Source organism: Photinus pyralis, unplaced genomic scaffold (assembly GCF_008802855.1).
Source record: "Photinus pyralis isolate 1611_PpyrPB1 unplaced genomic scaffold, Ppyr1.3 Ppyr1.4_LG4, whole genome shotgun sequence".
Taxonomy (NCBI): domain Eukaryota; kingdom Metazoa; phylum Arthropoda; class Insecta; order Coleoptera; family Lampyridae; genus Photinus; species Photinus pyralis.
The window spans coordinates 25,058,681-25,130,769 of NW_022170511.1; the positions used below are offsets into that span (position 1 = coordinate 25,058,681).

The window sequence follows — 72,089 nt, forward strand, 5'->3', positions numbered from 1 at the left end:
TGCCAAAATATAATCTACGCGGTAATTTACCCAAGTTTGCACGTTCCTTTTTAGAAGATAGGCGGTTTGCCGTCAGAATCGGAGACACCTATTCCCAGGAATACATTTTAGAGAATGGAGTGCCACAAGGATCAACTTTAACCTGATGATATGCCTTGCCAGAAAAACTATAGGCAGTGTAGTGCATAGCTTGCAAGGTTACATCAACCAAATTGCTACAAATGCAGATGCAATAGGGTATGTGCTTTCCGAGGAAAAAACCAAAGCAATGCATTTTTGTAGGCTTCGTAAACCTCATTATGATCCTGTAATGTTTTTTAATGGCCAGGTAATAAGTGTACCCAACGAAATTAAATTTTTAGAACTCACCTTTGGTGGACCGTTTTAAGAGTACTATCACACCTCAAATGGGGGGCTCATCCTAAATCCCTTCTCGATATATAGGCATTGATCCTGTCACGCATTGATTATGGGTGCTATAGTTATTCCACCTGTAATTCCACGTTGCTGAGTAAACTGGACAAAATTCAAAACCTAGCAATTAGGTATTCCCTTGGGGCCTTTTCCACGAGTCCCGTCAGTGCTCTCAACGTCGAAGCGAATATTCTACCGCTTGCTCTTCGTCGAAAGCAGTTAATAGTCAACTATTATCTGAACGTACGTCTGAACGATAAACATCCAAATTATAATTTAATGACCAATAGAACAAGACCTACACGTTTATATAAAACTCAAGGAGAAAGAGCAAGACAATGTATAGAGGAGGTACATTTGCAGGACGGTAACAGTGAGCGCTGGCAGGAGCAGTGGACGCGGACCGATACATCATTGAAAAGAGTTAAACCAAATATTGGGCCACTATTTTTACTAGACGTGGAACGGTTGCACTCGACCAAGCTGTATCGGCTCCGGTTGGGACACACTGCTTTAACGCACAGTTATTTGCTGAAGGGTGAAGTACCACCCTTGTGTAATAGATGTGGTGCTAACTTAACACCTATGCACATACTCTGTACCTGTGCAGCGTACCAAAACGAGCGCGATCTCTTTAAAATTAATGTGATATGGGAAACCAATTTTTCTAGTCAGGATTGCTGTCAAAGAATATTAAGATTCATACGAGGTATCGGAATTTTGAATGAACTGTGATAATCTGTGATATTAGTATGTACGTAAATGTTGCCTAGTTCTTGTTTCGTCTTGTACGTCTATATCTTTGTCTATAGGGCGATAGGCAAATGGCCTCAGCAACCGAAGCCTTAGGTGGGGTTTTAGTGGGTATTCTCAGCAAACGGGAGAGAGAGAGCCCCACACTACCTACTCTGGAACTTCCTTGCAGAGTGTGCATAAAGTGCATTTCCCCACCTATACAAAAAAAAACTGGATGCTGCCTTATTATGGGAAATAACATGTTAAACAACTTTTGTATAAAAAAATTTTGTATACATTCGATATTTACCGAGATATATACGATATTCCATACATAATGGGCACTCTGTATTTTAAAAAGTTGCTTTTTTCTTAAAAACTAATTAACTACAGTTCCGACCGTGATCGTGTATAAAATGCTAACTTATTGATACATTTGGGAACCGGTGCACAAAACCGATGATAATAATGATGACTGTTATCCAAATTGATAGTGGTGAGCAAAATTTGTTGCTTTCCTCCAATTAAACGGCGTTGATTAAGTAACGATACGACATTATCGATAATATTATTTTCCAATTCTAGCAGTTAGTAAAAAGCATTGAAACCGAATCATGTTATTAGTGTAACTGTGCGTCGAAAAATCAAAACCGCCTTACCGCAATGGTTAAACTTATCAAGTCTACCATGAAGGGGTTGAAGTCGAATTCTACCTCTACGTAAGATTACTTATGTAGATCTAGTAATTCTTATAAAATTGTTTTGATTTGACTCCTAACAATTAAGTCCCATTATCAAATCGGATATGGGAAATACACAATCACTACAATTGAGGTTACATGAAAAAAAACTTGTTAGAATCGCTGCTTACTTCAGTTTGCTAAAATCGGGACGTTTTTTCAGAAAAATGCCACCATTCCCACAAGAGGGGCAGACGTTGCCCGAAGAGGACAAGATGGACAGCGAGGCGGGAGTAGGTTTTTCGCCTCGGCCGGCTGAGGAATCCATGTCCAATCCGGCCGAATCCGTTTTGCAAGAGGCCAAGGAGAAGTACCCGTTATATCATTTCGACCATAAGTTACACGTGCAGGAAAGGTTGAACAGAAGTGAAGGAGTATTGGCGGAATCCACAACTTGTAAGTATTTTTAAACAGTACCTTAGTTTTTGAATTGTGAAGTGTGAGGGGGAATTCTGCAAAGTGACACATTGCAGACAAAACGGAGCTATTTTCCGAATTGTTGACAAACGATCGAAAGCTTAATATTAAGTTAAACTATTTCACTAGTATATTCATTCTTTAGCCCTAAACCTGCAACTGGTGCAAATTACTCATGTTTCCAAAACATGCTCTTTGTGTATGCAGTGTGACAGACGATTGTTGTACATTCACTACTCTGAACCAATGATTAAAAAAAACATGTTTCAAGATCCCGTTGACACCAATGAGGCAAAATAGAAACAGCAAAAGAAGAGTTCGTGTTTTCGCATTTAATGCACCACGGGCGATCAAAAAACGCTTGACGTCGAGTCACCTTTGGAAGTTCAAGTTAAATATGACTTCCCATGTAAACAAAAATTCCAAAGGCGACTCGACAGCAAGTCTTTTTTGATCCCACAGTATAATGTGTGTAATATAGCACAATGGAATAAAACGCACGACAAAATTCATGGCAACGTCTGCAATAACGATAGTGGCAAAAGATTCGCCTCACCCAACGATTTTACTTGGAGTGAATATCAGAAATGTCAAGGAGGGGTGTACCGTAGTTCTGTCCCGCTTTTGTACCATTGGAAGTTGATCAGTTGATGCGTTTATACAGGGTGATGACTTTCGTAACGTATCATAGGGATTTCAATGTAAAATTCATAACATGCGATTATTGGCTCCCTAAATTATTTTAGAAAAAAAATATTAAAGTTTTTTGTAGAAAAAATTTTTTTACGCCAATCAATCGTATATTAATTTTCAATTTTTTTCATAATAAAGACGGAAAATTGGAAAAATAAAATCCGCGTCTTTTTCAATAATCTGCGATGTCATGGAATTTTGTAAAACAAAAAGATATCCAGTTATCAATTAGCAGCAGTTCGAAATGGATTTTATGATCGACTTGGTTACTGTCTTGCAGTTAATGGTGACTTATTCGAACATTTATTGTAAAGTGATTTATATTAGAAAACCGTTTTTAGTAATTTCGTCTTTCTTTATGTTGAATTCGCTGTTCTAAATATAATACTTTTTGATAGAATTTGATTTGTTTTATACTTAGCAGACATTCCATTGCATGACGGATATTGGCGTAGTTTTTGTATTATAAAATTCCATGGCATCACAGATTATTGAGAAAGTTGGGGGTTTTATTTTTCCAATTTTCCGTCTTTATTATGCAAAAAATTGAAAACTAATACGGGTGATTGACGTAAAACATTTTTTTCTACAAAAAACCTGAATACATTTTTGCTCTAAAATAGTTTGGGGAACCAATAATCGCATGTTATGAATTTTACATTGAAACCCCTATGATGCGTTACGCAAGTGTATAGGGTGACTATAACCACGAATGCAGCAATGATTATACACTGTGTCCAAAATAGGGAGGTCTATCATGGGGATCGCCGAAACCAGGATGGTGCACCCACACACAACATCCTAATCGTGCGAAACATATATCCTAAAAAATAGAAAATTTAGTAAGGAAAAAGATAGTGATCAAAAAGATAAAAATCAAAAAAACAAAACAAAGTAAAACCTTATAAAACTTATGCGTTTCGACAGCAAGGATGTTTTCATCAGGGAACAACGAAATGCCTATACTTCTATTCTAAGATTACAGAGTTCCAGTAATAAGAATCTGAAAAGAAATTTGAAATATCTCCAATAGTTTTGAAGATATCGCAAAAAAACGAAAATTTCTGATTGTCGTTTTTAATTTTTTTATGATTAACTAATCGTAGTAGACATTTCTAACACATTATTCGGACACTTTTTAATGGAGATTTCAAATATGGCATCCTGTTTTTAATAACTGTCAAGATGACGGACAAACACGTGACAACTTTAGTTTTTCTTATGGGCGCCATTTTGAATTTTCACATTTTGAGATTACGTCTTTTTTTCTCTTTACAACAATATATCACACATGGTGGTTCAGTATCACATTTTTCTTAAAAATACAATTTTTAATTATTTGAGAAGAGTGCTTTGGAAAAAGAAAACGTTCTTTTGTCGTGAACAAAAGGTTGACTTATTTCATGTAGTGCCATTTACTAGGTTTATGCAATGTCAAGAACGACTACCACAAATACGTTTTAGCGTTAACGTATGGGTCGGTTTATTGGGCGATACAATAATTGGTCCTTAAGAGACTCTAAATGCTGATCGGTACCTCCATTTCCTGAGGACATTTCTAACCGATTTTATTGACAATAACGTTCCTCTTCATCGTTTGAACTCGATATGGTTCCAGCAAGATGGCGCACCGCCCTAAATGCTAGAAGGGTTGGGGAATGTTTATCAAGGGTAATATAACAAGACCTTGATAAATAGTCGACTATTTAGATTGCATCTAAATTTCGATTGTATTTTATAATAATTTAACGAGACATATTAATTTTGGCGTTAATAATCTGATGAAAGCCCGAGAGCGAAGCTCGAGGGCTTTCATCTATGGTTATTAACGCCAAAATTATGTGGAGTCAAATTAATAAATACAAGAGAAATTTAGCACCAATCAAAATAGTCGCTTATTAATCAAGGTCGTGTTATATTTATGAAGATTATTTCTTGAATCCAATTATTTATATCAGAGAGGCATATTCACAAAATGAAACAGTTTGATATAATTTATGCAAAATATCAACAACAATCTACAAAATACAAACATAGGTATCAATTGACTGAATTGAATTCCACATACACTTTACACTATATTCTTTATAACCTTCCCCATCTTCTTTTTTCATGTTCCAGGTCAAAATATCATTCAGTTTTGTGAATGGTGTTGATTCATTTAGTTTACATTGCCGATGCTCGCAAAATTTGGTAAACTGCTTCCATACGCTATTTTTACTCCTCACTGTATTATGCGGGATTGTAGACTGGACCACACCACCATCATTTCTTCGCTTGTGGTTTCGCCAAAATGATTCAATTCAAAAACCTCAACAACACGATTTTGACGTTTAAGTTAAGTGCTGTCAGATGCACAAGCTGTCAAGCTGATAGTCGGCTATCGTGCACCATGCAAAATAGTCGCTAATGGAGGGTGTTGATTGGTTTCGTCAAACAGGAATCAAAAGTGTGATTGGTTGATAATTGACATTTAATAGACGAAGGAAATAATCGGAATTGTTCCCCAATCATGTTATTGCTAATAATGGCGACGTACGCTGGCCGGCGCGGTCACCTGACCTGTCTCCCTTGGACTATTTTTTGTGGGGAACAATGAAAAATGAAATTTACAAAACATTGAACTTCGTTATAGAATTGTGAGCACTCTCAGGAACAAGATTAGAAGAAAAGATGTGTCAAGAGCCATAGCAAATCTTAGGAAGAGAGTGGCACTGTGCTCAGAATTAGGAGGTGGGCAATTTGAACACATGTTGTTATATATTTTGTTCTAATTTTAATTATAATTCTTGCAAAACGAAAGTTCAATTCTGTTCAGATGAAAATCGAATTTCTACTTCTCTGAACCAGACAGATGGATCAAACTGTCAGACATTTGTTCACAACAAATGAACGTTTTCTTTTTACAAAACACTCTTCTCAAAAAATTAAAAATTGTATTTTTAGGAAAAATGTGATACTGAACCACCATGTGTGATATATCGTTGTAAAGAGAAAAAAAGACGTAATCTCAAAATGGGAAAATTCAAAATGGCGCCCATAAGAAAAACTAAAGTTTCCGCGCGTTTCTCCGTCATCTTGAAAGTTATTAAAAACAGGATGCCGTATTTGAAATCTCCATAAAAAAGTGTCCGAATAATGTGTTAATTAGAAATGTCTACTACGATTAGTTTATCATAAAAAAATTAAAAACGAAAATCAGAAATTTTCGTTTTTTTGCGATATCTTCAAAACTATTGAAGATATTTCAAATTTCTTTTCAGATTCTTATTCGGCACGAAAATTGGCAACTTTAACCAACTTTCTATCTCTTAAGATAAGTGAGATCCCAATAGTGGCACTCGAAAAATGGACACCGTGTATACAATGCGTTCGAAAGAGGGTCACCTCTTAATCGCTTTTAATGAAATTTGTCAAATATAATTTTATATGTGATTCTATCCGATCGCATATTGAGCCGGGTTCCATATCCGTTGGTTTTTGTGAAGTTTCGTGCATCCGATTTTCATCGCGATTCTCTTCTTTCTTTGGTCCTTTTACACTTCTATTTGGGCGGCTATTTGCTTTCCAGGATAGTTGGGCGCATTCTATACATACATTTGTGTTTCGCAGATTGTGTTTGTTTTTCATTATCTGTTGTTTATGCTATTCATTTACTATCTCCACTAGAACAGTTATGGATTTTATAGTTATAATCGTTTAACTCTTTATTCTGTTCCTATTTTTCTAGTCTAATCTTTTTTCTAGACTGGTGACTATTGTCACACTCTTTCTCTTTTCTTTGCTGTATAATTCTTTCCTTTACGTTTTTAACACTCTTCTTGGTTTCTCCTAATTACTCACAGTTGATATCTGTTTTCATGTCTTCTAACAATTTCTTCATTTTCTCCATTTGGGTTATTACGGATTCTTACGGATTACGGTTGTGGCTCAGTTAACGTAACCTCGCTTTGGATCGAGCGTATAATTTTTCAACGATTTATACTTTACACGTTTACCAAAATCGTTTCACTTGCAACGGTTTTTATCAGGGTCCTTGTCGCTATCGTGTGTAATCGCGCTGTATTTCGAGGTTATGGTGTAATCAAGCCAATCCACGATTTGCAAAAATTGTATGTACTTAGGTACGTTATCAAACGCGCTTTGATTATTTCTCCTAATTGCTAGTCTTTGCCAATCTTTCCACTATGTATTTGAGACCACTAAGGCACGGATAGGGAGGACATAATGCAGGTTTCCCATCATATCTCAATCACTGGTTAATAATAATTAGATAGAATAGTGTGGGCGCACCTACTCACCCCGACGGGTAAATTAACCGGCTCAGGGCACATGCGCTCGGATCACTTATGCGTCCAAGGGATCGGAGTGGGGTAGTGGCGCCTTCAAAATGTTAATAATAGTGACACAAAAGAAGTGACTTTGGAAAACATTTTATTGCAGTAAAATCTAAATGATGGCTTCAGCCATATTGTTTTGTTGATTGAGCACACCTGCCTTTTCTGCACCAAAGGAGTTTTCTCGCCGTACAGTTGGCGAACGTGTTTTTTCACAGTAAACACAGTGCACATCTCTCTTAAATAGTGGCGTGGATGAACACCGCACTAATGGCGTGATGTTTTCCTTAGCTTGTGTATATCAGCAGTATTATTATAATTCCCATCACTATCATTAACGATCTCTTAACAAAAAAACTGTGACGAAATTGAACAGTACTTAGGTACTGGGAGGCACGGATTATATTCCAAAAGTGTGAGGGGAAAAGACTCGGGGAATCACTTTTTGAGGTTATAGCCTTGCGTCCTTGTTCATTAAAGTCGTTTTGTACCTTTTCCCCAAAATACGATATCACTCACGTCATTCTGAAGGCAATCCTTGTTTCTTCTGTACATTTTCCTGCAGGGCACATGGACAGTCATTACTCAACGGTTAGCCAAACGCACTGTTACACCATCTTCCTTCTTTAGACTCTTCGCAGTGTTTCCAAACCTATCTTCACCGCGCCGTGGTCTTTCCTTCTACCATTGTTTCAATGCTTCTACTAATCCTATACACTTTGGCAGAATACACTGCTGCATATCCACAAATGACTTTATTATTACATTATTACTTTAGATTGCAGGCCACGCAATGCTATTCGAAAAAAGAGTACCAAACTTCGGCGATACATAAAAAAAGGCGATATTGACTGGGAACGATGTAGGAACAAGAAGTTACCAAAATAGACCAATAAATTTTAGTACCTAACAGTGCACAATCCCAACAGATGAAAGGTTATAATTATCACAGAATATTATTTCATGAAAACTGCGCCATATATGTACTCTATTGAAGTTAAGTAAACAATCCAACCATTTAATTAGGTTTGTTTCATTTATTCACAAACGAAACAATACTTTTAATTAAATCGGCTATTTGAATTTGAGAGGAGCTACACGAGCCGCTTGCTTTATTAATTTACTAACAATGGACCGGTCCTCAAAGCTTTTAATTTTAATCTGACGTGGTGACTTTGGAGAAGGGCAATTAACAGACAAACTAGTCGAAATCAAACGAAATCAATAAAACGATTATGTAAACATCTACCTAATCCTGTTCCTTCTCGGCTTTAAATTTTTAATTATCCGTCTCCGTTTTAACGAAGCCTACCTTTAATCGCTCAATAATGTAATTCCAATGAATAAATCAGTTTAACTAGAGAGAAGCTTAGGGAGTGGTTTTAAATTACCTACACGTGGCGTGAAAAAAGTGTAGGTACGAAAAGATCAAAATCTGCTCTTGTATCACGCCCTAGGGATTGCAAACATGCGTATAATACGATACGGAATACGCATAGGTATCGCTTTCCCTAGATTGTTTGTCTAGTACCAGAAGAGGGGTGAGATTACATACATTTTCTATTGCTTCTCATTTTATAATGTAAGGCGAAACTGGAAATAGCCATGCTAGGACTGAGAGAACGGGTCTGGACAAAGTACAAAGCACCAATAGTTAAATAATCAAAATGCAGTTAGCATTCTTCCTCATTTGTAAAACCCGTTTGGAAGGTTCAATTAGTTTAAACTTTTCGTTAATTTATAGAGAATGTTTCGTTCGCTTCTTTTATTGCTACTGGCAACAAGCAGTCATTTTTAATATCCATTCTTAATATGGGGAAAAGTGTCCTACTTTTGTGTAAATTTGATCTGTCATATTGAGTATTGGGGGAAATTAGGGGTCGTTTCTATATACGTATATCATATGTACCATCCACTCCGCTTCCTCCATATGCTAGGGGTTAAACACCAACAGCTTGGAATGAGGACTGAATTCCATGAGCAAACGAACCCTATAATTGTAAACATTGATTTATAACACTTTCCGTGCTTCACAGAACCTTCCTACCTGTATCTACCGTCTGTGTCATTTTCCCACAAGGAATGTTTACGTCCAGAAATTCACCTATGGATATTCAGTTAGACCACCAGCAGAAATTGTAACGAGTTAGTTACATTTACAAGGGTCGAAGACCTCACCTGCGTAAACAGAATTGAGCCTCTACGGCAATGGCAAGAAATTTTAAAATGACAATTCATTTCTAATTTACCCACGGCTAGCTCAGTAATACATGTTTATACCCCTTACCTGGCGGAAGTTTGGCCTTTTATCTCCTCTTTAAACCGGAAATTCAAAATATAATGGTCTGGTTTGATCGAACTCGAATAAATACTCACAACCAAAGGGATTGTATCATTGAAATTAATTGCAATTTTCCAATCAATGAAGCAAAATATCCAAAACCCTTTGTTTGAATCTAAAATCTAAAATTAACCACGTGGCTAATATTATTTTCTGGTAGCAATTATCTTATCTCTCCTTAGAAAATGCCGCTTCCTTTATAAATATGGAAACAGATCTCTTCGATGGTACAGTTGAATTTTTTGCATGACCCTGGTAACGTAACGGCGGAAGAAAAGTTCGTATGAATCGCGAATCCAAGCAAACCGACTTCAATTTCGCGAAGGTAAAGGTCGTGATTATGCAAAAGAACAAAATGTCATTGCTCCTTTGTGTTGATATTAATTTTGTCCAATTTATTAACTAGGTGGTGACGATTCATTTCCTTTAAATTCCCTGCCGTATGCCGTTGTATACAAAATTCCAGATTTTTTAGATTTTACTCAATAAATTCACGTTTTGGATCTTGAAATTGCAGCACGAATCTTCACACATACGCGAGGATATTTCTGACAACGAAGTAAAAAGATGGCGACGCGAATCAGTTAGGATGCTCGCTGTCTCACTTCTGTCGCTGGTTAAAAGTTCTGAAACGGTATCTATTTTCTGAATACAAAGACCTCGACTAGCGTATCTTTTTAAACGAATAGTAAACCTGAATGTTTGTGACGTGTTCGACTTTAAACAGAACAGAACAAAACGGAAAGATCGTGACAACCGCGCTCGTTTTCCCCAATACGGTTATTGTTATCGCCTGTTATCGCCAGACATACTTTTGTTCATGTTCGGTATAAAGCGGTATATGTGTACTCCTACGTTTAACAAAATACCAATTCAAAATGGAAATTGCTAGATAGACAACAACAAAAATCGCTAGTTTTCAAATTTTTCCAAAGCACAGAACACGGTTAGTACGCTGCATTAAAAAAAATTGCAGTAGGCTTGTTCTCTATTTTCGCATGCACTGTATTTTCTCAAAACCCGCCACATAAGCAACCAGCTAGCGGATGATGATGTATAACAGGGCATTTGACACTCCACAGCTGTTAGCTCGCAGAGCACATAAAAACACCCTCGTGTCTTACAAAGAGGTGAGCTCCACTCTGGTTATTTTAATGATCATAACTTCCTAACTTCCTTGAATGAAACTGGGAAGTTTAAAACAAAGCGACAAAATACAATTGCCCGCAACAAAATGGCCCAGCAATTTGTTTATAATTAAATAAATTCTCAAAAATTCAACAATAATTACTAGTCAACTATTAACCCTAATTTACAGGTCTGGGGTGGATCGCACCCCACAGTCACTTTCAATGTCCATAAGTTTTTTTTCTTTCAATATTTTGGCCTGGGAGCTCGAGTACCTTCCAAGTTTAGTCTTTTCTATCGTTTTTGGCGTTCTTAAGATTTTAGTTTTTATTTTATCACTACTTTTAGAAAATCTTTCAAGTTTACAGGTCTGGGGTGGATCGCACCCCACAGCCACTTTCAATGTCCATAAGTTTTTTTTCTTTCAATATTTTGGCCTGGGGTTCGTTTCACCCCACGCCCGTAAACTTGAAAGTTTTAGTGACCAGTAAACTAGGGTCTTGACATCTCAACTTAATTTATGCTGTATTTGGTTCAAATACGACTTTACAACCAAACAAAAATGGCGCCGATGGTGGAAATACAAGCTTCGATAAAATATAATGAATGTTTTACCTTTTAATAAAGAAATAGCCCAGCAATTTCACTCTAAAACAGAATGAAACAAAGAACCCGAGCTAAACCACTAGGAATGACGATGGCTTGTTGAGCCCAAAATACTTGTACAATTCTGATCCATTATCGACTGCTTTAATTACGTGTAGTTACGAGTCACTTATTTTATAATACCAACGAAATTAATTAGATCATCGATCAATAGGTTAGTGAAGCTAACACTCGTTAATAATTCGCCAAATTTAAAGAAATTAACATTAGTATCATCCCTTGAAGGGGAATTATCCATTAATTAAAAACTTGATTCAATGAAGAAGGTTAACCCAGGTGACCCAATCTCGTTATGCTCGCTCCAATCGCTGTTTGTTGCAGATATCTCAGAAAGGGTCTGTCTTTATACGCACGGCTACATTCTCCATATTTATATGCCGGACAGGTCAAAATGGAATTAAAAAAGTATCGAGGAGAGGAAATTATGAATGAAATTATAAACTGAAATTTAAAAAAAACATGTAAAGAAACCACATGTCAAATCCCTTCGAAGTCGAATACAAAAATTTAACCTACCTCCTATTAATAAGAGGGGTGTTCACAAAGGTATAATGCTATTAATACAGCAACGGTTAAATGGCAAGATCCTAAAAAGCACACAGGCCATAATACGGTGATTAAAGAATAGATGGACCCACTTACGTATCCACGTTAAATTCAAATTATAGTCTCCAATATGAGAGAAAAGTGTCTCTCGATCCAAACCAATTCGAGATATCGCCAAATCCGGTAAATCACTCGAGATAGTGGTTAAAAAATTGTGCGTAAAGCCTGCGCATTAAAAATGATGCACGAATTAGAGCACTTTAAGCCAAATCACCTACGATAGCAGTGGTCCTCAATCAAAAATTACAGTGATACTCAACCAATACCCGAATTTTTACCCGAAATCGTCACGAAACCTTCATTTTCATGCCTACTTTCTGTCCGGAAATTTTAGTTTCCATGACAGAGACAGAGCAGACTATACGTTTCCTGCCGCTTGTCACCTTACTGGCCGCACCGTCACTTTATCCGTTACACCTGTGACATTGCTAAATATCTATAGTGACTCCTGCCATCACTGACAGATTGTCATTAATCAAAAGTTACGAGTATACGAGTATATAAAAATTGAAGTTTTATATTAAAATACGATTTCGGGTAAAATTTAATACAAAACTCGTCAGTAAAATGACTCGGAAATTAAAGTACACTCGGTCCCAAAGGGGCCCCGTACTTCAACATTTGCTCCCCAATAATGTGTCATTTTCTTGACTTTTAGTATGTAAATAACTATTTCCATGGTAATGATAAGGATTATATTGTACCCTTTCATTTTCTTTTCCTATGAGTTTAATTTACATCCCCAATAAAGTAGAGGTATATTGTAGACGTACAAATGTAGAGAATTGTTAGCTTGTGGATGTCCATCCCTAAATATACGTAAATACATAAACTCTAGTCTGTTACTGCACCTCAATTTGAACACCCCTAAATGATCTATTAACTATGGAAGGTACAATAGTTTCCATCAAAGATGACTTCACGTGACAGTTTGTGAACCAATTTCAAGAGAATTTTTTATCTGATGGCAACATATGTATATGCGAAAAACAGGTGGGAACAATTTGAAAGTTAAAAATTGCTACACAAACTAGTGACTTAAAGGTGGTCTTTGGTGCAAACGGTGCTTCTATAAATATTTGCTGAAAAAGTGTGTTGGGAAAGTGTCTTCAAAATTCCTATAGGTACCTCAAGGTCATATAACAAAAGTGAATATCTGACGATCTTTAAACATGAAAATAATGAGAGCTGACAAACCAATATGGCCAAAACGAGCACAGTTCAGACGCAAATTTGAATAGTGATCAGAAATATTCGTTCTAAGCACTAAGTTGTAACCTACCACTGTCAATTTCGACGGACACAACTGAACGAGGAACACAAATCAGAACAAACCGAACATAAATACCCATGTAAATTTTACTCGATTAGAACATAGGCATCAAGTCGTAACCCCAGACTGAAAACCCCCAACCTTTGTTAGAATATTGACGCACAAGGAGCAGAACCTTTGGAACAAATCCCCACAAATTAATGTGCTAAGAACTTTTCGGTTCTTTTATTTGGGGAAATATCTTAATACAGGTGGGGAATCGGGGACAAATTGCTTGGAACGAAAAAGCGTCACGTGTCTACAGCGATAAATACAAAAATTAGATCCCCCCATTTCCTAAATCGAGCATGTTTTCCAAACTGAAGAGTGCTTGCATTTCTGTAACATTTTCATGTGGTGGGTCAATACACAATAGCCCAGTGTAACTAGAGAAATTAATCGTTTGTTATACTTTTTCCTACGATTACTCTCGTTATCTACAAACCCACTCCACTTTAATCTCAATCCCGCTAATGAAATGCTAATCAAATCTACGTCATCGTTCTGCGTCCTTAGGCGAAACTATAATGTTGTTTAAATCAGGTTAATGCCTTAACTGAGAATAATGGAGGTAGTAACAATGGTATTGTCATTTTACAATAATTATTTTAACTATTTCCAGCATCTACAACGACGAATGAACCTTCCACGACCGTACTATCAGCTAAAGGAGAACTCGAAGAGATTATAAAAAAGGCGGAGGACATGTCTGGAATACCCGACTGGGGTATTGTCACGATAGTTATAGGTATACAGATGAAAAGTATAAACAACGTACCTAACTAAAGTTAATCTTTCAGTTGTTGCCGCGATAATCATCGGAATATGCTTTTGCTGCATTAGGCGATGTTTCCGAAAGAGACGCGCAAAAGGCGATAAGAAAGGTATGAAGGGGGTCGATTTAAAATCGGTACAACTACTCGGATCTTCCTACAAAGAAAAGGTATACCCGACTTAAGTTCACAAAGGTTTGTACTACATTGAGGTTTCAGGTTCAACCGGATATGGACGAATTAACCGAAAACGCCGAGGAGCCCGACGAAGGCGAGAAACCCGTCGAACAAAAGCTGGGAAAATTGCAGTACAAGGTAACGTTCGTCATTCAAATTTCGAGAAATCTAACGGGTACGTTCTACAGCTTGAATACGACTTCAATCAGAATTCGTTATCGGTAACGGTCATTCAGGCCGAAGAACTTCCTGCACTTGATATGGGCGGCACATCCGACCCATACGTCAAAGTCTACCTGCTTCCAGATAAGAAAAAGAAATTCGAAACTAAAGTACATAGAAAAACGTTAAATCCAGTCTTCAACGAGACTTTCGTCTTCAAAGTAAGTGTTTGTCGTAGTTGTCTTGTGCTTAAACTAGGTAACCACGGTGACTATTTGGGTGGAGAAATCGATACACGAATGGGGAGAAAGCGATGTTTCTTGTCAGCAGTTGGCGATTAACCACGTACATTTATTTGTGGTCGAATCGTTATCAGACACGTTTAGAATTAATTTTCCTTGTACGTTGTATCATCATAAGGTATTTCGGTTTAAGTCGACCAATGCGGGCGAACTACCTACACAAGAAAAATCCTCGTTTATAAACGCCTTTTATTTATGCAGGAACTCTACGGTTTAAAATGAATATTACGCCTAATGTGGAGGTAAAATGGTTTGCTCAATTAAGTGTTAATGGCCCATCTTTAGTGTCGCTCATCCACACCTTTAAGATAAATGATCCTCTCTAGTATAAATGGAGCGGATATTTGTTATGTAATGTAGTACATAAAGGAGGAAGGTTTGAAGCATGGGCTGTTAAATTTGATATACAGGTTCATAAAGATAAATAATTAAAGAGCTTGTAAAACAAACGATTTAATTTGGTATTAGTTTTACTTTTATTCAAGGTACCTATATAAAAAATTTTATTTAAAAATCTCAACAAATAAAAAAATTGGATTGCGCATGCGCAAATTTTTTAATTCTTCTGCATAGTTGCTTGACGTTTAAGGAATATTTACTAAAACAGAAAACCGGATATGTTCTTTGTAACAAGAACTACAAAATAACCCTATTTGTTGAAGGTTTGGTCAGTTTTTGGGCTGTATGTTTTTGGCCTGTTAGCCTACGGAGCTGAAGAATAATAGCGACCTTTCTTGTATGCATGCGTACCAATTTTCAAAGCGATTCGAGGTTTCTAAACAAAGTTATCATGCACACGGATAGACAGACCGACAGACAGACAGCCAGCCAGACAGACAGCCTGATAAACAGACAATACAAATTTATAAACTATCTCGTTCCCGAGGATCGTTAATAACCGGCAAAAGTGTAAAATTATGGTACATGAAAAAATTGATTATTACTATAACTTTCTTAGTTTTGCACCAAAATAGCGTAATGGGCACACAAATGGGTAGAAACGTGGACAGTTTATTGATTGCATAAAATGTTAAGGCCCCTTGGTTCACACTTGAAATGTGCGGTACATAATATAAGAAGGACCAAAGTCCCTGGGAAAATGCTCTGCAATATTTAGTTTCTCTTTTGCAAGTACCTTTCTTCTTTTAATATGTTCACACTTAAAACTTTGACCGCACCAATAGATATGTCTCGTCCAGAGGTTCCAATCGCCTTTTGGGAGTACCTCCTCCGACACTCCGTGGTTGGTAGAAATTGATTCCTTTTGGTGATACCTTTCATTAGAACACTTACACCCCCCCCCCTCCTCCATGAATTTCAAAGGTTCTATTGGGCACCCATACGCATGCAATATGAGGCCTTCGGACAACAAAGTTGAAGGTCGACTGCCTTCAACGTGTAGGGTGTAGGCCTCTCTTGTAAAAAATATCACGTGTCCAGGACAGTTCAAAACCATAGAAGTGTATCTGGAGTAGTCGGGCTGTCGGACTAACAGCAAACAATAACGCTCTTATTATTTAAGAAAAAGGGCACTAAAAAGCATATAATCATAATAAAAATAATACTAACTGCGATGAGCACACAAAACCACCATGAAAAACAAGAAAAACTTTCAAAGCGCCCTCTAGCAGTAATTTGCGTAAGCATCTTTTACAGTAACTAACCTCGTAACAAGACACAAACACAGCGGCACGTAAGAAGCACTTCTCGAAGCACTTTTGCAAACAGACTCTTTACGGATCAAGGAATACGGAGACGAATCTATCTAAAATTAGGGGTAAAATTACAATTTCTAGAATTAGGTTTGTGCTTCTGTGTGATAATATATCTCCGTCCGCCCCTACCTGCATTTGTCTAAAATGTTGCCAATAAAGTAATTTTAAATCTCGAACGGGAGGCAGTGAAATTACACCTTTGATCTTCACAGTATACGCATGTCTAATAAAGTTCTTGGCAGAAGCAAATATACGGCTATAAAAAAAATCATAAATAAATAAACACCATGCGACTGGCCGAATGACAAATAGTCCAAGTCAAAAAAAAAATCTTGTGAGATTGCAGATACTATTATTTTAAGAACGGTCACAGTTACAGCTGTATGAAGGTGTTGGTTCCAAGTTCTCGGAGATAATAAGCAATAAATTTTATCTTAATTACTGTTACTAAAAAAACACAAAAGCAAGTGTAGGTCATCTCCTGCATTGTGAGAATGCAAATTCCGCGGAAAATTCAGAGCGTGAGTTCTCTAGGAACAGCTCAACGAGCATGTCTTTCAGGTGGTAGTCGATTCCACGGTGACTTTGAAAGTTTCTGCACTCTCTAATTTCAGGGTCAATGACCTATTTTGGATTTGTTTTTTTGAAGGACTTATCACCCCTCTTTGACTTTTCCTTTTACATTTACTGATTGGCTTTTAAAACACAAGTGAACTTAATTTGTTGACACCATTTCGAAAAGCGTTAATTCGTTCAAAAGAAAATAGGTAGGGATTAATCCGGAAAAAACCATTCGCAAAGATGTAGTTTTTTTATCGATTTTCCAGTTCTAAATGATTTTAGTCAGTGAGAGTGTGTATGTGATGGGTTTAAATTTATCAGTAGTATAATAAGTAGGATTTGTTTTTAAATAAGGTTAAGTGTATCCGTAAATTTTCATGGCCATTTAAATAAAAATTAAAAAAATAATTGTAAATTTAGTAATGCCTAAATCATGTAAGGTTATTCGTTGAGTATCATAAATTTTGGAACGCATAAATAAGAGAATATTAATTGTAATGTCGACGTAACATAAAAGTCCTATCTGGGCAGACAAATTAATTGACTGTATTTACTAACAAGACCATGCGGAAAATAACGAAGCGGTGTTTCGGGGCTCACCAGGAAACTACGATATTGAACGTATGAGCATTGAATATCCAGAGGAGTTGGATATTCAATGGTATGAGTGAAAGTGGCTACGAAGAAAAAGATAAAAAAATAAGATAAATTTATTACAAGCAACTGATAGTGATGTTAGGTAATAAAAAATCTTGTAACCCGAGCAGCCATCATAATTATTGGTTAACTTCATTCAACAGTTCATTGGATTATCCAGTTTATGTGTTAAACAAAATCGTTTTCAACGATACCAAGAGTTCATTCATAGTTGTGTATCCATTCCATATCTCTTAAGATACTAACCGTCGTAGTCGTTCGTCTAACCGCCGTCAGCTGCGACGCGGGCGGCCCGTGTTCGATTCTCGGCCAATGTAGAAGTTTTTTAGTTCTATCTGATCATCAACGTAGGACATAGGGGCGGGTATTTCTGATTAAATTTGTAACTGGCATGTTTTTCAGTTTGTAAGTAGGTGGGTATAGATTTGGGGAAAATGCAGCTAAACCCTCGCTCTTCTTGAGTCACGATTCACGAACCCTTCTGCCGTGCCGCAAGGCTTAAGTTTTAGATTGGAGAAAGGTGGGATGTGGAACAGAAAACCGTAACAACACTATATTCCACTTTAAAACATAGAATCGCAACGACATCCATTTGAAGAGGGCGTTTTTAAAGTTATTTACAATTGCACCCTTTGGCAAATTCAAGAATTTACGGTTAAACACTTCCGATTTAAACCCAAAGCACTGTTTGAGTTTTAATGCGTCAGTGCAAAATGAATTCCATTTAAAAAGACGTTCTTGTGCATCTTGAGAAGGACGCTCTACTTACTGAGAGTAAAAACGCCACTAAGGGCAAAGATGACAAATTCAATTTGTTGATTAATCAATGAAATAGAAGTAAAGTTTCCACTCCAAAATATGGGAGTAATTCCTAAGACTTGAATATAAAACCCTAAAGCATTGTTTATTAAATGAATAAACCAGAGAATTGCCATAAGTGATTATAATTCTATGGAGTAAACACAGCCTAAAGCATGTGGTTTCTCATCAATTACACATCTACTCTTTTCAGTAAAAATGCTCCGGGATTGTATTCCTTCCATGTAAGCGAAGCAAATATTTACAATGAGTTAAACGTGCGGAATAAATCATCTTCTAAAAGCAAACCGGAGGTTAAATTTAATTCATGCGACTTTGCAAATAATAAAGGAATAATTGAGGTAGAAATACCACAAGACGCTGGGAAGGGCGATCTGGAGGAGGCAAAAGAAGGATGTTATCGCGTTACTAAGCAGCTCCGAATTTTCTTTTCTCATATAATAGGATATTGATTTTATGCAGATCCCTCCACGACATCTACTTGATATGTACGAAATAGAGAAAAAAATCGAATAACTCTGCGAAGTGCACATATTTGAAGAGAGGCGTTTGTAAAATTGTGCGAATATGGTGGTACGTGTATCTAACAAAGCATAAATTTACGCAAAGGTGTACTTTCAATATTCTCTCTGGAAGCGGGTATAAATCATTACGATTTACGCTTCCTTTGTGAAATAAAAAAAAGTTTGCGCAATTTCTTGTCGTCTGTATATGGAGTATCTAAAAATGCATCTCAAGAGAATAAGCTCCTTATTTAAAAAATGTATAATAGTACAGTATTTAAACTGGATCAAATCCTTCAATTTTCATTCACAACCACTTCGTCTTCCTGTACCATTTACATTTAATAGAGTGGAACACAAAACTAATACCTACCCTAACGATTGGTAATTACCTTTAATTGAAATTTGAACTAGAGTTTTAGATTACGTGGAATCCACGATTACCTAAACACGTCACAAAATGAGTTATTCTAATTGAGCTTGCAAAACTAAAATGAAGACCGAAGTCGTACAAACGTCGAAAATTTAAATCCCCAAGGAATAATAGGCGTGCATTTAAGGTGATGATTTAATTAATTATTTGCAGTGGAAATAACGTAATGAAGTTGTAAGTTCCTTATTAGGTTAACCCGTTTTTATTAGCCAAATCGTCCTTTTGGATTATTGATTGCTGTATGTCCATTAGTAAGTGACAATCGTTTCTCTACCAAAGGTGTATATATTGTCTAATTACTGCAAAAATGATCTGATTTTTCTCATGGTTCAAAATTAAATGCTGTGGGTCCCTTGTTTATCGTGCCGCGCTGCTATGTGCTTTCACCATATGGACTAATATACCCACAGTTACAGTTGTCAGTTAATGTTTATTAGCAAGTGAAAGCTTAAGCTGTGCATTCGTCAATGGGGTCAAAACTTTTAGGCGTATCTCGGAAACCAAAATGTCGCAAGGGGATACTCTCCAAGTAAAAATAGTATAGTTCTGGACGACACGGGACACGGGAGTTTTGTTGAAAAAATCTTAACCCAAAACATTATAAATCAGCATATGTATGATGAAAGCGCATTTTCGGTAATGCAGATCAGTATTTCATTAGCAAAGTTTAAAATTATCGATCTCACGAGTAATCTAACTCAAAATAGACTAGAGCCCGCACATCTACACTAACATCAGAAAGCTTTTAGTGAAAATTTAAAGTCTTTAGCTATTGTAATTGCTGAGATCTTAGCCGGACAGCCAACCAGCCAGCCATAACGAATATAATAGTGTATTTTTTTTCCAAAAATGCACTAAAAATGATCAAAATTCTCGTATGAGATCGAAGGGACTTCAGCGCATTTTTATGTTGCAGATCAGTGTTTTATTAGGCAGTGCTGACGCCACCATCAATAAGATCTTGTCGAAGGCTACCACATTCACTTGCTTGATACCCGCTGGCCCACTTCCCGGGTACATGCATCGCGTTTAAAGTTTTGACTCCACCATCAATAAGATCTTGTCGAAGGATTCCCTTTGTCGGTACCCATGTCCGACGTCCCGTTCACCCGTCCTTCGAGTTTGAAGTTTTAACTCCACCATCAGTAAGATCTTGTTGGGAGCAACCGTATTCCCTTTGCCGGTGCCCACTTCCGACGCCCCATTCACCCGCAATTCGCGTGCGAAGTTTTGACTCCGCACCATCAGTAAGGTCTCGTCGGGGGTTTTGGTGGATTTCGCTAAAACCCGACGCAAAATAGTATTCAATTTTTGGGTACTTCTCATAGCCCCAGCTTCTATTGGCGACACGAGAAAGAGAGATCGCGATTCGAGCTCTAAGAAATTTGGGCGTCCAAAGTTAGCTACCCCTCGAAGCGCGCCATGCAAAAGGTGGTTCATTTCGCCCCTTAGGAAAAAAAACAAAATTCCGCAGGAGTTGTGCGCGTTGACAAGATCTTTCCGACGACATCAAATTGAAAACAATCGGAGAAAAACTGTAGAAGAAGATAGAAAAAAAGAAAGATCTCTAGGTTAGTATAACACGCTCGGGGATGGCGTCCAGATGTCGCCCATTCCCTAAAGTTGTTAATTACACGACCCCGATAGGTACATGGACACTCTTCGTCTTTTTACAAGCGTTCTTCTACGGGCTCGCATTTACTGCCAGCCAGCCAGCCAGTCAAAGTGAGATTAAAAGCTACCCTTTTACAAATAAATTTGCAAAAATGCGCTAAAAATATATATTGTCGCCGATTTCATAATTATACTCTTCAATTTTATCGGTTATCGTGTCCACAGTCGGACGAACGGGCGGACAGAAGGTCCAAAATTATAAACTCGCTTTTTGTCGCTCGTTAATAAGCCAAATAATTAGCTCATTCCGCATATACCGCATATTTGGGAACGCCCTGTATATTTATTTATTTATTTATTTATTTATTTATTTATATATTTATTTATTTATTTATTTATTTATTTATTTATTTATTTATTTATTTATTTATTTATTTATTTATTTATTTATTTATTTATTTATTTATTTATTCATTTACAGCTCTAAAATTTGCGCTAGGTTTGACGAACACATCGATTGCTTTTGGAAGTCATCGAATGCAAAGGTAGAGGGCTGTTTTTTACAAAATCTATAATGGCGCAAGCTGGCGCTAGAGGAACAGAACCCAAAATGACCAAACTTTGCTCAAAATCTGCAAAATCTAGCTATAATGGCGTCAGATCAACCCAAATTGACGCTAGCTATCACCAGCCATTGCCGTAATCGGTTCTCTCATTCTCAAGATATCCAACTAACGGACAGACGGACGGACATCGTAAAATTATGAACTTGCTAGGTGCTCATCCCACTATTCGCCACTGAAAATGACTTCAAGCAGACACAAAAACTAGATTTACACACAAAATTTAATTGTATTTATTTTCACAAACAATGTTTAAATCGCGCACTCGGCTTGCCCAAGTTATACAAGACTCTATATTTACTGCTTTTGTGAACATACTTGACAAAATTTAAAAACAAATACATACCCCTTAAATCGAAAATTAAACCATATCTTTTCTCAATACTATTGCCTGTGTGGCGCAGTTCAGTTGAAGCTAGACTGTGGTGCTAGGGTCCCTGGTTCGAATCCGGGTTCGGGCATGGATATTTGTAAATGTATAGTGGGTTGGGTTGGTAGAGCAGCCTTGGCTGAAACCCCGCCCAATCAAAAATAAAGGCTAAATAAATAAATAAATTAATTAATTAAATCTGACGCCGAAACAGATTAATGTTATATCAAACAACGAACACAAATGAAGCTCCGTACAATAAATCTGTGAAGGACAATTTTCATTTGAAAAAAATAGTTTTTTCGGAAAAAAAAGGGATATTTTGAAAACCTCTTAATTTTATATTGAAAAAATTGTAGCTATTTGAACCATAAAAGAGTATATTTCAACCAGTATCGTTAAAAGAAAATCATTTTTGCAGCAATTAATAAAAAACAAAAAAAAACGGGTTTCCGCGATATTTTCGACTACTATGAGACAGTGACTGACTGTGGAAAGAAAGTTGTAGAGTTTTTCAAGATTTATTTTATTTATTGTTTATTAAAATTATTATTATTATTTTATTTTATTAATTACTTTTGTCTCTGACCTCAACTTTTGCCGGAAAGTGCCGTCATACGATTTTCACCCTCCGCAAAACTTAGACCCTCTCCCCTGCTCACGTATTTATTTTTTTTTGTATTTATTATAGACCATTTTAACATATCCACTTGACAAAGCTCCATTAACAATTTTCTTTTTTTTTTGCCTAAAGTATAAAAGCTTTATATCTGTCCACTATTTTTAAAAATAAATGGGAAGTTTTGAAAAAAACGAATTGTTGCGTTCTTGATCTGTCCGAAGGCTATTTAAGTTCAAAAGTCATTTACAGAAAGGAATCAACTCATACTCGGAAAATAATTATCAAAATGTACATCCGTAATATCCAAAATGGTCCGTAATATCCAAGGTATAATTTTTTAAATGCCGATCACAAAAAATATAAGTATTCATTAAAATGTATTAATTTGAATTCAGGTGGGCACTCTCTGCCAATAATCTGCAATTAAATAAAAACAAAAGAGAGGGAGTGAAAGCGCGGCATATAAATACGAGACAAATTAACGTTTGGGACGTCGGGAACTCAAAAAAATCATAATTCACATCCAACGGAAAGCAATAATTCAATTTACGTTAGATATCAAAAGCAAAATTTTGCCTCGATACCAGTTGTCGGTACAAATCGGCAATATACAAGGTACCCGTTTTTCGAGCTCCAACATGGGGATCTTGGTTATTTGAAGAGATGCAATGTAGTTTAAATTGGGACAAACTTGCGAATTTTGGTACCCACTACGAAAATTTCAATTTAAAATTTTTGAGGGGTGCTTATACTTTTTTCGAAGTTAACAATTTCATCTTCTTTAAATAATTCAAAAACAAGAAGGTGGTACTGCAATGGACTTTTTTTGTGAAAATGAGGTCGAAATTTGGAATCAAATAAAAATGTCGTTATTCAACACTGTTGATGAAAATATCCGAGTATTGCATATAATTAATTAACAACAAGAATTTAATTACAACTGTATATAGAACCATCGCTTTCATCGCGTTGCCTTAGATTATTATAATTGTCCGTAGTTAACTACTGAATCATTTGTTAAAAAAGCATGTAAAAATGATTTCTGTGTATGTAGACCATACGCCCAGTGTAAATTGCATCAAATTGATGCAAACAATTAATTTTGGTTGCGTGCCACACGCTATGCGCTCATAAATTTTGCATTCTCGTACAGCACAATTGAATTGAATAAATGCGACTAAATATAGTAATCGCGCAATTACCTAAATGGTATTTTTTTGCAAATTTAGGGAATACCGTACGCGGAGGCGATGAATAAAACCCTGGTGTTTGCCATTTTCGACTTCGATCGTTTCTCCAAGCACGACCAGATCGGCGAAGTGAAGGTTCCTCTTTGCCAAATCGATTTAGCACAAACGATAGAAGAGTGGCGCGAGCTGCAGAGCGTCGAAGGAGAAGGTGGTCAGGTGATATCACATATCATTCTACTTTATAGATTTATAGTCTGGTCAATGCTTCAATCGGAACGTTGGCGACACCCAGTTCGGACCACTGGATGGTCAAGCAAGTGTATAATTTCTTACTTACTTCAATAAACGTGCGGTTTTTAGAACGCGACAACGCAGAGAATGTAGATACTTTTCCTTTTTTTACTACTTATATTACATTTGAAGTAGTTTATACTCAGCCTAACTCCAAATTATTTATATTTGCATTGAACACAGTAAAAATTATTCTACATTAAATATGCACATTTCTTTGAGTTTTTGCATAATAATTTTTTGGTAGAGATCTTTACAAGGGAGGACTGTGTCCTTCCAATTTTTTGGAGTTGTTAAGTTTTGCAGGATCTGCCCGAAGGAAGCAAAGTTGATCGAGACTATATTTGAATCAACTCAAAGCAGTGGACTTTAATTGACGTAAATTATTTTTTCTCTTTTCCCTAATTTCTCTGCTCTGCTTTGGTATGGCTGTGCTATGGTTGTGCCGGCCGCGCATGCATGATGCTTCCAATCAATCAAACTCGTTCACGTAAGTATTATTTTGTTAAATAATCGAACATTTTATATCAAGTCAAACGGTAATTCCGCATCAGTGATTGCTCTGAGTGTTTGACTTTATATCAAAATGGGAAAATCCAGATAAATCTAACGCGGTATCAGCAGCCATCGTCAACTGCTTGGATCGGTAGCTGCTGGTACCACAGTGTATAATTATTGGTAACTTTTATTAGTAACTTTTGCTTCTCATATTTCTGGAAAGCACAGTTTTTGATAATTTTGATCACTATATTAGGAGTTTTGAGGAACTGCTAGTTCTTCAAAGCTTCTAAGAGGTTATTTCGACAGTTGGTAGACATTAGGCTAAAAACTGTATGAGGTATTTGGTAAAAATATTAAGAAAAACTTCTCTCCAACTAAGAAAAGTACTGGTCTCATTTCTCTACTCTAGCATTAACGTAGATAGTTGTATTTTTAAATTTCGAATTTATTATATACAGTATTTCTAGTCTTTCCTTTGTAATTTCTTGCCCTATTTCCCCACTTTCTGCATGTTTCCCTCCTTTTGTTGGCGTTTGCATTTGGCTGGTGAATGTTTTCAAATTCCTTTTTTAATGTCTTCCGAAAAAGATAAATAGATGTTAGTCAGTACATGCATTTGCAGAAAATGTTAAGGTATCAAAAATAGTTTACAACAGTTTTCGCATGCCAGCACCATAGTTAGATCAAACAGCACAGTACATAAAGTAAAAACTTCTGTATGTAGTTTTGTATTCTAATGTTTATTAAATGGAGTCACCGATGTCTACTTAAGGTACATTTATCTTTACTTATATGATTTTTTTCGAGAATACATTCTTCAAGTTAAAGCTTTGATAATTTCTCATACAAATCTACACAACAATTTTAAGACATTGTCAATTCTACAACACTCGCTGGATTCTTTTTAGAGTAATTTAATTAAACTAGGAGTGCACATTAGTCTATTGCTGTACTGTGTTATAGTTAATCGGAATCAAACTATAGAAAACGCTGGTTTGAGCTGGGTGTTAGTGAAAATTTACTGCTCCAATAGAGAGACTACGAACCTACTACAATAAAATGGAAGATATAAGACTAATTAGAATCACATGTATCCAAAGTCGAGCGTTAACCATCAAGTTGGCAGTGTACCTTCCCCAGTTTGATAAAATCACTCACTTTGCTCTGACTTGATAGTCAACGTGAGAACCGCTTTTAGTTTAAATATATATTTGCTAATATGTATGTCTCCCTTCCAAATTTAGATGTTGTATCCACCCTCCTGACATAGATGTCTCTTCTTTTCAACCCCTCTTACACCAAACTTCCCAAATGACACTTCTATCAAGCTTGACCACACTATTCTTTGATTGCGCATGCTAAAATTCAATCCCGACCTGAAGAAAGTGTTGTCTAAATGTTTCCTTAAGGTGTTCTACACTGTCTTATTCGTTCTTGCAAAATTCAATAACTATGTAGCGCACAAAACGAACTGTCGATCTAAATAAGCATGGCAAACAACAGATTACTGTGATTGAGCGTTAAAACTATTCCCGATAAGTTCACTCCATCGTCGGCTATTACAGGATAACAAGTTGGGAGATATTTGCTTCTCCTTACGCTACGTTCCGACAGCTGGGAAGCTGACCGTTGTTATATTGGAGGCTAAGAATCTGAAAAAGATGGACGTCGGCGGGTTATCCGGTGAGTTCTCGGATCCAAACGAATCCCTTAATAAATAATTGCATCTTCTTAGATCCTTACGTAAAAATAGCACTGATGCAGAACGGCAAGCGGCTTAAGAAGAAGAAAACGAGTATTAAGAAGTGCACGTTGAATCCTTATTACAATGAATCCTTTACGTTTGAAGTGCCATTCGAACAGATACAAGTAATGCTGCTTCAGTTGCTCATTTTTGTGATATGTTTAATTCTGTTATTTTAGAAAGTAAACTTAGTGGTAACAGTGGTAGATTACGATAGAATTGGTACGTCTGAACCTATTGGTAAAGTGGTTTTGGGTTACAATGCGAGCGGGACGGAATTACGTCATTGGTCAGATATGCTGGCATCTCCTCGCCGACCAATCGCTCAGTGGCACACTCTCAAAGATCCGGAAGATGAAAAGAAGGACTAAACAACGCTCTTATTCTAAGGTATTTTGTTCCTATTGTTGTATCATTCCAAAGGCAAAAAATTCTGCAAAAGATATGACCCCCAGCAGACCGCGTAATCTAGCAACGTATCGGTGTTCGTTCCCAAAGGATCCGGAGTCCTTTTTCGCGGGATTGACCTACTGCGCGTAATTACCGAGTAAAAAATCAGTTCTGTTAATTAATAGCCAGACCTCGTAATGTAATAGTAGTAGACCAATTTTATTAATGATCTAACCCTCGACTTGTAATCCAAACTTACCCCTTCAATTAATTACCGAATCATGCAATTCAAATTAGACTACCCCATAAAATTCTACAGTTCTGATTAAATTGAAATTGTTTTATTCTAAAAGTGATTATTTAGACAATGACTAAAATTCTTAAAAGGAATAAAAATGACACGTGACGTACATACAACTGCTATTTGCCTTATAGGCACTCTGATCATTTTTAACGCATTTTTTATTAATTAAAAAAAAAGTGTTATTGTTTGCGTTTTGTCCGTCCGTCCGGATCCACTTCTGCCTTTTCGAACTACTTCTAGGGGGATGGTCCTAGGGTCCTGGAATTTTGTGCAGTAGGTAAGCCTGTACCTTGAAGGTGTGGTAGACGACCATCAAATTTCGCTGTCTAAAAGGGGACCCCCCACGAATTATTTCCGGGGGGGGGGTAATTTTATCTCTCATTGTATTCTAATTAAAGGTTTCAACGAAAGGAACCATTTTTTCCCAACTTTCTGTCTTCTGTCTGGGAGAGTGGAACTAGTTTTATCCTTCATGGTACTCTAATGAAAGGTCTCAACGAAAGGAATTAATTTCTACCAACCATAGACCTGCTCCTCGACCTCTTATCGTGATCGAGTATATTCCCTTATACCTCAAGAACTGATTGTCGGAAGAGGGTACTCGCAAAGGGCGATTGAGACGTCTGTAAGAAATATATCCATTGGTGAAGTTAAAAGAAAACCTATTTCGATGAAAAAAAAATGCGCTTGATCTGCACAAGAGTTGTGCACAATTTAGACTAGTTACATTTTCTTTTCATTTCAACACTTCCTCCAAAAGATAGAAAAAAACAAAACACTCACTTTCTCTCCATTTTAATCTGCTGCTCGCCAATCCGCTCGCACCACATTTCGGATCGAACCTTTTTCAACGGTTTCGTAAGTAAATCAGCCAACTGATTATTCCCATTTGATGTGTTCCAGCTTAAGATGTCCATTCAGATATCTTTTACTAACGTAACACGCTTGGTTAACATCACAGCACTACCATTATCAATCTCGAGAGTAGGGAGTTGATCCTGATCTCCAATTTCCATTATTTCAGATTACTAACTTTTGAACCACATTAATTCCTTCGCTCCTTCACTTGCTGAGATCCGTTCTGCTTCCATGGTGGATGCTGACAGTGTTGACACCAATTTTTGTAATTACCGGTTCACGACACGGCTTCTTGATTGAGAGTTGCGATGACACCTGTCGTTGATCCTGTCGTGTCCTTGTGGCCTGCGTAGTCGGCATCACCGTAGGCCTTCAAATCTTCTTTGTTTTTTTAGACAATTCCGTAATTTATTGTCTTCTTTAAATACGTTAAAATACGTTTCACTTGGCGAGTGACTTTGTTGGATGCAAAAGCAATGTCCCGCTTCGGGATATGGGACTTTAGATGCGATTTCCAATTAGAGTAGATATTCCATTCGAATCTATCACTCCAAATCTTTCTAAGACTGCCCTCGTACAATTTTCTTGATTTATTGATATCGGTCCGTCTTTACTTTGCTGTATCTTCATGTCCAGGTAATTGTTTAGAGATCCTTTTGTTGCAACATTTCAATGAACTCATTTCTGCCCTGTTGCTACCTAGAACGAAGCCATCTTCGACGTAGATGGCAATATAGACATATTCTTCTTTTTCAAGGAGACAGGCGGAAGCCATTGTCAGATCGAGTAGTGAAGTATGCTTCTCCTTAACGAAGGTGGGGATCTTCCCATGAGTGGCAATTTTCAAATCATGCGCCACTATCCATTTCAATAGTATTTTCCCTCTCTTGCACGATCCCCAAGCCTCTGAAACCGCGTTAAAGTCTCCGATTATGATTACTTTTCTCATCCTTATTTCACGTACTTTTCTCCCGATTTCGTCAAGTTTTGCTATATAGCAAATGCTCGGGCAACTTTTGGTGAGACGTAGACACTAAACACTATATCCCTACCTCTGTGTATCGACAAAACCGGAGGACCTTTAGTGGCACCTAAGGTCTAGTATTCAGATGTAATGTCGATTATCACAAACTCACAAATTCCTCAATGCGTCGCAGCACGGTTAACTAATCTCGTTGGCTTCTGTGCTTTTTCTGCCGCCCTAATTGCGGCTTTGAACTGTGGGCTCGCAATTGTCCATGGTATAGCACTCCACATAGTTTTATGCGTTTTGGCATTTCACTTTGTAGTGAGGGCCACTAGCCACCACAATTTAGGAATCCCTTTTTAACTATGCGTTCACTGGTGGACTTTCCCTATCTGCGGTGAACCCCCCAGCATTTCTTGCATTTGTTTATTTCTACCCATTTTATCGCATTTTCCAACTAAGTTGGCTATTGCAGCCACTTTCTCTGCCCGTCCGTCTGCCCGAGGCCTTAACTACTCCTACAGTTTTCAAGATATTAACTTCGTTCTTTTTGCATTCGGTAGCTTATAGCTCTAGCACCTGAGCCAAGGAAAATATTGACAATTAAACTGCGCATGCGCAGACTGAGCAATGTCAACTTCCTTATTTATTAATATATTATGTTAAAATTTTAACCACAGATACTTCTAGTGAAGGCAAATATATCGCATATAGTAAAAATCAGTTGTGTGCATGTGCAGACTGCTCAATGGCAACTTTCGTATTTATGCATTTTGAAATTTTACCCAAAGATGCTTTTAGTGTAGGCAAACGTATCGCATATTGTAAACATCAGATTAATGCGCAGGATGCGCAATTTCAACTGCTATTTATCGAGATATCTTTTTGAAATTTTAATCACAGATGCTTTTGTTAAAGGCAAACATAACTGATATTGCAAATTAGATGTGCGCATGCGCAGTCAGTGCCAACTTCTTTATTTATCAAGATATTTCTTTGAAATTTTAACCGTATATGCCTCTAGTAAAGAAATTCTCAGCGCACATATCTGTAGCCGTTTGAGAAGTACTGATCATTCATGGAAAATGCGTACTCACCTTAGGGCGAAAACCTTTTTACTTGTTTGATATCGCACCTAGTGATCCAAACCCATAACTTTGGTATGGTGTCAATATGCCTCTAGCTACCATAATTTCTGACAACTAAACCTCTGCTCCCCTTTCCCCACCTTGATCTCTGCATTCATTATCCCGTCCATATCTTTTATAAGTAAGTATGGATAAGTCATACGGTTATCATTTCTAATGCCTCCCCGTTTGAGAAGTACTGATCATTCATGGAAAATGCGTACTCACCTTAGGGCGAAAACCTTTTTACTTGTTTGATATCGCACCTAGTGATCCAAACCCATAACTTTGGTATGGTGTTCAAGTGCTTTTCCCACTCCTTCGGTGCCCTGACTGTGGCGGATCCCTGCCCGCTTTCGGCTACCATAATTTCTGACAACTAAACCTCTGCTCCCCTTTCCCCACCTTGATCTCTGCATTCATTATCCCGTCCATATCTTTTATAAGTAAGTAAGGATAAGTCATACGGTTATCATTTCTAATGCCTCCGATGGTTGTATGGATTGCGAAATCTGTGAATTTTTTTGGCTGACTACCACGTGCCTTTTGTCCTTGCGATCAAGTGCTTTTTACGCGCTCAATTCCGTAGGTCCGCGCGTAGGAGCTGTTATCGCCTTTGACTACAAAAGTTGCTGACTCGGAGGTTTTTCTTATACTACTGCTTCCGTCTGGATTTGGGGGTTTCCCATCAGTACAGTGGTTTACATTCATGCTATAACATAAACACTCTGCCAGTTTCCTGGTCATTTCTCTTATATGCGGAGTTTGCTATATTTTGACCCTATTCCTTTTAGCCTAGTTAATTCCTTCCATATAGTTTCGTATAAGCTCTTGGCTTTCTCTGCGTTGTCCCCTCTACCGCTGCTAGCAATAGGTACTTATCTTTCTCGTATTTCTTCTGCTTCTTGCCGTTTCATAATCGCCTCTGATTTCTTGAATGTTGCCATCCCGCCTTTATTAATCCGCCCCTTTTCGATTTTCTGTTGGAATTCCGGATGGAGTTTGCTCATTTCTTCCCTCATCTTGTCATCCTTATCGGTACCGTATAACACAATTTTGTGGTCAAGCCGTCTTTCTTCTTCTTATATCTCTCTATATCTTTTTCGGCCATTCCTATCTCACTTCCCATGCCATTTCGAAGACAACCCAACTATCAATTTTATTTTGCAACCCCTCTCTTTTAATATCTTCCGCCTCGATGATGCTTTGGCACCTGGTGCGGAAGTTTTCCTTTTCTCGTTGCCCTTTGTCCACCGTCTTCTTCTTCTCCGTAACCGTGTCTATGCCCGATGCCTTTTCAATGACTTTCAATCTCCTCCATCGGCAGTTGCGACGTCGCGATTTATGATGTACGATTTGCCCTACTGAGCAATGCACTATTTTAATTATTTTCTTCGTGTGCGATGTATTCAACTGAAGAAACAGTTGATACTGCCAATTGGTGTAATGCCGGTAACAGCAACAATATTCAAATTAATTAATATGACAGTCAGATCTTTATTTGTTTTAAGAAGTGATTTTGGTTACATAAAATTAGGCGCCCTTCAGAAGGACTTGGTCATTTAAAAGTAGACACAGCAAAAAACAATACCCTTAAATCACTGTTTAATACGTGGACTGAAATTGAACTGTAATCAATTTTTAGAAATAGACGTTATATTGTAATAATTATTTTAATGTACTATAGCTATTTATATCATTTTTCTTTTTTTTCAGAAACTCCCCGTGCTATATAGCTTCACTTTCTTTGAAGAGATAATAAAGTCTACGTATTTGTTAATAACGTGTTAAAAATTATTCCAAGTTAAACAAGTAAGCATTAAAGGTGTATTGTAAACCCCGTATGTTCCATTAATCATCATCGAATTGTGAAATAATGATGTGTGTATTTAACAACGGAACACCCTCTCAATCAACATTCTAGCATAACAACCGTGGTTCCCGTTAATACAAATATCATTATCATAATCGCATTACAGGCAATTTTACTTGCACTTGTTGTCAAAATTACTGGTACTACGTATAGTGATACTTATTGTTATGTTATAACGTTAGTGGTTTTTTTGGCTTCGCCAACGACCATTTACTGTATTATCCTCAATCCCGAAATGGCTTAATTTATGTTGTTTGTCTTTTAGAAACTTGATCGTTACCTTTTTATTGTCGTTGTGATTGTTACAGTATTTGTTAATATCTATAGCTTGTAAATTTAGTTAAGGCATCATCGATCATTTCAATGTTGCAGTTTAGAAATGCCTTCGTTTTGAGACTTCCAATTCACAAATTCTTAATAATCTTAACAACTTTATTGAATAGCAACATTATTAATGGCTAACTCGTCAATGTTAACAGTGATATTTAGAGTTTAGTCATTAGCATTTTGATAACGAAATGGAATTCATAAATATATAGATTTTTGCAATTATAGTCCTATGGCACGCACACGGTGCTTGTATTTTTAATAATCTAGATAAGCCCTTCTAATTTTTAGCAATTTTTGGCCCTTTCTAAACTGCAACCAGACATTTTATAGATAAGTAGGTAATTTATAGGCACTGTTAACAATTTCGGGGTGAATATTTCCGCGTATTTACCCTGCACTTGTACACTTTGGTCATATTTTAAGAAAACCATTGTAGTATTTTAATTTTTACAAACAAAATCGTATCAGGTAGCATCAAAGTTAGGAAATTAGGTGAAAGGAACACAGAGATTACCAAGTATCGTACACTAACCGAGTGTCATATCCATAACGTGTAAGAGCACCCAACGTGTAAAGATGTAAGTTTATCCGGATATAGAACATATGACAATAGATATTATCGATAGCTTATAGAAGTTAAAGGCCATCTTTAACATAAGATAATCTGTATAAATTGATCGGGTTTGTCTTTTGCGAAATATACGGTGGTATTTTTGCAAAGGACACTAATCATTAGGTACAGCGATTTAGAAACTTTAGATTTTTAAATAACAGATTATTTTTCAATCGCTTGTAAATCGTTTTGAATTTCATTTAAACTTGCACACATTTTTTGTTACCAACTTTAAAGACCGAGAACGCTCACTACCATATTTTTCAAGCAACCTTTAACTAGATTAGGGAGCCACATTGGGTCTTGTAACGGTCTAAAGAAGTGTTCTCTATTCGTTACCCCATATTCATTTCTACTTTAATCGCTTTTCTCTATTGATATTATTCTTCTAAATACCCTGTATGTTGTATATACTGTCTATAAAAGATGTTCAAATGTTGTGTATTATACAAAATATAAACGTATATTTACAAATACTTCACAATACATTGGATAACCCTTTCATTTTATTTTCGAATTCAAGTACTACCTAATTTTAAGTGTTCGTTTCAAAGTACGACGCATCAGTAGCGTATTTCAGTTATTTTTTTATAACTATCTGAAATTCTGCAATTGGTGTTGAAAGTGAGGCCCTTGAATGATTTAAATAATGTAGATTGCACCTGCTTGAAGATTGGCAATATAATAGGATGTGTGAATAAGTAAACAATGTACGTAAAGTTGTATAGTTTTATAGGTTTAGTTATTATTAAAAAAAACCATTAGATGGCTTTCCTAATATCTACCATAGCACATTTATTATATCTAATTTGTAATGTTATAATAATTGTTATTATAAAAGAAAGTAAGTATGATATATTGTGAAAAAAATAATAAAATGTGACAAACCTGGTCTTGTTAACAAAAAAAATAAATCATATCATATCCCGTTATAATTTTAATGCAAAAAAAACGCCCAGAATATTCATTCTGTAGAATTTAAAGCAGTCATCCTTATTCGAGCTACACTTTCTTTGCTTAACAATCGTCGCAAGCGGATTCATGTAATAAATTTCCATTTCCAACGAATGTTATTTTTTATCTTATGGTGTCATTGAAGTACTTGCGCGCTGTCGTAAAACAACCTGCAACACAAAGAACTCTGCAACATATTTTTAAATTCATCGATTGGCACCAAATTATAATGCATCAAGTTCCAATTGACAGAATCCCCCCCCATCACCACAAATACATAAAAATAGAAGAATGCATGTTTCCAAACCGTTGCAATGTTACGCCACTGGCGAAATCAAAATGTATTAAACAAAAGGTTAGCCGTATCAACCGCTTCCAGACTGGCTCGCTGCCATGATTTCAAAAGGGGGAGCAAACTCCCGTCTATTAATGTATGTAATAATACTATAAAGAAAAGATAAGTAATCGAAACCTGAACACCTGAACTGTCAGGATGTGCCATGGTATTTTTCTTTTGTGACATAAGCCAGTTTTGCGCTAGATTAACTCAACTTAACTCACATCCACTATTTGATAAATTAACAAAAGCGACGCAGAAGAAACAGTCGATTCTTTAAACGTGTAAGTAGATTAGTGGGCTCGAAGAGAGTGGAAGGAATTGATTGGTCTCAAGACGTCGTAAAGATAACGTTAAAATAACAATGGTTTTCTCTACAAAGCCTGTAATTATTCGCTATTGGTATTCAGTCCGGACCATTTTCAATTGAGGATTTCAATCATTTAGAAAATTTACCATTCGAAATATAAGTAGGATATTCGATCCAATTGTTCTCCGTGTTTTCCGTAATTTTCTTTAAATGTTATTTATTTGTATCGGGGGGCCAGAGTGTCGAAAACTCTCCGAAAAACTGATGAGGAGCTCATAATTGGAGCGGGAGACGGGACTTATGGATTCGCCGAAACGATTCTCGTTTTAAAAACGCGAAATTATACAAACTATCGACTTTATTGAAAAGAGTACAGACAAGGAATGAATTCTAAGTTATTTTACATTAATATGAAATTACAATCTATTGATCTTGTTTTCTCGTTTCCTGAGAAAAACGGTGCTGAATCCGCGGTTCTTATGGGAAACGGCTGCTTAACTCGGGAGAGGGTATTTTTATCATTATATTATATTATATAGACTATAGCTTCACAAGGTCTTCTCGCTTTTTTTATTATGACGTCTGATTTTTGAGTGTGGAAGTAATGGCCATCTAACAATACTATCTACCGCCTTAGTTACATTTACAAGGTTTGGAAACCCCACATGTCAAAGATAAATTTTATTCTCTAACACGTACAAATTTTACTGTAGCAATTAATTATTTGTAACAAAATAATAATACCACGGCTAGCTCAGTAATGAATAAATTTTCGACGACTTTATCCTTGTTTCCTATACAAAATTCCCAAAAAAATCGAATCCTATAGTTACGCAATGCACAATTTCGAAATAGCATTTATCGATGAGTCAAAATTTTTTCCAATTGGAGGGTGATTGTCTCCTTTGGAAGGGTAGCAGCAATCCGGCCTTTCGTATCACCAGATAAAATTTGGTTATTTGTTGAAAATTAATTTCGGAAGATGATTGAGTCTTTGAATGCGGAACAAACCGCGGTTCAGGTTTATTGAGATAATAGTTGAAACGTGATTTAACCTTCATGGGGGCGTGTGGGCGATAGATTACCGCCATATACATAAAAGTCCGCAAAACTTCTTCCAGGGGGACATAAGTGTGTATTCTCAAGTACAACACTATGACGTTAGATTATGTTTGAATCCGCCTTAGGTTTGATTCCCTGTAGGAACAGGAGTGAATCAAAGTTTGTAAATCGATCAATTACCGTCACGCGCCCGCCTATGCTGTAGTTGGAGACGCGCCCACATGAAGGTTAATTAATGATGACATCCCTATACATAAGAGAGGTGCACAGTATTCATTGACAAACTTATTTTTTAAAGTAACTAACCACTCCAAATATGTGCAATAAATGTTTTGCACCTTGGACCTCAACTCTTTCGGGGTAACAATCTATTTACATGAGCGTACGTTAATCCGATAATACTACGAAACGAACTTGTTCGTTTATGCTTTAAGGGGTAACATTTCGCACCATTCGCGGTTAAAAATTATATCAGCCGACCAGTCCACTCCGCTACGTAACGAAGTTCCTCCTTTTGCATAAACCAGCCACTTATTATCAACTTACTTGTAATCGCAGCCCGTTATACATATTTAAAACGCACCCGCGATACTAATTTCGTTGAAATTGGTGGCAAAATTTTTCGGTTGTGCGGCTAACCATTCTTTTATATATGTACTGCCGTTCTACGGCTTGCGATTGGAACTATTAATTGGAAACGAATCTTCACGCCATATCAAATATGGCGTGAGATGACTCACATGATTCGTCTTGTAAGCTTGGCGAAGAATTTCATTTTACGCTATCTAAAAATCGGCGGGCATAAGTTTGCCTCGAAAGTTGCCTTTCTCCGACCCGATTTTTACTTATGTACTCGCCGAGCCAGGAAGACGAAACGACTCCAACGAAAACCAAGCGTTCACTCTCTTTTATATATGTGAAAGGTATAGCAGATACACCCTGCCTCGTGCTCCGTCACGACGGTTTTTAGACTGGCAACACTGTAGAGTGTTGAGAGTTTCAACTCTTATGTGCTTATACACTCGCTTCTTATCTTAAGCCGCTTTATTTTCTCGCATATTAGTTCTGCTCTCTTCCATTATGAAGCCGAAGCGGGACACGTGTAAAATTTCCTATAGTTATAGCTTTCCTCTGACAGAAACTAAATCTGGATATTATTTAAATTGAACAATACGCAAACCTAGCTTATCCACCTTGCAAATTCGATCCGGTTGGCACTTTTTATCTTCCAGAAGTTGTTTAGAGATCAACCGGTTTATTTTACGGTCGTCTTGGGCAAACCCAGAGCTCCCGCTATGGCTTTCTACAACTTACGGACGGACGGACAAAGCGCAAACGATAGCACATTTTTTTTAATTCTTAAAAAATGAGCTAAAAATCAAGTTAGGAATAGCATTTGAAGTGCAATAAGCAAATAACAACCAAACTCAAAGTTACCCACCCTCAGTTATAAACAACTGAAGCCAATACATATTACAATAAAGCGCAAAATTACAATTACAACTAATAGTCTGGATGCCAAACTGGGATTTTTGGCTTAACCTGGAAGTGAGGTACGGTGAAGGTTTTTTGGCGGCTTTTAGTTCGTAAGGATGTCTACTTTGAGAATCCGTTTGATGCCACCTTGACGCCCTTGAGCATTTTGAGAAATTCAAGATGGCGGCCAAGTCAGCAAAAAAAAATACAAAAATTAAAGTTTTGGTGGAGTGGGGGTGTTTTTGGGGGGTTGGTTTTTATATTTTTTCAATATTAACGAGTCGTACATCGATTTATTTGTTTTTATGAATAAGAATCTCGAATTTGAGATCAAAATAGGTGCTAAAACAGAAACTCCTATTTGTTAATTATTTTTTTGGGGGGAAGCTGCTTGAGGGGGAAACTGGAGCTACTGAATAAAATAAAAAACAAACAAAAAAATAAATATATTAACTCAAACTCAAATACATTACTTACAGATATAATACATTTTTAAACAAAAAAATAACAAGCAAACAAAAAAATATTGCAGATAAACATAAATTTACACGTTGTCCGATTCTTCGCTTTTTGATTCATTTTGCGCAGTTTCCACAAATTTTGTTAGTGGATTTTTATATTTATTTTCGTCCCTTTTATCCGTCATGCATTTGCACATCAGGCTACATGACAACCCATTTGATAGACAACCTCATCTGTTCGAGCTGCAGGGGTCATTAGCTTTGCAAGAGCATTTAGCAAGCTCTAGAATAAAATCTGGTGTCGATTTAGTATTTTTGGGGACAGAAATTGGGTTTAAAATTTTGTTTTCGTCATCTTTTTCCCATCCATATTGCGTAACGTCAATTTTAGGAAGAACAAGGTTTTGGGCAGCATCCAACGATCCTAGATCTCACTTCTTCTGCCCATTTGTCTTGGCGTTTTTCGCAGGCTTTCAGAATGTTTTGATTTATGTCCAATGTTCGTACAATATAAAATTCGTTAAATCGGCTTGGGTTTTTAGGATCTTTTTCACATTTTTCGGTGCACAACAAGCAGTCTTCTCTAAAATCGAATGCACTAAATGATCGCAGATTACGCACTTCTGTTGGTTTAAATTCTTCTTGTCTCCTACTTTTTTTGAACAATCTGGCAATGTGGGTCTTGGATGTGTATGTCAACACACAAGAGCGATGACAATAAAATTCATGGATCTCTAGTCTCTGCTGGTGCTCAATCCAATTTCTCAGCATTTTATCTTCACGTTGGTAGCACGCACTAATTATTGTATGAAGTATTTGTTCACTGATTGTCATTCACTGTTCGGATTTCTCACACTAAAATATGCACTTTTTTTATGTTCACTTTTAGTTTCCATCCTGACGTTGATAGTCTTGCAAAAAGAAAAATGTGTTTTTATTTTCGAAATTATTTTAATATAAAGTAATTTCGTTCCTGAAAAAACAAATGCCGAAAAAAAAAATTTTGTATTGTAACTGTGAAAATTACTACTAACCAAAACTTTTGCTTTGATATTAGTAGTTATTTGCACAATTACACATTGGGATATGTGGGATGGGGATATTTAAGTAAGGGTATTGGAGTAAATAGTAAACTTTTTAACTCTAAATTTTGACGCTATCTTGTATATCTTTCTAGGATTTATTCAAAAATCATATGAATAGTAATCTCCACCCAAAAAAACCTATAAAAAGACGTATCGCACTTGTTATGATTATTATCTTTTTATTAAAATCAGCGCGTTTTATGTTATTTTCGGGCCGTCTGCCGGCGTCGTTCTACTTTTTTAACATTGAATAACTTGCTGTGTACCTCCATTTTGATATGGAATTCGGGATCCTTACCCATAAAAACATATAAATCGATGTTACTACACGTTAATATTGAAACAATATAAAAAAACACCCCCCACTCCACCAAAACGCCCCCAAAAATATTTTTAACTAGAAATTTAAATTCAGAAAGCTTAAAAACCCTAAAATCGATGTGCTACATGCCCATATTTTTAAAAAATTTAATTTTTGTATGTTTTGCAGATATTTTTGGGCGCCATCTTGAATTTCTCAAAATGCTCAAGGGTGACAGAGCGGCATCAATCGGATTCTTAAAATAGACCTACTTAGTGTCCTAAAACCGCAAAAAAATTTTCACCGTACCTTACTTCCAGCTTTTTCGTCTGGCTTCCAGACTATAAGCACATTACCTTTTCTTACATACAACACAAACTTGAATTATAGAAATAGAGTTCAATTGTACTGACTGAAGGCAGAAAGTAAGTCACACTACATTTTACAATGAACTTGTATTAACTTCAAACTGCACCATAAGCAAAGCTAAATCAAGACAAATCTTTCATTTATATAATGACTAACAATGTGTGAAAGTTGCTGAAATAATGTTTTGTATAGTGACCACATTGTATTGAAAGGTTAACGTTTTGTGAGCCTGTCGGTGTCTATATTTACGCCAACGGTACTCCCTGGTTGAATTTTGAAATCGAACATCCCAATTTGTGAGCGTGTCAAACGTCAAAATGTATAATAAAATAGTTGTTAAACAACACATGATAATAGAGTAAAAGCAGACGAAGCATTTCTATTATTTTTTTTCGTTTTGGATCGTGGTTCACCATGTGCGCCATATGTTCAATTAAATTTTGAGTTATCGTGCTAACAAGTCGGACAACGACAACAACGACAACGGAAACAACGACAACAACGACGACAACGGAAACAACGACAACGACAACAACGACAACAACGACAACAACGACAACAACGACAACAACGACAACAACGACAACAACGACAGCAACGACAACAACAACAACGACAACTACGATAACAACGACAATGACAACGGGCTTTTTTTCTGTGAATAAAACAATACTTTACCTACCCACATATGGGTGCGAAAAAGTCAAAACATAACTTCAGAAAGAAATAAAAACGAAATCGGCAAATTTCGGTTTTTCGGTTTTTTATCGGAAGTAATCGGAATTTGTCGGTTTTCTTTACATCATGATAACAACTGTTTAAGTGCGCAACTTTTTTTCTAATTTGACCATTCGTCGTATGTTCTATGGTTTCCGAGATCCCCATAATGGAGTACACGGAAAATGCATTTACTCCAATCAAAATTAAACCAAAAAAATTTTCCCACTTTAATGGGTTACGATAAAGTTTGATTTTCTCATTATAATTCTACACAACTTGAGTGGAGACTTCAGAAACTATAATCTATCTCATGCTTTACCGTATATTCAAGTACCTACCTTATATAATCGATAAGTATTATAAGGACCAAATAAATGTGATCTTCAGTATAAAGTGACAAGTGAGACGGTGTACAATGCCTTAATTACCATTCATTTCTCAAAACATTAAACGTTGCGGTTAAATATATCGCAAAGAAGATTGTGCGTCACGATAACATAATTAAAACTATACATTCGACTGGAGAAATGGAGATTGAAAACCAAAGCAACGTTTCACAAAAGTCAACAGTTGTGCAAGTATTGCTTTCGAATATACCTTCAGCCTTTGAGCGGTAATCAAATCTTGTACAGGTACTTTTGGGACTAATCGTAAGTTTCTCGAGCTTAGCGCCCAGTATGAGTATAGGATTTTCAGCTGTTGCCCTTCCGTATCTGACCGACGTTTCCAATGCACGGCGCTTAACAGGCGATGAAGCATCTTGGTTTGGTGAGTGTTTTTTGCTGGTCGGAATTTTCTTAAAGAAATCTTTCAGCGAGCATTGCTTCGATTGCTGCGCCACTGGGTTGCTTGTTATCGGGCCCGATTTCTGATAGATTCGGTCGAAAACCCGCAATAATCTGTGTTAACGTTGTCTGTTTTTTGGGATGGGCTATAATTACCGTCGCTTACTATTTTCCAAATCATCAGTTCTTGCTTCTCTTAATTGGACGATTATTCACCGGCTTCTCCACTGGACTCTCCAGCATGCCGGCTGCTGTGTATATGGCGGAAATAGCGACTCCAAAACTAAGAGGATTGCTTATCACATGGAATGCACTTTGCTTTTCTCTTGGTATTGTTATCATTTACGCTCTTGGTTGGATAATGACGGTTTGGTATTATTCATGTGAATAGCTTTACACGCATTGTTTTAGGAGAACTGGGGATTGGTTGCCGCACTATCTGCCGCATTTCCGTGCGCTGGTCTGGCTATGGTAATGACTTACATGGTTGAATCACCATCGTGGTTGATCACCAAGCATCGTTATGAGGACGCAAAGCGTAAACTACGCAAGCTGTTCAACTCAAGGGAAGTAGACGAAGAATATGAAACGTTAATAAGGAACGTAGCTGGCACAAGAACTGAATGTGAAGATTACAGGTTCAGGTGGAGACATTTTTTAGAGCCTGTTTGCTACAAACCCTTAATTTTAATGTCGATGTTTTTCATATTTCAGCAATTTTCTGGTACATTCGTGATTCTATCTTATGCAATTGATATAGTGAATGAAGCAAAAATAAGTATAGATCTATATGGTGCAATTGTCCTAATCGCGGCAACACGGGCTGTTACTTCTGCATTTGTAAGCATCGCAAGTAAACGAGTTGGACGTCGTCCTCTTTCCCTTTGTTCCGGAATTGGAATGACCGTTAGCATGGTGCTGCTCTCCGGATATCTATTCTGTATTAAGCGTGGGATAATCACAGACGATCGGTTTGCTTGGGTGCCACTCACACTGTTGATGACCTACTTCTTCACTGCAACATTAGGTTTTCTAACTATGCCGTTTGCAATGTCTGCCGAAGTATTTCCGTCCAAAATTCGAGGGTTGGCAACTGGAATGGTAACCAGTATTGCGTACACTGCCAACTTTATACTGGTGAAACTCTATCCTGACATGTTACACGGAATGGGAATTTCCCCACTGTTCCTGTTTTATGGCGCAATGTCAGCTGTCGGCACTATTTTCGTAATGCTGCGATTACCAGAAACTAATGGAAAGACGTTGATGGAAATAGAGAGATATTTCAGGAATGAAAGCAGAAACAATGGAGAACTTGAAAGAGTACAGAGCACTTGTTTTATAAGTAACAACTCCAATTAATCCAATACAGGAGTAATATTTAATTTAATATGCATATACAAGTGTATAATGTGGCATAAGGAACTCTACAAAAAATTCCGTAACAGTTTTTTTGTGAGTTTTTTAGTTTTTGAGAAATTTTAAACTGAAAAGTTACTCTATTTTGTAACTAAATTTGCACTTTTCTCAGAAAGTAAGCCCCATAGCGAAAAATGTTAAATATAAAAAAGATGTGCCTTGATGAGCTGTACAAATAAGCTTCATTCATTTTTTTCTTCAGATTCAAAATAAAGGCACAAGAGGTAAATATAGTCGGAAAATCGGCAGTTTGATTAAAATTTGATATATTTGACCGCCCCTCCTAACCTTAAGCCACGGGATCTCGCTGGCAGACATGACTCTTTTTACTTCACTATGTATCAGGATACTTTAGACCAAAATTATTTATGCATCAAGGGCATTAAGGCGATATTTATGCCGAGGGATTGTAAGTCGCCCGAGGGTTGAATATCGAGTAATGCCTGAGGTGCATATAATATTTTATATTTCATCGTTCCAAATAATGCATTTCCAATATACAAATGTAATGATTATTGTTTGCCAACATTAAAGTGCTTCATACGAATCAAGTAGCATCTTTTTTTATTCCATAATATAACTCCTTCAATATATTTGACAGGACGTTTGAGACCATAATTTGATGACAATCCATTATGACCTCATATGACAGATATAATTGGCATATAAAGGGCAAATGAAAAATAAAAATAATTTTTAATTCAAAATAAGTGTCTAACGAAGTACCTAATAAAAGAAACATTTTGTGTACCTATTGTAATTAACGTTTGAAATTGACACGTGATTGTGACAAATATTCCCCGTACATCCTGGGAATTTTTTAACAGTATATTCAATATTGAAAAATCAAGGAATATATTATTATCGTGTATTCTCAGTATATTCATTGCTGAATATTCTTGGAATATGCCAAACCAACGTAGGTATATATTCAATATATTATTCATAGAACGTTATGGATATTTGTAATATTCGCACACGTACTAGCGTATTAGCATTGTATATACATCTTAATGGTATTAGCAGAAGATGCTAGGAATATCCAATGTTATCTGGGTCTGGGTCACTGTCAAGGATTGTTCGAGATCATGGAACTAAATACCTACTTTTAAAATGATGTTTTGTGAATTTTAGAAAATTATAATTTATATTACTTTCTTACTTAATTACGAAATAGTAATACTGATTGTGCTCAACTTTTAGCTTGTATAAATAAATATTTTATTATTTATTATATTATTTATTATCATTGTGTTCACTTTCATGGCTCCACATATTTTTCCAAAAATTTGTTAGGTCTGTTTTACTGGGGGGGTGTAACTTCATATCTTGTACTGGTTATTAACTTTTTATAAAATTGTTTTTCACTCTTGTTGAACATATTGTTGTCTGCTTTTATCTGGTTAGATTCTTTGTATCGAGTTAGACGTGAGGAATACACTGCTAGTTTCTGTTTGAGTGTGTCGTTTATTTCATAAATGTCCTCTGATGTTCCTTTCTTGATTTTTTCTATATGTTTTGTAATTTTCTTTGATCTGTTTCCTTTTTCATACTGAGTTATTCTTCCGATGTCTTTTCTTAATTTGTTTATTTTAGTCTCCATTCTCTGTTGCCATTTTGGTTTCTTTTGTTTGTTATTTGTTAGTTTAAGATTTACCGTTTGTTTCGTAAATTGCCCATTGCACGCTAGTACCGTTTTTGCAGCTGCGTAGATTACTAAATGTAGTTCTTCAAGTTTGCTTTGCATATTATTATTATAAATATGAACCGTTTATTTAAAAAAATATTTATTTCCTGATAAATTACTAAAACTGGTAGTGCAACAGTGCTATTAAAGAATGAGTTTGAAGAAGAGGGAAAGCAATTGCTTTTTTGTTGCTGGTGGACGACGAAAGGGAAGTAAGAAGAAAGAGAAAAAGTATTGGTCGAAACCGTGATATTTGAGAAGAAAATGAATCCACACACATCGATTTGTTAAAGGAGATAAATCAAACAAACCCTGACACCCGGGAAACATAGGACTACCCATTCTAAATTTCATCAATTACTTTCTACTAAAGCTATCTCTCTTTTGCACACCTTAAGCGTACTACCTCCACCTTTGTCATATTGTGTCAATCCCAATGTGAGAACTGAGCAGCATCTACATGCTCACATCTTGCTGTCACTGCATGTCAGTTCGCGCCAGGAATTTAGTACGATTTGATTTCTTCGCTCCGCGCCGCAACTGAAGCGCGCCTGACATGTTTAAGCCCTTCACGTGCGCGTTTGGATTTAACTGAAGGAGCGTCAGTCCAAAACTGACATAAAACTGCACGTGAAGGAGGGCCTTTATAGTAAATATGATATTATATGTAATTGCGAGTAGGTAATTGTATTCACAAAACTTTAAAAAAATATATACATGAGTGTTAAGGTAGTTACATTGCTTATAAGCTAAATTGAAATATACAATATAATTTATTCTCACACATCATTGTAATATCTACGTTTAAGAGTTCTGTATTTTTTCAGCATATACAAAGCTTCAATCTCTTTGACAATATATTCACCATGCCCAATTAGCTGCTTAATCTTCTCAGGATCTGAAATATCCTTATTTTTTAAGAAGGCCTTATGCAATCGAGTTCGGAATATATCAAAACCGGCAGGCCAATCTTTTCCAAGGTGTAATAACTAAACGTAGGTACTGAATTAGGAAAACCTGCACGTATTCGGGGGGTACTCACCGTTTTATATAAAGTGACAACCTGTTGCCGTTGAGACACTAAAACAAAAATGGCATAACCTCAAAAGTCAACATTAAAACAATATAATTTGTCTCACTTGCATTGGTATTTTCGATTATTATTATTTGCAAGCAAACTACAAAACCTCACATAATAATGAATTAGTCAAGAAAAATATTTATCAAAATTACATAATAAACAGTGGCGTCGAATTGTATGCAGAAAGTGTTTGTACATGATCTTTAATTCTAAGTACATTTAGACTATCAAAATGTGCGATTGTAGTAAATAAAACTAAATGTGTTACTTCTTAGTCTACAGATCAATCTGTAAGTAAAAAAAAACAATGTGATTGTACCTTAAAAGTCCCTTACAAAGTACCTGTGGTACGCCACTGGCAAAGTGTGCGCATGTGTGCTCTTTGCCGCAGTCGCATGTGCAGGCAAAATAACCTACCTTTTGGTTTACTTTCACATCAATGTGAAAATGTCGTTCCGTTTTCTCCATATAAAAATCTATCAGAAATATAACAGAATAAACTAATACAAGAATGGAGCCAAAAGCAAACGACGCCCATTTACGACAAATACTAAACAGTCCAGCACGTTTCACACCGGCTGTTCCCATTCCGGACTGGTCGAACAATGCTGCAACAACCTCGACCACCACAGCAGCTACAAATGCGGTTTGTATTAAACTCGGCGTTTTCCTTTGAAAGCTAATTAAATCGCTTTTCAGATGTCCTCAAAGTCCGCATCGAATATGACAGTATTAACACCAGGCGGTGTTGGTGATCCACATACTAACGTAACATTGCAGTAAGTTGCATCACTCCAATTCCCAATAATAAGTCTCACATTACAGAAACTGTGTCGCGACAATCGATTTGGGTTGCGAGTTAAACTTAATGAAAATAAACTCCCGCACACGAAATTCGGAATACAATCCCCTACGGTTTAACGGCGTAGTTATGCGCATAAGAGACCCACGTAGTACCGCTTTAATATTTCGATCTGGGAAAATAGTCTGCACGGGAGCGCGCAATGAGCATGACGCCTTGTTGGCTTCGAAAAAGTTTGCTAGAATAATCCAAAAGTTGGGTTTTAATGTATGCTGATGTAATTTAAATAGGAAGAAACCTCTTAATTTATTATTTTAGATCAAATTCATCAATTTTAGAGTACAAAACATTGTCGCGACGTGCGACTTGAGGTTTCCTATAAAACTAGAAAATTTGCACCACGTACATGGCCAGTTTAGTAGGTAGGTGTGAAAAGTGCAACTTGCTTGACAAACCAAGAAAATACAATAGAATCATTCACTTTAATTTTCTTAATTGTTGTGGTTTGCTAATTGTAAAACTTTTAGGTATGAACCAGAGTTATTCCCTGGTTTGATTTATCGCATGATTAAACCACGTATTGTATTACTCATATTTGTAAATGGGAAAATTGTTTTCACCGGAGGGAAGTCCAGGCAAGATATAAAAGATGCTTTAGACAATATGTATCCTATTTTAAGAAGCTTTAGGAAGAACTGAACTCCTCTGTTTTTACTTATATTATTTTATTGCATGAACTGAACTCCTCTGTTTTTACTTACATTATTTTATTGCATTTATTTGTTAAGATTATCATCTACTTAATGTTTATTGTAAACCTTTTTCTACAAGATTAAAGTTTTGTGTGTATCGGATTACTTAATTTTTAATTTTATCATTTTCATGCAAAATGTAAGATAATTGCTAAACAAAGTACCTGATTTGGTAGCGCCACTTACCATTTCAAAGGATCAAGACGGGCTCTTATGTACATCAGGTAGGCAACACACAATACACCCTCAATAATTAACTTTGATAAATTGGGAGCTACGTATAAGCATAAGGCGCATTAGAGGATACGCTCTTATAAGAACGAAACATCGCATATTCCCAATTATTTATCCTGGAGATAATATACAATACACAATATCGCACTAAATAGAAATTTTTGCAGAGGCAACATGTGAATAAAGTTCTCCGAAGTTTAATATCACATCATATAAGGCACTTTTTTACATTACAGGAAATTAATTAGGTATTTCACTTATTCTTAACCCAAGTTGGTATTTATTATATTAACCGTAAGGAAGCAAAAAGGGAATTACTAATATAAAAAAGTCATAAACGCGGTTAGAAATCCAATTTTATTTTAAGAGTAAAATAAATATTTATTCTGCAGTAGGTACGTACCTATGTATATTCGGGATGAAATATAAATATAAAAACTTCATATCTAAAATAATATATGTCTCATCTGGTGCTCCTCAAGGTGCACATTTAGCTCCACTATTATTCTTAATATTTATAAATGATATCAAATCAGTGTTTAAATCGTCCAAAATATTATTGTTCGCGGATGATATAAAAATATTCAGCCCAATAAAATCAATCAACGACTGTATCAATCTGCAATTGGATATCAACGCACTCAGCCTATGGTGTGAAACAAATCAGATGGAACTTAACCTCACTAAAAGCTTTAGTATAACTTTCCATCGTACTGTAAATCCTATTCAATTTACATATACCATAAATAATTGTGCGCTTGAAAGAAAATCTAGCGTTACTGATCTCGGGGTTATTTTCTCTTCTGATCTTTCGTATCAGAAACACATTGATTTTATTTGTAATAAAGCACTGAGACAACTTGGATTTATGCTGCGCTTATCAAAAAACTTTCGCAATCCCTTTATCCTTAAATTAATGTACCTGACTCTTGTTCGTTCCTCTCTCGAATATTGTTCCCAAGTTTGGTCTCCCTATTATTCCACTCCTATTTCAAAACTCGAAAGGGTGCAGCACAAATTTCTTCGTTTCTTCAGGTTTAGGTTACGTCTGAATTCATTTGCATACCATTCTTACCTCTCCGTTCTTAAGGTATTAAGCATTAATACTTTGCTTGCTCGTCGTCAGTTTCTCGATTTTGTCTTTTTTTATAAACTTCTAAATGGTTGTATTGACTCGTCATATTTGGTGGAATTAATAACATTTAATGTTCCTGGAAGATCACTTAGGTTTAGTCAATCGTTTAGCATAAAACTGTATAAAACGTTATATTTACAACACTCTCCTATTATAAGAATCATGCGTTTCGCAAACTCCTATCCGCAAATTGAAGTAATAGGTGTTAGTTTATCTGAACTTAAACATAATCTTAAGTTGCTACTAAATGATGTCGACAAATCATACTACCAATGTTAGTTTAGTTAGTTTACTACTGCTCACTATATTTATTTTTAATTTCTTTTTTCCAGTAATTTAAGCATAATTATCTTTTGTATATGTGAATTGTACACAAAACTTTAATTTTTTGGGGCCTCTCCCGTAAGACTGATAAATAAATAAATAAATAAATAAAAGTAAATGAAGCGGGTCATTGTGATAACCGAATGTTGTTGTTTAATGACAAAAAAGTCGGAGTGTTTATTGAATCAGAATTTATAAGGCTATAAATATGAGTGTAAATAGTGGGAATGGAGTATTCGTTAAGCGGCGTAACGTAATGCCAAATCTGCGCAAATCTCAAGCCAATCGGTCCATTTCGTGGATCCCGAAGATGGAAATTAAGCCAAGAACGAGCTATTATCCTCATCGAGCCACCGTCAAGTTGCGGACCAAAATTTTCGCATAATTTCCAAGCAAAAAAGTAAGAAAGTTGAAAATTTCCACGGCGAAACGTCCCTGGGGATTCTATAACCGGTCCGTGCAAACCACAGTTGGAGATATAATTTCTAGTTTGATTCAAAGCCATGACCAGAATGCATCAAAAACTCCTAAAATCTCTTATTTTAGGTGCAAGTCAGCAACAGAAACGATCATGCATTGAAATCAAATTGTGAAAGTCTTATATACCGTTTATTTAACAATCTTCCCCGAAAATCACAGAAAATTGTCCAAAAAACCTTTTTAAGTTGGCCAAACGAGCTTAGATATACCTACTTATTGATTTAATGTATAACAATAGATATAAACAATTTTTAAAGAAGGGAATTTTTAGATCAAATTTTTTCCGTAAACGAAAATTCAAAATAACAGTAGTGTACACCTGACCTTTAATATAGTTACTAGTCCAGGGAATAGAGGGTTTTAACTTGCAAATGAGAAGTAGTTCCGATTTCTTTTTCATGTCGTGGACAGTCATCTGGTGATTAATAATCTAAGTTTTCGACCTCCTTGTGCTTTTCTCGAACCACCCCCAAAACCCCTGAAATTTGGTTGGTTTCTTAGTTTTTCAATCATATTTTTTTAATGGTTCATTTCATTTTTAAAAATTCTGAAATTTCTATGTAGTTGTTTTAACCAAATTTTATACCTTATCTCTATAATTAAGACTTTTATGAGAAAATATCTTGAATTTATCGTGGTATAAATCCCCTTACCAAAGGGGATGCATAATAATAATGAAACTTGCAACCCTTGCTAGTGGGGATATTTGAATCACTGTGAGATTGTAGCGCTTTGTAATATATGTTTGAAATTAAAAAATTGTCTCACTTCAGTTTAGCTTCAAGCTTCAACCCCCCCCCCCCCCACGGTAGGAATAAATATTTAAACGCTCTTGTGGCGATTGATAAGTTAGTCAGGGACTGCAACACTTATTACATAATATATTTTCTATTTCCTCTTTAAATGTCTATTCCTACCGCGGGGGGGGGGGGGAGGGTGGAAGGATGAAGCTGATCTGAAGTGAGATTATTTTTTTGTTCCAAAAGTATATTAGAAAGCCCTACAATCTCACAATGATTCACTAGCAAGGGTTGAAAGTTGCAATATTATGCATCCTCTTTGGTGTTTGTGTACAATTTTATAGTGTACAATTTCTGATAACAATATTTTTTTGTAAAGTGAACCTATAAAAAGATATGATTGAAAAACTAAAAAACCAACCAAATTTCTTTGGTTTTAAGAGTGGTACGGGGGAAGCAAAAGGGGTGGGAGGTCGAAAACTTGGATTCTTAACCACCAGATATTCTTCCATGGCATGCAAAAAAATTGGAACTACTCGTTTTGCAGGAAATGGTCCATTTTCAGTCTCTATTTCCCGGACTATTGCACACGATAAGCTCGGTCAGGGGGGTCGAAGTGGTTAATACTATAAATAAAGTATCGTTTATATCAGCAAAGGGCTAAAAAATAATATAGTAAACCGGAAAGGCGCCACTTAATCTTTAGTAAATTTCAAAAGAAAAGAGAGAATACTTACCCAAAGGAGGAACAAGGTAGACTAAGAGATCCTTGTTCTGGTATGGATAAGCTACATTAATAAAATAATTGGAATAGTAGAACATAAACAATAATTATTGTGCTCACAATCGGGGGTAATTTAATAAATGATCACAAAATATTACAGATACAAAAGCACATGTAACTAAAGTAGTAATATACCACGTCATGTCGCAGATCTTAAGATGGCGGTCTAGTGATTTTCCAAGCGTGTGGCGTTCAAATTCGGTGAATCTTCTCTAAAAGGGCTAACAATAAGCAACGCGCACGCGGAAGAATTAAAGAAAGAGCAAGAGAAAAAATACAGAAAATTACACTCGACTGACATCTAATGGTAGAAAGAAACGTAGCGCGCCGAGAGAGATAGCGTGCCAGAGGGGTTTCTGTCATTATATTCAATTAATATATTCAAAAGATGTCAAAAACGCTGCTCTATGCTTATGCGAGAGTAGATCCTCCTTGTTGCAGTTACTCAATTTAGAACAGTGGCGACAACAGGGTATCTCATTTTGATTGGTCGCTGATTCCGGTCGCCATATTGGAGCTAAATTCCAAACTGGCCAATAGGAAGCCTTCCAAACGACGCGGTGCACTCCGTGCTATAATTATTAGTTATACTGTTTTGACAGTTCACGCTTCACGGCTTAATGTTACTAGTTTACACTTTGCTTCTTGAATTTGCTTTATTTTATGTTTTCCGTCTCCATTTTTATATAAACCCGTATTTTTCAGGAATCAAGACTGGAATGTAATAGGTAATTCGCTTAAAGTGTTTTAGATGTAAAACTGTACATAACCCTACGAGTGGTAATTGATGTAAAAATTGTTTCAGGAGCCCTAAATAATGAGTTTAGATAGAAAACTGGTTACAGAAGCAGCTTATACCAAATTTACCAGCAAACTAAATTGTGGTTATGGATAACGCAATTGTGATCATGAATACGCATGAATTGGTTTAAAGTTTAGCAATGATGATTGCTAAAGCACAGCGACTATTGCTTTTTTGTACTCCATTGACTAAATCAACGTGTTTTCTCTTCCATTTAATTATAGCACATTAAAGTAGTACTTATTTTTATCTTGAAGGAGAAACACCATAGAACAACAAACTTAGAATGGAAACTGTAATGTAATGTCATAGATATATAAATACCTAGATACAGCCATCCTTAACAAACGTACCTCGGTTTTTAAAAAACATATCAAAGAAATTTGTACATCTCTCCATTACTTTCTAACCAAGAAGAAACATGTTCTATCTCTTTTTATTGCATTAACCACTACGTCGTACGCGAATCGGACGCTTAAAACAAACTTAGCGCGTCCCATAAGTCATGTGACAGTTGACACATTTCACGATCGCGCGAAATCAAATCTAACTAAAAATATTCGCCCTAAACATGATGGACGGTTTTTTTCACTAAATATTATGTAATTATTGCGTTATCAAATGTATATGAATAACATTAGTGCTTGCCATAATGATAGACGCGTCCATAATTGTTATTCCTGAAATAGTTTTATTACATAGAGCTACGCCATTTAAATTTGGGACTATGTTTACGTTGTTTGGCATGATGTGCTGCAGTGAATTCATTGCTGGCTTGCAGAATATCAAAAAAACCGTAAGTAAGTAAAGTTTATGTTCAACATTTTAATTTCAATTGCATGGTTTTAGGCGTAATGGTAACGGAGATTAAGTTGCGACAGGAAGTGAATTCGTTTCCAATTATCATTTTGGCCTATATAATGTTGATGCAGTGCGTTTGTATCATGATCACAGGATCCGTGCAATATTCTTAGGAAAACGAGATTTATAGACTGTGTGTGCGTGCAATATCAAATTTTTTATCGCTACGCGTCTTGCCTACCTTTCGGCATATGTCCAATCGGTGGGGTTTCTTTTTGAAATTATAGTGCTAATTGTAGTAAGCAAGCTACACGTGTACATTTATTTAAAATAAATACAACATCTTAACAATGATATCCAATTGGTGATAATACTCATTTAGCGAACATTCATTACGTTTCTAAAAGTTCACAATCCGAATAATCGTCAGATGAAATTGACAAATCCGAATCATCACTGCCATTATTAACACTTATTATAAAGTTCAGAAACATCAACCAATATAATTTCTCTTTTAAATTAATCACTTTCCACATGTTCACACACTTTCTTCGAGTTGTCAGCTGTAATTTTTTCAAATTCTTCATTTGCCAGCTTTCTAAGTAACATCTTCCATTTTAAATGTAACATTTCTTGCTGCTATGCGATTTAAATAAATAAAAAGGCGGTTTATTTATGTTGTAAAGTCTCAAATCTGATAATTTTCTGTGTGACTTGTGCGAACAATTTGATTGACAGTTATAATAAATAATGCGAATCTTGTCTTCCATGCTCAGGGTACCTCTATAAAGGATAGCGCTATACGTAATTAATGTGCCGAAAGTGATGGTAATAGATGGTACGTCCTTTTGAACTATGTTGGGGTATGGCTGTATCTATGTATTTATATATCTATGTTCTCCAAGTATCATTTTTTTTCTCGCACGATGGTCCATTTGTTACCTTACTTTCTACTATTGTTGAAAAACTGAACTGTATAGGTATATTATTTTTTTATCATCAGTTATACAGAAATTATACAATAAAATTACAATACCTATCTATACTAATTATACTTACTAACCTGTTGATCGTTTCTAATAGAAACTCTTTCTCTACCTCTGTGCAATTTTTGCACTTCTCCTTCCTCATTTTTGTTGATGTGATCCGTAACCGTGATCAAAGATTTAACACTACGCTATCACCTCACAAACGTCAAATTAGTGCTGTGTCAAAATAGGGGTGAATTCACAACGACCTGGCGTTAGATTATAATAATTCTAGAATTTCAAAATCTAAGATTCGATTAAGTACGAGAAACCCGATCGTGGACTAATCTCGGCTTATATCATAGAACAACAAACTTAGAATGGAAACTGTAATGTAATGTAAAAATGACGCGCCATCTCGTGTATGTTCTCAGCAGCTTTTGCGTGAATGGCGCCAAATTTAAATATTAAAATGTAAGCTACGTCCGCATTATACTGCATTTCTCCGGATCTGTAACAATAACATTGGATTTGACTAGCTGAAACCTAAAAGGTAAATGAATCCAGCCAGTGAAGTCCAATTTTGTTTGTTAGGGATCCAGATAAATTCAGTTTAATGCCGATGCACCTCAACAGTCAGGGGCTTCAAAGAGTACAGACCACTTTATAAGTAACAACTCCAATTAATCCAATCAAGGAGTTATATTTAATTTAATATGGATATACAAGATACAAGATCAACTTCATGGAACTCTACACTTTATGATGCTCTCAAGATCGTTCTAAAAACAAAATATGTAGCAATTTATTACAATTCAATTAGTGTTACCTGCTAAAGATAATGTGCGAACTGCCACACGCTTTAAACCTCTTCGTGTTCCAGGTTCTAAAGCGCAACCAGAAAAATGACGTTCACAAACCAAAAACTTTTGTGTAAATTTCTTCCACATTATGTTCTAAACCAATTCTATAAAAACTTCGGGCTCCATTTTTGGGAAACATCTTCACAATTTGTCACACAACATTTACGTTTTCGATTTGTATATGCATAATTCATTGTAATAATGAATAGTAATTATACTTAAAGCACAATAAGCTGTCAATCAAAATTCAAAATTCAACTGTCATAATGGCGACACGTACTAAAGTCACTAGATTTAGTAACTTTAACAAGCACGCTAAATATGCGCCATCTATTGAATGTTCTCCAAACTAATTATATTTGTACTCAGTTGTTCCCGTTTACGTTTCCCTTCTAAGTTTTTTGTTCTGGGAGAAACACTCGCTCGACGAGGGACAAGAAGTGACATAACAAATGAATGGACAGAACATACTGAAATGTCAAATACAATTTAATGTCTACATTTTGGATATTGCACCATATTTTATATTATACCCTTTTTCATATAGGTATATTTTTGAATTTGGAAGGCAGTGGTTTTCCCATAGGTTGTTCTGCAAAGTTTTAAACGATCATTTCTGCGCCGTTAGTTTTGAACGAGAATTTTTAAATGAAACTGACATTTATTATTCTACTGTCACAATTTGACATGACAAGGTATATTGATCCTACAATCAATTTTTTTGCTCCAACATGGCGGATTATGATAAGTTGTTGCCACTGTCCTCCCCTTATGACCCTCTCTCTCTCTCTCTAATTATAGTTCTGTGACGTACACACCAGCAGACAAACAGAGCGATTGCTCAAGGCTAATTTCATTGACCTGTTAAAAATTCCTTAAATTTAATTACGTATAAGTAAACTAGTCGGATTTTTTATAAATTCAATTTCTAAAATAAGGCTCAAATGAATGAAGCACTTATCCTGCTACATTATGGTTTAATGTTACCTGAACTAATTTTGTTATTGTATTATATATATTTTATGTGACACAATTAGATCCATTAGGGTTATAAATAGAATAAATTTGAAAAAGATTGTGTCTCCCATTTATAAGTAGGTAACTACCTAACATTTCCATTAAGACCGACGAAAGGAACTTTTTCTGAATAGCGAATCGATTAGATAATGACGGAAATTACAAGTTATTTGTGTACTTGCATGAATGAGTATCAACCATTAATAAGCAGGAAACATCCCTTAATTTTGCTTTAGCAAATAAGGTTCGATAGGGAAAATTTACTTCATTGTGACCGTGGGAAATCTGGTATAATTGTAGTTTTCGTACTTATAGTTCGACATATATGGATCCGACCGGAAAGTTTCCAATTTTAAACATTTTGTGGCGCCAGATCTGAATATGTCTGGGGTGGCTCCGAAATGGAGCCACAGAAATCTATATTTCTAGGTAACCGAAAGGGTGCATTCACCCTAGAAATGAGTACGCTGGAGAGCGTTTGTTTGGGAAATCTTGTAAAAAATGTTTGGGGATTTCGTATTGAAAATGGATTTCTGCGATAGCTAGTAGCCATTATTACCTAATCCTGCGTTTTCAAATAAACCATTCATATTGGGATCGTGTTAAGTATAAGAAGGAATTTCTGGCATGAATTGTTTAACGAGTTCGTCTATAGCTAACAAGGAAAAGTCATTCTTCTCACTATAATAGGTAATGTTAACTTGTACATTGTTGACTGAGGAGGAAATTCCGCGAGGAAGGAAGCTTTCACAGGTTTTGATAGAATAACTAGAGAGTACTTCTATGTACCTACTAGGATAAAGAATCTTTCTTCCTCTTTCCACAAATTAGTCGGGGTGAGTGGGTAAGTATTCCAATTTCAGTTGTAATACGACAAACTGTTATTACCTAAATGATGTATAAAAGGCGATGAATTGAATATGTCTGTGACCTTTTGGTAATACACCCAAAGAACCACTTTGCGGTAGCTGATCTAATCATAGCGCTGAACAGATTTCTCTGGCGTGCCCATAAAGTGCCAATTGCTGAATATGAATGTAAAATTCAGTTTTCTTTTTCACGGCGTACCTTAATTTAATTGTGAAACATTTTTTAACAGCGAACAGCATGATGATATTAAAATCTAATTTAATCCATGTGGGAGATTCAAAGCATACACTACGAAATCCTACGGCTGGTTTTATTAAATTTTATCCTTTGAGGTCTCAATATTATCGCGTTGTATAGTCTGGTGAATAATTTGATGTCAAGAACAATTAAAGTGTCGTTATGTGATACGAAAGGTACCTACCTATTTAAACTAAGAGACTCTGTCTATAGTAGGAAAGTTTGTAATTATAGGACGCGCAATTTTATTCAAGGGTTAATTGGATTTTTTGAGGATTTGGTGGCTGCAGTATAAGTAACCTACACGTGCCTGTCAGTCTCACGATATTGTTACTCCCCATTTTAAAAAGGAGAAGCGTTAATTTTATTTCTACGTGTTGCACTGCGGAACTACTGTACCGTTGCAACGATCCTTCTAGAAGCACCTTCGCTTCTTCACCAGCAATAAGGAATGACAGCAGACTGACTGATTCTCCATGAAATATAATATGCTCAATCGAGGGTTCTATAGACGCATTTCTTTGCTATTATAAGCAAATAGAATGGTGTTTAGTTTCAATCTTAAAATCGATGTCGAAGTGATAAACAACTTGCCCTCGTGTTATAAAGAGTTGTAAATTAATGGTAAATATAGCTGGCTCAGTCTATTTATGGAAAGTGTTACAAATGCATCAATAATATTGAGATAGAGGGATACAATGTAGGCTAAAGTTGCCCCTTTTTGTGACTAACAAAACGCACCTGAAATTTTTTGAAAATCTTAAAACAACAGAGATATCACCGAAAAACGTAAAACGTAAAATTTTGTCATTTTCCCTGGCTTAAACAGCCGGAGACGGTTTCAGTAAGCATTTTTTATGGGCACTTTTTCGCGGGGAATCAGAATTTCCATAGCACACCCTATATGTAGAAGTTACAGGCTACAATTTTGTTTTGATGTGGACGCCATATTGAATGTTAACGGAATGAGATAGAAGAACAAAAGAAATTCATTTAAATGCATCGCCATCATAGATAGCCATATTGATTCAGCAAGATTTAGTTACCCGTGGATGTTTGTTTGAGAAATGAATGTCATTTCTCTTATAAATTTATGCAAAGGTATAGTGTGCCACGTCATTACTTTTTAGCGCATTTTTGAAAAAAATACACTATTATATTCGTTATGGCTGGCTGGCCGGCTGTCCGAGTGAGATCTCAGCAACTACAATAGCTAGAGACTTCAAATTTTCACTAAAAGCTTTCTGCTATAGTGTAGATGTGCAGGCTCTAGTCTATTTTGAGTTAGATTACTTGTGAGATTGATAATTTAAGAAAATAATTTCGATATGGTTTTCGGAGGTGCTATAATTTTACCGTTAGATAGCGCTACCAGTATAAAAACTTAATTATTTACTTTGTAATTTTTACAAAATAGAGACGTACCCTCAATTGAAATTAAATAAAATTAATTATTTAACGCAGCCAAAATTACTCGTGAAATCGATAATTTTAAACTTCGCTAATAAAATACTGGCCTGTATTACCAAAAATGCGCTTTAATCATGCATATTCTGATTTACAACTTATTTTTGTCCTCGTTTCGTAACAATCCAACATGGCGGCCATCAGAAATAAGAAAGTAGTATCTTGTACATTCTACATCTAGCGTGCTATGGAAATTCCCTGGGAAATTCAGATTCAGATTTTTCGAAAGAAAAATGCCGAAAAGTGCTAACGGGAATCGTCAATTTCCGACCTAAATTTAAGCTAAGGAAAATGAAAACGGCTTTTGACATTTTCAGTTTTTCGGTGATATTTTTCAAAAATTTAACCTACACTGCATCTGTCACCGTTGCGTTGCGTAGATCCCAATGGTGAACCACGAATTTGAACCCCCTTTACAGTTTAAGCAATCGGATTCAGTATGTACCGTATCAACTCCAGTGCACAATTACAGTGTTCAGTTTGAGTGCACAGTTTTGTGTTCCATTTCACTATACAGTGTCAGTGGTGAGATTCTGTGTTCCGTTTCCGTAATCAGCCTCAGTGATTAGCCTCAGTGATCAGCTTTATAGTAATCATCTTCAGTGATCATCCTCAGTGATCGGCTCCAGTTTCAGTTCCGTGATCAGTTTTTTTTTTTGCGATCGGGTTCAGTGTTCAGTATCAGTGATCATCTTCCGAGCTCTTTTTCGGTGATCAGTTTCAGTGTACCGGGTGACCTAATAAGACTCGGGAACCGTTCGTCGTATGAAAAAAAATTATTGGGTAAATCGGTTATGAAGAATCGCTGGAAAATATTATCAAGTTCTTAAAATGACCACCAGAGGGCGTAACTGCCATCTTAAATTTTAAAATTGCATTTTCTTTAAATTTCGCATAATAAACTAAACATTCTTTTTTCACATTTTTAAAGAGAACCAATTTATCTATCGTTTTCGTAAAAACAAAAACTCAGTTATTTCAAAAATGGTGTGGAGCGTTCAATTGTTTTTGCAATAATCTGCTTTAACTTCTTAATCCTTTGCCCGATTTTAACAAATTTAGTATGGTTGAAAAGAACATTCCTTGGGCAATGAGAATCAACCAAAATGTAGATAATTTAGTTGAATCCTTCTCCGCCAGGGGGCTAGTTTTGACACTATAACCCAAAATCTTAAAAAAATCAAAAAAATCAAATGGAATGATATGACTTTTTCTTTATGTAAAAGTAGACAAATAACACCCAAAGAGGCCAGTGAAAACCGTTTTTCAAAATATCGTTCCTAACCTCTAATATTGGGAAAATGAGATTGATTAATTAATTAATAAAAATGCTTAAATTGTATCTTATTTGACGTATTTCCGGTATTTGTCAATGGCGCGAAAGATTGCTTGGAAAAGGACCCTACACTTTTAGGTAAGCCTTAAAATTAAACACATGAAACACGATGCATTATAAAATAATAACAGCCGTAATTTGTAATTTATTCTGCAGTGTTTACATTCAGAAAGAACCAAGAACCTGGCGGCGATGGTTCGTGGTCGATTCGGATAACGCAAATAGAAGATGCGGGTAGCGATGGTCGCATTTTGAAAATACTCAAAATATATCGCCAGCATATTAAATGCTTCTTGATTAGAAATCGGCATTTTAGAAAAGATTACAAATTCAAAAAACTGCACTTTCTGAAGTCATATGACGAACGGTTCTCGAGATTTGGCCAAGGAACAGTCTTATTGGGTCACCCGGTACAGTTTTAGTGATCGCTTTGAGTGTACATACAGTGATCACGTTTAGTTACATATTCAATCTTCAGGTTCTATCTACAATTCCAGTGTTCAGTTTCAGTGTACAGCTAATGCATTGTTTCAGCGTGCAGCACTGTGTTCCACTTCGGCGATCAGTTTCAGCAATTAGTTTCAGCGATCAGTTTCAGTGATGAGTTTCAGTGATCAGCCTCAGTTGCCAGTTTCAGTGATCGAATTCACTATACACTTTCCGTGTTCAGTTTTTTAGTAATGGGCTTTCGTGTACAGTATCATCGAACAGATTCAGGATACTGCAGCTTTTAAATTCAGTTTCGGCGATGAGTTTCGCTGTACAATTTCAGTGATCGGATTTAGTGTGCAGTAGCAGTGATCAGATTCCGTTTCCAGTTTGAGTGGTCTGCTTCAGTGTACGCTTTGAGTGTACAGCCTACAATTTCATTTCACAGAATCCATCTACAGCTGCAGTTTCCAGTCTACTGTACTTATCAGTACAGAGTTCCCACAGTTTCGTTAAATGTTGTAGTTGTGGCGAATTCCACTCCTGAAGGTGTACTGTTACACGAAGGAAATTTTATTTTTTGAGGGCAGGTCGACCAAAAAAATATCCAACGTTAAAAAAACGCAAACTTTAATTTACGTTTGTTTTGCTATTTTTTGTGTTTTATAATGCAGATAGTAATCTTTGCGTTTCTTTACGGTTTGTTTGTGTTGTGTATGCAACATGTTAATTTGTTTTTGTAAGTTTCAAACTTTATTTTTGAAGTTCACTTGATTTAACCTCAATGTAGGATCATGTGTTTGGTACCGTTAATCTTTGAAATCGTGTACGTTTTTGTTGGAAATTTTTCTAAATTTTTGTTTATCACATGTTTCGATTACATTGACGGTTCAAATTTATATATATTTATCACTCTTAAAAATTTGTTATCGAATTATTTGATGGATGTATGAACTTGTTTATAAACTTTTCGCCTTGAAGAGGTGGTCACGGGGGTAGTAAATATCTGTAACTACATTAGTTACGGCACCCAATGCCGAATGCCATGCAGTGGCTCTAGGCGTACATAATCTCCAAGACCGACCTTTGAATTAAACAAATCTGGATACACTTCTCGACTGTTCAATCAATTTGAGTAGACAAAGCAATAAATCTGATATATGTCACTCGTTACCGTGGCGAGGAGGAGTTTTCAGATATAAATACAACCGTGTAAGTAACTGGCGGACATCACCAAACGGATGGATGGAAACTTCCGTTTAATCGATCATTTCCCGACAATAACAAAATTTGAATTAATTTATGTAAACTAGACTAGTTCGTCTTTGCCGCTCACGTTAAAAAGGCCGACACGCGCGGCCTTGCGCAATCTAATTAACTATTAAATATTGTGCATATAAATGATTTCATAAATATGAAAGCAAGTACGTAACACGGATATAATTCGAAAAGTTTGATTAGAACTTCTCACTCCTTCCTTCCTTCACTAAAACTTGTTCTGCTGGACTAATCGAGTGACTTCAGAATTTTGCATGTACGGATATGTTAACGCTAGAAACCATTCCAATTAGTTTTAGCTTTATTCTTTTCTATTGCTCTATTTATAATTGATTTTCGCCACTGAACTTTTTGACACCCCGCATCGTTGGTTTACGAACGGGCAAATGGTCCCATTTGTTTATATGCTCAAACAGTTTGAAACCAATGCAGGCAGCGAGCGACAAACACAGACGGACGGAAAAAGTCCAAATGTCCAAAGTTTGATCAGCCTACCTATATCTGAAGGCGCAAATTGGAAAATTCGGAACCGTTCGCGAGTTATCATGTACAGGGTGGTTCAAATTCGTGACTCACCACTGGAATCTCCGTAATGATGAGAGATACAGCGTAGGTTAAATAGGGGCAAAGTTGTCCCGATTTGTGACTAAAAAAACACATTAAAATTTTGACAAATCTTTGAAAATAACCCAGATGTAAAATGTCCAATTTCGTTTTCCTTTTCCCTAGCTTAAATGGTTAAAAATGGACGGTTCCTGTTAGCTAGGTTACTATACTTTATAATTTCTTATGGACGCCATACTGGATTTTTACGGAATGAGATAGAGGAAAAAAAGATAGAAAAGAAAAATATTCACGTGCCACATAAATCTACAAAAAAATGTCAAACTCAAATTAGTCCGGCAGCCAGGGTGGAAAACCCCTAAATTTCGTATTGTTTTTTTCTCAATGAATTTCGTTTCACCAGATGGTCTTTTTGTAATCACTGACTGATGACAAACTGTCACCTTTGGGCAACTTGAGATATACTCGATTTTCAATCACGTAAGAAATAGTAAAATTTTGACTATGAGATTTTGATGATTGAAGGGTAAAATCAACAGTTAAAGTAGAATATAACTCCCAGAAAAGTAAATGTAATTTTTTTAAAAATATATGGATTGAAAGAAACCAATAAAATAACAAAATATAAAGACATAAAGATATAAGAAGTTTAAACGATCTAAAAAAGACTTTTTGGGTGTATCTATCAGTATGATAGTTTATCCCAATCAGTGTGATCCTGGTTATCCCCCTCGCCTCCTAAAACATCTTCAACTTCACTCTGGTGGTTTTCATTATCTCCTACAAGCTGAACTGCATGTGTTAACTCATTGGTGCATAAGTAAAATATGGTGCAAGGCAAGACTGAATTTTTACAGCTACATCTTTTAGTTTTGCATCGTGGTTTCAGAAAAACGAATTTTCCTCTGTAGATTTCATGCAGTAGAGGATCTATATCTAAAGGATCAGGATCAAGTAAATGTTTCCAATACGCGTTTTTTAAGTGAGCATATTTAACATTCTCGGTAAAAGCGATGGTGACAGCACACCGCACAAGATTTTTTTCTTCACCTTGCCGAGATTTACTTGCAATTTATATGGTTCGTTGTTTCTTAGTATTTTCGTTACCTCTGGCGTTTCATCAAGGGAAAGTGCAAGAACTGAGGATGCCTTATTCGGAAAAGCTATGACACTGGTAAATTCAGGTAAAGAGAGCACCGTAAGATCCTAGGTAAGATCAGTGAACTGGTTTTTTAGCATTTTTGGGAAATTGAACCGGCTGAATATACATCCCTCATGATCAGTATAAAATTTGTGAATTCCACAAAGTTCTAGGTGCGTTCTTTATCGGCCAAGGAGACCATGACTGTTTGATTATATGGGACTTCAAGCACTACCCTTTCTTCACACTTAAGCTATGCGACTTTAACTGCATGTAACCCAATTTAACGCAATATATCATCAATTACCCAAAGATGAGGAAATGTCATCATGCATTTCCTTATAACCAAACATGTACCAAAACATATTCTGAAGTAAAAAAAACTTAATACGTAATTTACCACCTAAGCAAAAAATAGTGGTTTGGCTGCCGGACTAAATGTTTTCGTAGGTAATCATTACCCACGGGGCGTTTCTGGAAGAATTCACTGCTGACAGCCAATAAGAATTTAGTATACTAAAATAAAATTGTTTTCTTCTTGTCATTTATCTACAAGGGTATCTCATTATATAAATACTAATTAAGAAATAGGGAGGAAAATGCACAATAGCTGTATTAAAAAAATAAGAATTATTTAATACAAAATTAAATACAATATTCTGTTATCAAATTACGATAAGTGTTTTTTTTATTATTGTATATTTTTGATATGTAATTTTATATCCAAGTGCCAAAAACCTAAAGATGCTGGGCACGTTAAATACATATTTAAAAAAGGTTTTAAGTGATACATAGCGAATATTCTACAAACTGCCAAAGGAGTGTGCTTCAATCTGTTGCCTGAAAAGTGCAAGCTAAGATCTGAAGCTGTACATAAGCATTTTATGGGATCGGAACAGCTTACTTCTGCGACTTAGCGGAAAAATACAAGTCTTCCACATTATGGACTCGCTGTTCAATTAGCCCCAGTGATTGCAATACTTGTACTTGTAATTACTTTTGTAGCAAGCAAATGCAAGAATCTTCCCAAGCTCTGTGGAGCAAATACCTCGGTAAACACATTCCATATTCAGCCATTACGCATGCATATCGGGTCCGTGAAGTTGGTAGAACATTGGCCGCACAAATCTTTGAAGGTTATTAAAATTTTAGTTGTTCTGGGAACCTAATACAGGGTGGCCAACTAAGAATGCAGGGTACTGTATCTGGGAACCTAGTCATCGTAGAGGCTTGCGGTTACTAAAAACCAAGTGATAAACCTAGAAAATATTTTCAAGTTTCTGAAATGGCCGCTAGGGGGCGTGACTGCAATCTTGAATCTAAAATAATGATATATCTGTGAATTTCGCTATACCTATTAACCAAACAAAAAATCCCTGGTCGTTAAAGTCGTGGATAATCTGAATCTTTTTTGTTTGCCAAGTTTCCGTAAAAAACATCCTGTATCTTCGAAACGGCTGAGCCGATTTTAACAAACTTAGGCTAGTTGAAAAGAGTTATTCTTGGACTACAAATATTACAATATTTGAAGTTTTGTTAATTTCACATGTCGCCGCTAGAGGACCTTTTTCGACGTTCCGAAATTGTTAATTTTTTCAATAAAATTAAAAAATCGAATTTTTTGTTAGATTAATATAGCGGAATGCGCAGAGACATCACTTTTTAGATTCAAGATTGCAGTTACGCCCCTAGGGGCCATTTCAGAAACTTGAAAATATTTTCCAGGTTTTTCTGTTGGCATAGTACTCACTTTTCTGCTGCAAGTCTCTACGATGGTTAAGTTCCCAAATGCAGTACTTCGCAATCTTAGTTGGTTACCCTCAACCCTGTATAATTTAGTCTGGTAGTTTACGTAATAAAACCTATTTGGAATGAGCATGTGTTATTTGAACGCACAGGTTCAGTGATGCTGCTCTGAACTTGTAGGAAGTGTATAATCACCAGCGTAACAATACATTGGCAGCCTATCACTTACGTCCCATTGATTAACTTGAGTTTGTGTAAGCTTTTTTCTTACCAATGTAAAATTTCAAATTTATATGTGATATTGGTACGCCATCTAGGTGTTTCCTTTCTAAGCCCGTTTAGTTTAGATATAAATAGTTCTATGGGGGATACCTTAAATTTAGTTGTTTAGTGCCGCTAGAAGCCATCCAAGTGTTATAGCCTATAGGTTTCATTAACTTTACTTCGTTGTCTTATCGTTAGAAGTCACGAATTGTACCTTGCTGCCGAACGAACTTATTAAGGATCCTCAGATCCTTTATAGTTTTGTATTGTCGTCCGTCCGTCCGTCCGTCCGTCCGTCCGTCCGTCCGTCCGTGTGCGCTCTAACTCTTTTTAAAAGTGGCCGATTGTGTTGAAATTTGGTATACGGGTACGTTGGACATTAAGAACGGACGCTATTGATTTTCAGGAAGCTGGTTCAACAGGAACAAAAGTTATACGGCTTCGAGTGAATCGGGAACAGGAAAAACTGCGAACTCAATATAATAAAAATCAACATATTTCATTCCCTAGGTCATGTATCGAGTTCGGACTTTCGCTAGATTATTCCCTATGACTCTTAGATGTGTAACAATTCAATATAACTCTTCTCTGTGGTCTCGGTCAAAAGTTTTAGAGCAAAATGTACCCAAAATTATTCTTTACACATGAATTTAGAGTTGTAAAAGCTTTCAAACTCATTATCTTGATGCTGAAAGAGTTGATAACGTGCACGTTTGATAACCGCATGTGTGTGATTCAAAAATGTTAAATTATTTTTCTGAGGCCACATGGATTTTGATTAAAATATGTCAAAATCGTTATTATGCACCAAGATCGTTGGGAAAAAGACTATGCGCATTATCTCAATTCCCAAGACATGAATTTGATGCATTTTTGGCGACCACGTGGATTTTGATCAAAACATGTCAAAATCGTTATTTATGCACCAAGAGCGTTGGGAAAAAGACTAAGCGCATTATCTCAATGCCCAAGACATGAATTTGATGCATTTTTGGCGACCACGTGGATTTTGATCAAAACATGTCAAAATCGTTATTTATGCACCAAGAGCGTTGGGAAAAAGACTAAGCGCATTATCTCAATGCCCAAGACATGAATTTGATGCATTTTTGGCGACCACGTGGATTTTGATCAAAACATGTCAAAATCGTTATTTATGCACCAAGATCGTTGGGAAAAGACTAGGCGCATTATCTCAATGCCCAAGACATGAATTTGATGCATTTTTGGCGACCACGTGGATTTTGATCAAAACATGTCAAAATCGTTATTTATGCACCAAGAGCGTTGGGAAAAAGACTAAGCGCATTATCTCAATGCCCAAGACATGAATTTGATGCATTTTTGGCGACCACGTGGATTTTGATCAAAACATGTCAAAATCGTTATTTATGCACCAAGATCGTTGGGAAAAAGACTAGGCGCATTATCTCAATGCCCAAGACATGAATTTGATGCATTTTTGGCGACCACGTGGATTTTGATCAAAACATGTCAAAATCGTTATTTATGCACCAAGATCGTTGGGAAAAAAACCAAGAGCATTATCTCAAAGCCCAAGACATGAATTTGATGCATTTTTGTTAACTATAAAATGTATTTTGTAAGATTAAAATAAATTGTCGTTAAAAGTGATTGTAATACTGAGGATCCTTCGATATTTCGTTGTATCGGTTTATTAATTAATATGGACTGCTGATCAAACACGTTTTAGTTATTTTCTAGGGGAATTTTCCTAGAGCTCAAGTTTTGAGACTATTGCAGCCTTGGAAAATGACATGTGTCACAGTAATTTATACGTGAGGTTAATGCTTGTTTATTAGTTGATTTGAATTTCGCGCCAAGTCATCATGGCTGCCCCCATGTAGGTGTCATTTGTCAATTCAGCATTAGCAGTCCATTTTAATTTACAAGTTCGTGCTTGCTGCACTTCTTTCTATCTATTCTTTCTAAATTTTATCTTGCGCATTCCCTGTATTTGTATCGTTCATTCATAGTGGTTACCTGCAAGTTTTCATGATGCACCATTACTTTTACTTGGTTAATTGCCTACCTGAAAAGGGTTTTTGATATTGCCTATCATTATATTTTTTGGAGTGTTTCTCTCTACTTAAGATGTGTTGTGGCAACTCGAATGAATACGCATAGCGGATTTTTATATTTCCAAGCATATACAGTTATGACTCAGTATTGTTCTCCCAATTTTCTCTTCTGGATTACTTTTCCGTTATTATCTACTTGGATATTACTTAGACAGAACCTGGAAATTTGAATTATTGTTCCTGAAGTTTAAATGCAAGTATTAACAAAACCTTAAGATTTTATTGCTTCCATGTATCTGATTTTACGTACATTACCTTTTTATTGCTACGAAGAAGATACGTTCCGACACCCGATCTTGTCTACGTTACTATTGTTACTCCCACTCCCCTACGAGGAATTTATTTGTGTTATCTTATTAACATTTTGAATTAATTAGATAGTTGGTATTGTATACAAATTTAGTTATTTGTACTTCGTAAAGTAGTTTTCTTGAATTACCGTAATGTTTATGCTTTTATATATCCGATTTGTACGGACGATTCGTTGTCGAGTCAAAATTTTGCCTTTGTTAAATTGAATTATTGATTCGTATCACACGTTAGATTGTACATCGCTATTCACTGTCCCTCTTGTTTGTGCTTTTTATCTGTTACATATAAGGCCGAAAAGAGTTCATAAGTAATTTTTTTTTTTGACAACCCCTTGATACGTTTGACTACATACGGATTTTCGATGCAATCAAATTGTAATATACCAGCACCTATAGGCCTGTGTGATATCCTACGAATCAGCATTAGTCTAGCGAAATGTAGAAATGCTAAGTATACAAAATTTAAAAACACATTCTGCATCAACCGGCAACCGAACCAGTCCGCGTGGAGCTACAACGATTAGAGGAACTATGACGACGACAAGCATCTTGAGTTAAACTTAAATGTTGACATTGCAGATCTTGATATTGCATTACATTACATGGAAGTAGAAATGCATTGTGACATTATCATTAACAGCTACAAAGAAGGAAAAAATAGTTTACAAAAAGCTAAATTAACTAATGGAAATTTTTGATATATAATTTTTACCAATATTACTTATAGTAGGTACTGTATAGTCAAACGTAGCACTGAGCAATTCCCAAACGGTATCTTTGCTAGTAAACTTTTTACGGCACAAACCGGCACAAACCAATCCACCCAGTATCGAAATTTGTGTCGACAAAAGTGTGCGAAGTTAGCAGAACATCAAAAAATCGACGTAATATCCAAACGGTATATTATGTTTTGCTAGTGAACATTTTACGGCACAAACCAATCCATCTAGTCTCGAAATTTGTGCCGCCAATGTCCTGTTAACAATATACTGGTTAATGAAACAACAGGTTGGCAACTCGTACTTGTTTCAGTTTTTTTAGGGGTTCTCCTCGTCTGCCAAGAATGTGATGGAGACCACGAAATACGTTGTTTTACTTTATGACGTTTTAGCGGGTTGTAAAGAGCCTCCGTTCACATTAATCGCAACGCAAGACAAATCATGAAAAGATACAAATCATGAGTGTATCCCCAAATAAAAAATTTGTCGTGGAGTACTTGAATGTTGGTGCTATCTACGAGGATAAAACTTTCAGCTGGCACGAAGTCAGTGGGTCACGGCAATGAAATGTCGCGCCGGGTAAAGTAGGTGTCAGAATACTGTGTATTGAAGGATTTCAGAAATGGGTGACCTTTTATCCAGTGGGTGTCGAGAAGTAGCCTATGTTCGATTTTCTTACCCAATGCAATGCAGTACAAATAATCGGTCTACTGTTGCAACACGTGTCGAGGTATAAGCATTCAGGAGCTACTTCGCATATTGAACACGTTCCAATGCAGCAGGAACGAAAGTACAAATCTGTTAGGAAAGGCTGCAAAGATGTGGGTATTGCACGATTTCTAGGTAAATTTAAACCTTATCAGAAGTACAGAGCAACGCGACACTTGCAATTCTATTTACAGGTACACTTATAATTAGCAATTATTTAATTATGGCATATTCCAATTTGACGAACTTTTGCTAATGCCAACAGTCTAAATTAATAACTAGAAGTAAAATTGAACTCTAGAGCTAGAGCTCGTAATCTTGCTCACTTGCGTGGATACACGTAAATTTAGTCTACTATTTATGTAGTCAACATTCGTGATCTTGAAAGTAATTGACTTGCCCAATATTTATATTAAAGCCAATATTTACAAAGTATCAGCGCGTCGAAAAGGTCGTCGAATAGTTAAGATAAACGAATTTTCGAGCAGTGTCTGTAACCAGGACAACGTGTTTGTCCTGGCGTCTGAGGTCGACCTTAGCACTACTGACGTCAAACATCGAAAATAAACGATTACGGAAAATAAATAGGGGAAGGAAAAACTTTTCCACTTCTCCGCAATTAGAGATCAAAATTAGTGCCGCGTTACAGAAAAGAATGAAATCGGATATCGATGTTGATACAAGTCACAGGTGGATTCAAAAGGTAGATAGGAAATTAGGGCACGTTCTTCGGAAATCGCATACACTGGACTTAGGATTACCATTTTTATGAATTGTTCTTTTTGATTCTGGACGAATTTTCCAACATGGAAACACACACGACTTATTTTAAAGTACCTAAGGGCAGATCTTTTGCTAAGGGTGACATAACGGGCGAAGAGTCGTTAATCATAAGTGTGAATATCGACTACCATTTTTATTGTGATGAATAAGTGCATAATTGATATGGATGCCACAGAGTTTAAAATAAGATAAGCTCTATAACAAATGCAGTAAGCAGGAATCGTAATCCGCAAGTTTTTTTCCGATAATGGTCGCCTACGAAGGAATTAAAGTAGCATACCTAAGCTAATTCATAATTCAAATATCCCATACCTTTCATGTCAATTCGAAAAGATTATATAATTATTTATTATTTTTTTATTAATTTGTTTAAAGACTGAAAAGCAGCTCTTACATTCCTAAAAAGAAATTAAATACAAAACCATAGAGTAATAGTTATTTGTATAACTAGAGAAGAAGGTGGAGTTTTCTTCTCAAGGTTTACACATAATTTAAAACATTTTCCTGGTTAAACCGCAAGGTCATTACCTTGGGGTTTCTCCGATTCCGTCACAAGTACCTTGTGAATTCCTTTGGGATTTTCTTAAAGTCATGTGACGTCGCATGTTTTTGGGCTATTGCCCCGGGATTCTCCAGGGTCGTGTCTATGGGTTTGCCCAACGTCCTGAGATTTTGTCCCTAGGATGTGGCCTTGGGATTCCCCTGGTTACGTCACAAGGTCGTGACCTTAGGATGTGTGTTTACAAAGAAGAGGAAGAAGCAAGCAAGCAAAAAATAAATATAGTGGCCTCGGGTTTCCTCAAGGTCGTGGCTTTGGACTTTGCCCTTGCGGTTCCGCCCAGGGGTTTTCCCAAGGTCATCCCCTTGACTTGTGATATTGGATTTTCCTAAGATTTCCTTTGATTTTGACGTTCGGTTTTCTCCAAAGCCATCACCTTCACTTGTGAAATTGGTAAACATTTTCGAATTTAACTTTTTATGTTGGTCAAAAGCTTTTAAGTTGTAAGAAAATATTCGAAATAAGTTTTTTAAGTGTTAGGAAAGCATTTGAAATACATTTTAGAACTTGCAAGCATTTTCGAGTGTAACGTTATAACGTGTGTCCCAGGTTGAAGTTGAAGGCACCATAGGCAAACATACATCATGTATTTTTTTGCGAAAGATCCACGAAGTAATTGATATGTATTTGAAGTTAGGATTCACTGTACGTTATTCCGCTTGACTGTTGCTAGAGAGAGATTGAAGTAGTACGTCGAATGCTAATTTCAAAGGTCTCGTGGATCCTTCGCTAAAAAATACATTGCCGTTTCCCTATGGTACGCTCTACCTGGAACACACTCTATGTTGATAAAAACTTTCTGTCTCTTAAAACAATTTTTTTGCGGTTCGATGAAACAGGTTAAGTGACGTAGCTAGGGGAGATCCCAAAGCCACGACCTTGGGGTAAAAGTTCAAACAACTCAAGGTCATGACCTTAGTTTAGAATCCAAGGCCACAACTTTGACCCACCGCTCAAGGTCTTGACCTTAAACCAAAGTGAGCGGCTATGACGTTTGGAAATGCCAGGGTCATGCTCTTGGAAAATTCCGAAGCAATAACCTTGGGAAGGCGACGCCACAAGACCAAGGTCGTAACTTTGTGGCGTAATCGGAGAAACCCCAAGGGAATGACCTTGTAACGTCATAGGGGAAACCCCAAGGTCATGACCTTAGGACGCGACCGGGGAAACCCCAAAGTGATCATCTCTCAGACCGAGGGATACTAGTGCCCCACCGGGGAAAGGGGAAATAATTGCTTCAGGTCTAATATTTTTGAAACTCACGCCTTCAAGTTTAAGTTGGATGTACTGCCCGTCTCTACTTGCAGAAATCAATTTCACGTAGAAGGTTTTCTGGAATACGGGATCCTGGAACGTTCATCAAAGACCTTGTTGTTGCAATCAATTCCAGCTTTAGCAAAAACAAAACGTAGGCAAGTAGAAAACAATGCAGGCTCAACAAATACAACAATTTGAAATGTGTAAGGTAGGAAATGAGTGCTTGTGTCAGCGTTTGCTGGCGTACCTCATACTAATATGTAAATGGAGGAGGTGGTTCTGAAATGGAATGTTCAATATAACCCTGCACTAGAGGGTGATGTTTAATGTTAAACCTAAATGGCTCCGATAAATAAACAATCCAATTTATTCAAGAAATTAAAGAAGCTTTTCGGTTAATTTTAGTTAAAGTACACGTAAAAATAGAAAACTTAACTTGAAATTCCTTACACCGTAATAAGGTACGGTTTTTTTACTGGAAACAAATACAAAAAATAAATTCACAATGCCTCTTACTCCGTATTAATTGAAAACGTCATTAATATCTAGAGATTCCTGCATGGTGGAAAAAGTTACCCTAGGGCAATGTCAGCGCCCTTTGGTAATTGCAGCTCCTTTATGAAACAAAGGAAAACTCCAACAGTGTTTACAATTGAAAAAATGCGGATGTCCCACATTAAAGATTCATTCTTTCGCCAGGCCAAAGATCTACGCGAACCAGTTCGCACTCGAGTGTTGAATAGATGCGTGGTGTTTCGAAAAGTTTACAGCAATTTTATTCAGGCAGTTACCTTAGTGCATTACGAATATTCATTCATCCACGCGGAACAAACCTCAACCTTCTTTTAATGTATCATTGTTATGGGCACCACAGAATTTAACTTTTCCGTAGTCGGATCTATATATAACTCTCGCCAGGAAAGATTGCCGGGCACAGAACACTTGATCCCGATCTACAATCTCTGTTTTTCGTAAGGTGCTAGCGACTTCCGGGATAGTATCGTGTCAATGTTAAACGAAAAGACTTTTTCTTAAACATTAGCACGATCCTATTCCAGAAGTCGCTCGCATCTTAATAAAAACAAAGATTGTAAATCGACACAAGGTGGGCTGTGACCGGCAATCTTTCCTGGCGAGGGTTATAGATATTTTTAGATACGCGATGAATGCACGAATAATTAGCGTGTACCGTAATAAATGCAATTCACGAGCACTTTTTGCGGATCTCCTTTCAACAACAATTCTGTATTACAACATTACATAATAATGAATGTAAGCCAAGAATAAAAAAACCGTAAACGGCCTTAGAATTTGTAAATACTCGTATAAACGCAAAACGTTTCAATGGACCATAGAAAACAAATCACAAGAGAAAAGCTTCACCAAAATATCATACAGCCATTGGTTGTCGTAGTGCGGGCGTAGAAGGAAACATCTGCACGATCTCTAGCGGGGAAATAAAGAACTTGTGTAAATAATAGTAGATAATGTATTAAGGGATGAAACAAGAGTATAATTCCCTGAGAGAACAGAAATACTCCGAGCGACGTAGTCGCGAGGGTATTGCGTTCCCCGAGGGGAATTATATTCCGTTTTATCCCGTGGTACATTCTACGTTTTATTTTTTATTGATAATAGTAGAATTGCTGTTGAAAAGTAAA

At 36.3% G+C, this 72,089-nt stretch overlaps 3 protein-coding genes and 1 long non-coding RNA gene across 6 annotated transcripts; 3 read left to right on the forward strand and 1 right to left on the reverse strand.

The window, feature by feature from the left end:
- The first annotated feature begins 1,797 nt into the window (after positions 1 to 1,797).
- On the forward strand, positions 1,798 to 33,799 carry LOC116168573 (synaptotagmin 1). Of its 2 annotated transcripts, none has more exons than XM_031484486.1 (11): positions 1,798 to 1,868; positions 2,053 to 2,285; positions 14,012 to 14,137; positions 14,190 to 14,332; positions 14,382 to 14,477; positions 14,528 to 14,722; positions 23,950 to 24,126; positions 26,268 to 26,385; positions 26,438 to 26,571; positions 26,626 to 26,836; positions 31,809 to 33,799. In XM_031484486.1, the coding sequence occupies exons 1-10, from the start codon at positions 1,813 to 1,815 to the stop codon at positions 26,815 to 26,817; spliced, it is 1,470 nt and encodes a 489-aa protein (XP_031340346.1). In that variant the 5' UTR covers positions 1,798 to 1,812; the 3' UTR covers positions 26,818 to 26,836; positions 31,809 to 33,799. The 2 variants fall into 2 exon arrangements, with proteins under 2 accessions (XP_031340346.1, XP_031340348.1); XM_031484488.1 differs by having other exon boundaries at positions 26,277 to 26,385.
- Positions 33,800 to 40,295: 6,496 nt separating this feature from the next.
- Positions 40,296 to 42,582, forward strand: LOC116169239 (facilitated trehalose transporter Tret1-2 homolog). The gene is made up of 4 exons (XM_031485271.1): positions 40,296 to 40,561; positions 40,616 to 40,751; positions 40,798 to 41,135; positions 41,180 to 42,582. Exons 1-4 carry the CDS (start codon positions 40,511 to 40,513, stop codon positions 42,128 to 42,130), a joined length of 1,476 nt encoding a protein of 491 aa, XP_031341131.1. The 5' UTR covers positions 40,296 to 40,510; the 3' UTR covers positions 42,131 to 42,582.
- A 2,070-nt stretch (positions 42,583 to 44,652) lies between these two features.
- LOC116169241 lies at positions 44,653 to 45,200 on the reverse strand. Its single transcript, XR_004144910.1, has 3 exons — positions 45,014 to 45,200; positions 44,917 to 44,954; positions 44,653 to 44,772 (listed from the first exon to the last, which is right to left on the reverse strand). It is a non-coding gene; the product is annotated as an uncharacterized LOC116169241 (long non-coding RNA).
- Positions 45,201 to 45,352: 152 nt separating this feature from the next.
- LOC116169240 (TBP-related factor) lies at positions 45,353 to 46,614 on the forward strand. Of its 2 annotated transcripts, XM_031485274.1 has the most exons (6): positions 45,353 to 45,601; positions 45,655 to 45,734; positions 45,781 to 46,024; positions 46,076 to 46,179; positions 46,285 to 46,449; positions 46,492 to 46,614. In XM_031485274.1, exons 1-6 carry the CDS (start codon positions 45,467 to 45,469, stop codon positions 46,496 to 46,498), a joined length of 735 nt encoding a protein of 244 aa, XP_031341134.1. In that variant the 5' UTR covers positions 45,353 to 45,466; the 3' UTR covers positions 46,499 to 46,614. The 2 variants fall into 2 exon arrangements, with proteins under 2 accessions (XP_031341134.1, XP_031341133.1); XM_031485273.1 differs by having other exon boundaries at positions 46,285 to 46,611.
- The last annotated feature ends 25,475 nt before the right edge of the window (positions 46,615 to 72,089 follow it).

Bases quoted from the DNA above. Each gene is read 5' to 3' on its own strand.
- LOC116169239 (XM_031485271.1), top strand. From the start codon at position 40,511: ATGGAGATTGAAAACCAAAGCAACGTTTCACAAAAGTCAACAGTTGTG. The intron at 40,562-40,615 runs GTATTGCTTTCG...AATCTTGTACAG, and splicing joins AAAAGTCAACAGTTGTGCAA to GTACTTTTGGGACTAATCGT. The intron at 40,752-40,797 runs GTGAGTGTTTTT...GAAATCTTTCAG, and splicing joins CGATGAAGCATCTTGGTTTG to CGAGCATTGCTTCGATTGCT.
- LOC116168573 (XM_031484486.1), top strand. From the start codon at position 1,813: ATGGTTAAACTTATCAAGTCTACCATGAAGGGGTTGAAGTCGAATTCT. The intron at 1,869-2,052 runs GTAAGATTACTT...ACGTTTTTTCAG, and splicing joins AAGTCGAATTCTACCTCTAC to AAAAATGCCACCATTCCCAC. The intron at 14,138-14,189 runs GTATACAGATGA...TTAATCTTTCAG, and splicing joins TATTGTCACGATAGTTATAG to TTGTTGCCGCGATAATCATC.
- LOC116169240 (XM_031485274.1), top strand. From the start codon at position 45,467: ATGGAGCCAAAAGCAAACGACGCCCATTTACGACAAATACTAAACAGT. The intron at 45,602-45,654 runs GTTTGTATTAAA...ATCGCTTTTCAG, and splicing joins CCACAGCAGCTACAAATGCG to ATGTCCTCAAAGTCCGCATC. The intron at 45,735-45,780 runs GTAAGTTGCATC...CTCACATTACAG, and splicing joins CATACTAACGTAACATTGCA to AAACTGTGTCGCGACAATCG.